A 70,864-nucleotide genomic window follows, 5' to 3' on the forward strand; every position below is an offset into this window, starting at 1 on the left:
CCTACTCCAGGGGCTGAGCGTGGTGCTTCAAGCTTGTAATCCCAGCACTTTGGGACTCCGAGGTGGGCAGATCATGAGGTCAGGAGATCGAGACCATCCTGGCTAACACGGTGAAACCCCGTCTCTACTAAAAATACAAAAATAAAATTATCCGGGTGTGGGGGCAGGTGCCTGTAATCCCAGCCTACTCGGGAGGCTGAGGCAGGAGAATGGCGTGAACCCGGGAGGCGGAGCTTGCAGTGAGCCGAGATCGCGCCACTGCACTCCAGCCTGGGTGACAGAGTGAGACTCTGTCTCAAACAAACAAACAAAAAAAATCAACAGTATATTCCCCTGGGAGAACGGAGGGGGCGGCTGTTTACAGTTTCCCCAGGGCAGGACCTGCACACTGGACCGTCCATGGCCAGTCACCCAACAGGCATCTCAGACTCCACACATCCCCACCAAACCCCAGCCCCGGGTCTTCTGCATTCTGGGGACATGGGGACAGCACGCTGGCCGGGAGGGTCCCAGGCTCTTCTCAATCTCTCTCGGGCTCCTCCTCTCCCGCTGCCGCTGCCCCTGCCCCTGCCCCGGTGAGCCTCTGAGGCCTGTAGGAAGCTTCAGGTGCCTGAGCCTCCAGGCCGCCCCTGTCCTCTACTCCAGCTAAAACTCCAGGCCACCCCGTCCCCTACTCCAGCCAAGCCTCCAGGCCGCCCCTGTCCCTACTCCAGCCAAACCTCCAGGCCACTGCTGCCCCTGTAGCAGGACTAGCCGCGGAGAAAACCCCTCAGACACCAGGTTAAGGAAAGTTTTGGCTTTATTCGGCCGGGAGCGTCGGCAGACTCACGTCTCAAGAACCGTGCTCTCCGAGGACAGGGTTCCTGGCCCTTTGAAAGGCTTAAAACTCTAAGGGGTTCCACGTGAAAGGGTCATGATAGATTGACAGCACATGTGGTTAGAGTCTGGGGTTAATGTTTTAACTTCGGGCGTGGTCATCAGTGATGCTGGCTGGTCTTGCCACTGACTTCGTTCCTGTTGTTTTTTCAACTTTTACTTCCTCCTTCTCTTCAGAGACAGGAGACAGTAAAATAAATGGCCTCTCTCCCCACCCCGACTCCAGCCAGGCCTCCAGGCCACTCCTGCCCCTACTCCAGCTAAGACTCCAGGCCACCCCTGACCCTACTCCAGCCAAGCCTTCAGGCCGTCCAACTCATCCAAGTTATACAAAAGCTCCTGGGCTTTCTGGCCAACTCTGTGTCCCAAACATCCCATCCCCAAAATGGCAGCTTCTGACCGTGTCCAGACCACGTACGCCTCTTCTGAAACCTGTCTCAAGGTGGTGAGGGGTCCGTGCAATGTCCCTGAGGGCTTTTAAAGCCCTCCTGTCTCCTGTCCACCGGCCCCCTCCCCTCCCTCTGTCTTTCCAGATGCTCCGCCCAAGCGGGGTTCTTGTCCCTTCTTTGAACAGCCTGGACGCACTGCAGCTACCCCACGGCCTCCGCACCTGCTGCTCCCTCTGGCGGAGATGGTCTTTCCTGGGAGCACCCACCCGGTCCCTCCTGCCTTGGATTTCAAAGATTTCCGCAACCGCCTTCACCCCAAAATCCAGCTCTCCCTCCCCTCCCCTTCTGTCCACACCCCCAAATCACCTTCTAACATCTTCATCTTTTTTTTTTTTTTAGACAGAGTCTCCCTCTGTCACCCAGGCTGGAGTGCAGCGGTGCGATCTCGGCTCACTGCAACCTCCACCTCCCAGGTTCAAGTGATTCTCCTACCTCAGCCTCTGGAGTTGCTAGGATTACACGCACGCACTGCCACACCCAGCTAATTTTTTGTATTTGTAGAAGAGATAGGGCTTCACCATGTTGGCAGGCTCGTCTCAAACTGCTGACCTCAAATGATCTGTCTGCCTTGGCCTCCCAAAGTGCTGGGATGACACATGTGAGCCACCACACCTGGCCGAGATCTGATGGTTTTATAAATGGGACGTCCCCTGCTGCACACACCCTCTGGCCTGCTGCCAGGGAAGACATGCCTTTGCTTCTCCTTGACTTTCCCGCCGTGACCCTGAGGCCTCCCCGACCACGTGGAACTGTGAGTACATTAAACTTTTTTTTCTTTATAAATTACCCAGTCTCAGGTATGTCTTTATCAGCAGCATGAAAACAGACTAATACAATATGCTTGTCAGCCATGTGTGTCTTTTTTTTGAGAAGTGTCTGTTGGCTGGGTGCGGTGGCTCACACCTGTAATCCCAGCACTTTGGGAGGCCGAGGCGGGCGAATCACGAGGTCAAGAGATCGAGACCATCCTGGCCAACATGGTGAAACCCCGTCTCTACTAAAAATACAAAAAATTAGCCGGGTGTGGTGGCGGGCGCCTGTGGTCCCAGCTACCGGGGAGGCTGAGGCCAGAGAATGGCGTGAACCCGGGAGGCAGAGCTTGCAGTGAACTGAGATCATGCCACTGCACTCCAGCCTGGTGACAGAGCGAGACTCTCTCAAAAGGAAAAAAAAGAAAAAAGAAAAAGAAAAGTGTCTGTTCATGTCCTTTGCAAGGCTCCACTCTGTAGTAACCATGTTCCTGCCCTTCTCAATTCCTAAGGTAATCACCTTAACTCAGATCCCTGAGAAATCCCCACGGCAGGCAGAGATTTGGCCAGTGGCTTTGGGGTTCCATTAAGCAAATGTGATCGGGGGCCAGCCCCTTCTGTCTCCTGCTAAGGTGTCCCCAAGGACCCTTCATCGCTCTGAACTTCAAGGCTTTCTCTCTTTTTTTCTTCCTTCCTTCCTTCCTCCCTCCCTTCCTTCTGTCTTCCTTTCTATATCTGTTTCTCTCTCTTTCTTTCTTTCTTCCTTCCTTCCTTCCTTCCTCCCTCCCTCCCTCCCTTCCTGCTTTCTGTCTTTCTTTCTGTATCTGTCTCTCTCTCTTTCTTTTCTTTCTTCCTTTCTTTCTTTTCCTTCCTTCCTTCTTTCCTTCCTTCCTCCCTCTCTCCCTTCCTTCCTTCTGTCTTTCTTTCTGTATCTCTCTCTCTCTTTTCTTTCTTTCTTTCTTTCTTTCTTTCTTTCTTTCTTCTTTCTTTCTCTTCCTTCCTTCCTTCCTCCCTCCCTCCCTCCCTTCCTTCCTTCTTTCTGTCTTTCTTTCTGTGTCTATCTCTTTTCTTTCTTTCTCTCTTTCTTCCTTTCTTCCTTTCCTTTCCTTTCCTTTCCTTTCCTTTCCTTTCCTTTCCTTTCCTTTCCTTTCCTTTGCTTTCCTTTCTGTACCTGTCTCTCTGTCATTCTTTTCTTTCTTTCTTTCTTTTCTCTCCCCTCTCTCTCTCTGTTTTTCTCTTTCTTTCTTTCTTTCTTTCTCATACAGACCTCACTATGTTGCCCAGGCTGGAGTTCAGTGGTGCAATCTCAGCTCACTGCAACCTCTCCCTCCCAAGTTCAAGTGATTCTCCTGCCTCAGCCTCCCAAGTAGCTGGGATTACAGGCATGTGCCACCACACCCGGCTAATTTTTGTATTTTTAGTAGAGAGGGGGTTTCGCCATCTTGACCAGGCTGATCTTGAACTCCTGACCTCAGCCCTCCAAAGTGCTTGGATTACAGACATGAGCCACCTCGCCCGGCTAATTTTTGTATTTTTAGTAGAGTCGGGGTTACACCATGTTAGCCAGGCTGGTCTTGAACTCCTGACCTCATGTGATCTGCCCCACATTGCTGGGATGACAGGCTGTGTTTATATTTTTCCCCTAGAAAACCACTCTGGAGGCTGAGAGTGGTGGCTTACGCCTGCCATCCCAGCACTTTGGGAGGCTGAGGCGGGCGGATCAGCTGAGATCAGGAGTTCAACCCCAGCCTGACCAACATGGAGAAACCCCGTCTCTACTAAATACAAAATTAGCCAGGCGTGGTGGCAGGTGCCTGTAATCCCAGCTACTGGGAGGCTGAGACAGAAGAATCACTTGAACCTGGGAGGCAGAGGTTGCAGTGAGCTGAGATCGCACCACTGCACTCCAGCCTGGGGACGAGGGAGAGACTGTCTCAAAAAAAAAAAAAAAAAAAAATCACTCTGGGTGTATTACATTCCACTTTCTATCCTGAACCTTTCCTTCACCCCCACACATGCCATACGTCCTCAGAAATGGGGCAGAGACCTGGCACGGTCACTTTTTTTTTTTTTTTTTGAGACAGAGTCTCGCTCTGTCACCCAGGCTGGAGTGCAGTGGTGCGATCTTGGCTCACCGCAACATCCGCCTCCCAGGTTCACACCATTCTCCTGCCTCAGCCTCCCAAGTAGCTGGGATTACAGGCACCCGCCACCACGCCCGGCTAATTTTTTGTATTTTTAGTAGAGACGGGGTTTCACTGTGTTAGCCAGGATGGTCTCGATCTCCTGACCTCGTGATCCACCTGCCTCGGCCTCCCAAAGTGCTGGGATGACAGGCTGCCATGCCCAGCCCCAGCACGGTCACATTTTAATTATGTGCAGGCATTTAGATTGTCCAAATAAAGGTTGCAAGATATCTAGGCTGAAGTTGGAGGATCTCTTGAAGTCAGGAGTTCGAGACCAGCCTGGGCAACATAGTGAGACTCCCCATCTCTACAAAGAATAAAAAATTAGTCAGGCACATTGCCTCATGCTGTCATCCAGCACTTTGGAGGCTGAGTGGTGATCACCTGAGGTCAGGAGTTGGAGACCAGCCTGACCAACATGGTGAAACCCTGTCTCTACTACAAATACAAAAATTAGCCAGGTATGGTGATGGCACCTGTAATCCCAGCCACTCAGGAGGCTGAGGCAGGAGAATCGCTTGAACCCAGGAGGCAGAGGTTGCAGTGAGCTGAGATGGTGCCATGGCACTCCAGCCTGATGACAGAGCAAGACTTCATCTCAAAAAAAAAAAAGGGTCTCACTATGTTGCCCAGGCTGGCCTGTTGGCTCAGTCTGGCCTGCTGGCATCTTGATGTTGAACTTCCAGCCTCCAGAAGTGTGAGAGAACTGTTTTTTTGAGCCACCCAGTTTGCGGAAATTTGCACGACCCCCGGAAATGAATACAGAACCTGTTCAATCCATAGGACGATTAATTAGTGCTAATGATGGGTGAGCATATTGGTTTGGGATCAGTTCTACAGCTGATGAGTCAAGGGCTCAGGGGAGGCCTGACGCAGACTAGTATAGGGCTGCAAGGAGTGCCCAGAAAGCCAGGGAATTCCCACACGCTTTGTGATCCCCTAATAAGGTTAATGAAAATTTCTAGAGTGATCAGTCTTTGAGAACCGGGCAGGCAGCAGGGAGATTCAGGCAGCAGCCGTGAGCAGGTGGCTCTTCCCCAGCTTGCCGGCAGGCTCCGTGCTCCTTGAAGCAAGCGCTCCACAGGCTCTGGAAGCCACGGCTGGATTGGAGACAAGATGGGATGCTCAGAGGACCACGCCTATCGCCTCCTTAATGAGTACGCCAACGGCTTCATGGTGTCCCAGGTAGGATACGCTCTGTGGGACAAGGGGGAATAGACTTGCGTTCATCACACTCACGTTCCATTGTTGGGAGTGTCAGTCGAGAAAAATGATGAGTCTCTCTCATATTAGCAGGTGTATTTTGCACCGTGAAACATGTGTACCCACAACATAGCCTTAGGAGGTCCTGAAGCCATGTGTCCGGGGTGGTTGGGGGACAGCTTGGTTCGATACATTTTACAGAGACATGAGACATCAATCGATACATGTAAGTACATTGGGCCGGGCGCGGTGGCTCACGCCTGTGATCCCAGCACTTTCGGAGGCTGAAGCCGGTGGATCACCTGAGGTCGGGAGTTCGAGACCAGCCTGACCCACACAGAGAAACCCCGTCTCTACTAAAAACACAAAATTAGCCAGGCGCGGTGGCAGGTGCCTGTAGTTCCAGCTACTCGGGAGGCTGAGGCAGGAGAATTGCTTGAACCCAGGAGGCGGAGCTTGCAGTGAGCCGAGATTGCGCCACTGCATACAGCCTGGGCGACAGAGCAAGACTCTGTCCCAATTAAAAAAAAAAGCTTAAATGAAATACATAGGATTACAAACAAGACAATTTTTATTGAACTGCAAGTGTTGAAATTTTTAAAACATTTCATGATAGAGTTGTATATGTGGTTGTTTATTAGCCCAGTAAAGAATTACACTGTGCATTTATAATACAGGTGAGTTTTGAGGGTTCACCCACAGAGGAGCAATGCCTCATTCCTTTTTTTTATTTTTTTGAGATGGAGTCTTGCTCTGTGACACAGACTGGATTGCAGAGGCACGATCTTGGCTCACTGCAACATCCACCTCCAGGGTTCAGGCTATTCTCCTGCCTCAGCCTCCCAAGTATCTGGGATTACAGGCACCCACCACCATGCCCAGCTAATTTTTGTATTTTTAGTAGAGATGGGGTTTCACCATGTTGGCCAGGCTGGTCTTGAACTCCTGATGTCAAGTGATTCACCCGCCTCAGCCTCCCAACACCTCATTTCTTCTTCTCACGGAATAACATCGTGCTCGGTGAAGGAAGGCTGACCTGAAAGGCCCCATATGGTATGACTTCATTTATACGAAATGTCCAGAGCAGGCAAATCCTTCGAGGCGGAAAGTGGACTGGTGGTTTGCAGAAGCTGAGGAGGACTCTTGCTCTGTCGCCCAGGCTGGAGTGCAGTGGCATGATCCTGGCTTACTGCAAGCTCCGCCTCGCAGGTTCACGCCATTCTCCTGCCTCAGCCTCCCAAGTAGCTGAGACTACAGGTGCTCGCCACCACGCCTGGCTAATTTTTTGTATTTTTAGTAGAGATGAGGTTTCACCATGTTAGCCAGGATGGTCTCCATCTCCTGACCTCGTGATCCACCTGCCTCGGCCTCCCAAAGTGCTGGGATGACAGGCGTGAGCCACCGTGCCTGGCCAAAAATATTTTAAAAATTAGCCAGGTGGGGTGGTGCACACCTGTAGTCCCAGCTACTTGGGAGGCTGAGGCAGGAGAATTGCTTGAACCCGGGAGGCGGAGCTTGCAGTGAGCCGGGATCGTGCCACTGCACTCCAGCCTGGGGGACAGAGCGAGACTCCATCTCAAAAAAAAAAAAAAAAAAACAAAACAAACAAAACAAAAACGAGAATGGTTAATGGTGAATTTTATGAATTTTACTTTAATGCAAACATAGAGATAAATCAGAGATTTATTTATTTATTTATTTATTTATTTTTAAATTTTGAGACAGAGTCTTGCTGTGTCACCAGGCTGGAGTGCAATGGTGTGATCTTGGCTCACTGCAGCCTCCGCCTCCTGGGTTCAAGTGATTCTCCTACCTCAGGCTCCCGGGTACTTGGGATTACAGGTGCCTGCCACCAAACCTGGCTAATTATTTTATTTTGTTTTATTTTTTAAATTTATTTATTTTTCTGATATGGAGTTTCACTCTTGTTGCCCAGGCTGGAGTGCAGTGGCACAATCTCGGCTCACTGCAACCTCCACCTCCCGGGTTCAAGCAGTTCTCCTGCCTCAGCCTCCCGAGTAGCTGGGATGACAGGCATCCACCACCAGGCCCGGCTAATCTTTTTGTATTTTTAGTAGAGATGGGGTTTCACCATGTTGGCCAGGCTGATCTCGAACTCCTGACCTCAGGTGATCCACCCGCCTTGGCCTCCCAAAGTTCTGGGATTACAGGCATGCGCCATCACGTCCGGCTAATTTTTCTATTTTTTAGTAGAGACAGGGTTTCACTATGTTGACCAGGCTGGTCTGGAACTCCTGACCTCAAGGGATCCGCCCGCCTCGGCTTCCCAAAGTGCTGGGATGACAGGCATGAGCCGCTGCGCCCGGCCGAGATATAATTATTTTTTAACGCTCCCTCAGTGAATGAGAGTTCAGTGTGTTGGGTAAGGGTATAAAACAGTGCCAGGGTCTTGATGTGGTGACAGGCACTCTCTGCTGTATGGCTCGCCCATTTCTGTTCTGTTTGCTGAGCCCAACTGTTGAACTCATCTGCAGTTCCGAAAGATCTAAAGAGGCAATTGGAATGAAAGCATCCGTGGCTGACTTGATGGGCTGAGGGAGTGTGCTTCTCGCATGCAATCGCCGTTTATTTCCCAGGCCTTTTTGAGTAAAACTGCAGTTTTGACAAAACAAAACTCCACTGTTTGGCGGCTAAACAAGCCCTACGCTGAGAGACGCCTTCAGGTTAACATCTGTGACAACACCATCAAGATTACGGGTGCAGGTAGCGGCGATACGGGTGCTAAAACCGACTGAACTGGCCGGGCGCGGTGGCTCACGCCTGTCATCGCAGCACTCTGGGGGACCGAGGCGGGCGGATCACTTGAGGTCAGGAGTTCAAGACCAGCCTGGCCAACATGGTGAAACCCCGTCTCTACTAGAAGCATAAAAATTAGCCGGGCGTGGTGGTGGACACCTGTCATCCCAGTTACTCGGGAGGCTGAGGCAGGAGAATCGCTTGAACCCAGAGGAGGTAGAGGTTGCAGTGAGCTGAGATTATGCCACTGCACTCCAGCCTGGGTGTCGCAGTGAGACTCTGTCTCAAAACAAAAAACAAAAAGCACCAGCATTGTGAAAGGGGATCATGTGCTGACGGTATGTTGACATGTCTGCAACAGCTCTCGTGTGACATGAAAATATCTGTGGTTTCTCTCTGTCAGCAAGCCACCGGTTTTTTTGTTGTTTTTTTTTTTCCTTTTTTTTTTTTCCAGACAGTTTCCCTCTTGTTGCTCAGGCTGGAGTGCAGTGGCGCTATCTCGGCTCACTGCAACCTCTGCCTCCCAGGTTCAAGCAATTCTCCTGCCTCAGCCTCCCAAGTAGCTGGGACTACAGGCGTGTTCCACCACCCCCAGATAATTTTGTATTTTTAGTAGACACGGGGTTTCTCCATGTTGGTCAGGCTGGTCTCGAACTCCCAACCTCAGGTGATCCACCTCGGCCTCCAAAGTGCTGGGATTACAGGCGTGAGCCACCATGCCTGGCCCCCACAGGTTCTTGTGTCATGGCTGTGGTTTGCAAACACGCTCATGGTTGAAGGGAATATCGCATTTTAGGAAGAGGTAGTGAAAATTAGAGTGAAGTCTCTTCTCCTTCCTAGTTTGTAGAGCCCCTGAATTTTATCCCTAGGCCCCCAAGAGTTAGAAATACCTATTCCCCAGCCACCAATACGCAGAGCAGCCTCCACCTACCGAGTTCAAGCGATTCTCCTGCCTCAGCCTCCTGAGTACCTGGGATTACAGGTGCCTGCCACCAAGCCCGGCTAATTTTTTTTTTATTATTTTTATTTATTTTTCTTATATGAGGTTTCACTGTTGTTGCCCGGGCTGGAGTGCAGTGGCACGATCTCAGCTCACTGCAACCTCCGCCTCCCAGGTTCAAGCAATTCTCCTGCCTTAGCCTCCCAAGTAGTTGGGATTTCAGGTGTGCACCACCACGCCCGGCTAAGTTGTTGTATTTTTGGTAGAGACGGGGTTTCATCATGTTGGTCAGGCTGGTCTTGAACTCCTGACCTCAGGTGATCTGCCTGCCTTGGCCTCCCAAAGTGCTAGGATTACAGGTGTGAGCCACCACGCCCGGCTAATTTTTTGTATTTTTGGTAGAGATGGGGTTTCATCATGTTGGCCAGGCTGGTCTTGAACTCCTGACCTCAGGCGATCCTCTTGCCTCGGCCTCCCAAAGTGCTAGGGTTACAGGTACGCATCACCACATCTGGCTAATTTTTCTATTTTCTAGTAGAGGTGGGAATTCTGTTACTGTCCCAGACAACAGTAACTTGCTACCTTTGCCTCGTTTGACCACAGGCCTCCCGCTGGGGCTACTGACTGCTCATTCAAAGCCTGTCGCTGGTTCACAGCGGTGCAACAGTCACTTTAGGGCACATGATGCCATGTCATGGGTGTTGTCAGAAGTTGAACAGAACCAGAGTTAATGCAGAGTTAATACCAGCTTAAGAGGTTCAAACTTAGTACACCCTTAACAGAAACAATTAGCTAATGCAGCTTTCATAGACCAAGAGTGAATATCGTCTTAAGAAGACAACATTTAGTATACCCTCGGCCAGGCACAGTGGCTCACGCCTGTAATCCCAGCACTTTGGGAGGCCGAGGAGGGCGGATTACAAGGTCAGGAGCTCGAGACCAGCCTGGCCAATATGGTGAAACCCCATCTCTACTAAAAAATACAAAAATTAGCCGGGCGTGGTGGCAGGCGCCTGTAGTACCAGCTACTCGGGAAGCTGAGGCAGGAGAATGTCGTGAACCTGGGAGGCGGAGCTTGTAGTGAGCCGAGATCGTGCCACTGCACTCCAACCTGGGGGACAGAGCAGGACCCTGTCTCAAATAAAAAAAAAAAAGTGGGGGCTAGGGGAGGGATAGCATTAGGAGAAATACCTAATGTAGGTGATGGGTTGATGGGTGCAGCAAACCACCATGGCACATGTATACCTATGTAACAAACCTGCACATTCTGCACATGTACCCCAGAGCTTAAAGTATAATAATAATAATAATAATAATAATAATAAACAAAAACTCTTTGGGAGCAAAAAAAAAAAAAATCAAACTCAGCACACCCTTAACAGAAACAGTTAATGCACCTTTCATAGACCAAGAGGGAACTCAGCCATAAGAATCCAACATTTAATATACCGTTAAAAGAATAATTGAGACAGTCCCAAAAGGAATGAATACAACTTTAATGAATAAAACAGAACACAACGCTAATTTTAAAAGGTTAATACAACATTAAAGAACAAGAATTAATATAGCTTTTTTTTTTCTTTTTTTTTTGAGACCGAGTCTCACTCTGTTGCCCAGGCTGGAGTGCAGTGGCGTGATCTCGGCTCACTGCAACCTCTGCCTCCCAGGTTCAGGCGATTCTCCTGCCTCAGCCTCCCAAACAGGTGGGATTAAAGTGTGCACCACCACGCCTGGCTACTTTTTGTATTTTTAGTAGACACGGGGTTTCACTATGTTGGCCAGGCTGGTGTTGAACTCTTGACCTCAAGTGATCTGCCTGCCTCAGCCTCCCAAAGTGCTGGGATGACAGGCGCGAGCCACTGCACCTGGCCTAATATAGCTTTAATAGAAAAGGAGCTAATACAAGCTTAGAATAATAAACTTTATGCAGACTTACTGAAACAGTCAATGCAACCTTAACCAAACAGGATAACACGAGGTCAGGAGATCGAGACCATGGTGAAACCCCGCCTCGACTAAAAATACAAACAATTAGCCAGGCGTGGTGGCAGATGCCTGTAGTCCCAGCTACTAGGGAGGCTGAGGCGGGAGAATGGTGTGAACCCAGGAGGCGGAGGTTGCAGTGAGCCGAGATCACGCCATTGCACTCCAGCCAGGGCGACAGAGCGAGACTCCGTCTCAAAAAAAAAAAAAAAAAAAAAAAGAACAAGAACGAATAAAACCTTAATAGAATAACCTAACATACCCTTAATAGAGGAATTAATTAATACAATAAAATGAGAGCTAATACAAACTTAATATCATTAACAGAATAACAACTATAAAAACTTAATGAAACAAGTTAACACAATCTTAAGAGAACCAGTTCATAAGAAGAAGAATTAATACAACCTTAATAGACTGAAACTTAACATACCCTTAATAGAGCAATTAGTTAATATAAATAATACAAGAGCTAATACATCCTTAATACAATTAGCAGAATGACAACTATGGAAACTTAACACAATCTTATTAGAATTATTAATACAACTTTAATAGAATAAAACTTTCTACACCCTTAACGGAAAAAACTAGTTAATACAAAGTTATTAGAACAAGAGCTGCTGGGTGCAGTGGCTCACGGCTGTAATCTCAGCCTTGGGAGGCTGGGGTGGTGGATCACTAGAGGTCAGGAGTTCAAGACCAGCCTGGCCAACACGGAGGCTGAGGTGGGTGGATCACTAGAGGTCAGGAGTTCAAGACCAGCCTGGCCAACATGGAGAAACCCTGTCTCTACTAAAAATACAAAAATTAGCTGGGCATGGTGGTGGGTGCCTGTAATCCCAGCTACTCAGGAGGCTGAGACAGGAGAATCACTTGAACCCGGGAGGCGGAGGTTACAGTGAGCCGAGATTGCACCACTGCACTCCAACCTGGGTGACAGACAGAGCAAAACTCTGTCTCAAAACAAAGCAAAACAAAACCAAAAAATAAAGACCAACAGCTAATACAACCTTAATAGAATTAACTGAATAACAGGTATAGAAACTTAACAAGTTAATACAATCTTAATAGAATCAGTATTAATACAACCTTCATAGAATAAAACTTTCTACACCCTTAACAGAAAAATTTAGTTAATACAAACTTATTAGAGAAAGAGCTAATACAACCTTAATAGAATTAACAGAATAACAACTACAGAAACTTAACAAGTTAATACAATCTTAATAGAAGCAATGTTAATAGAACTTTATCACAGATGTTTTTAATCAGGGACTCATCCCAAGGGGAGACTCAGCAACATTTGGAGACAAATCTGGTTGTCACAACTGCTCACTGGGTGCTCCTAGCATCTGGTGGGTGGGGCCCAGGGATGCTGGTCAACACGTCACAATGTGCAAGATACAGTGAAACCCTGTCTCTACTAAAAATACAAAAAATTAGCCGGGCGTGGTGGCGGGCGCCTGTAGTCCCAGCTACTCGGGAGGCTGAGGCAGGAGAATGGTGTGAACCCGGGAGGCGCAGCTAGCAGTGAGCCGAGATTGCACCACTGCACTCCAACCTGGGTGACAGAGCGAGACTCCATCTCAAAAAAAATAAAAAAATAAAAAAAAGAATTCTCTGGCACCAAACGTCAGTAATGCCACACAGTTGAGAAACCCCACCTTATTAGGATAAGAATGAATAGAAGCATAATAACACAGTAAGAGTTAACACAACATCCAGCACTGCTAAATGGTTAGAGCTTCCCAGCGGGAAAGGCAGCAGTAGCTTCTGTTGTTAAGATAGTGACAGGCGGCCAGGTGCGGTGGCTCACACCTGTAATCCCAGCACTTTGGGAGGCCGAGGCGGGAGGATCACGAGGTCAAGAGATCGAGACCATCCTGGCCAACACGGTGAAACCCCGTCTCTACTAAAAATACAAAAATTAGCTGGGTGTGGTGGTGGGCACCTGTAATCCCAGCTATTCGGGATATGACTTCCTATCAGTAAGGTTGTTAGAGCCTTGGCACCCATCCAAAACTATGTGTGCAAGAAAAGAAATGCATGGATGATTTATTCTTTTTTTTTTTTTTTTTTTTTTGGAGACAGAGTCTTGCTCTGTTGCCCCAGCTGGAGTGCAATGGCGTGATCTCAGCTCACTGCAACCTCTGCCTCCTGGGTTCAAGCGATTCTCCTGCCTCAGCCTCCCAAGTAGCTGGGACTACAGGCATGCACCACCACACTCGGCTAATTTTGTATTTTTAGTAGAGACGGGGTTTCTCCATGTTGGTCAGGCTGGTCACGAACTCCCAACCTCAGTTGCTGTGCCCGCCTTGGCCTCCCAATATGCTGGGATTACAGGCGTGAGCCACCGCGCCCGGCTTTTTTTGTTTTTTTTTTCTTTTGTTTGTTTGTTTGTTTTGAGATAGGGTCTTGCTCTGTCGCCCAGGCTGGAGTGCAGCAGCATGATCACGGCTCACTGCAGCCTCAATCTCTCAGGCCCAAAAGATCCTCACACTTCAGCCTCCCAAGTAGCTGGGACTACAGGCACCTGCCATCATGCCTAGCTAATTTTTTTAAAAATTATTTTTGTAGAGATGGAGTCTTGCTATGTTGCCCAGGCTGGTCTCAAACTCCTGGGGTCAAGTGATCCTCCCTCCTCAGCCTCCCAAAGTGCTGGGATGGAAACTCAGTCCCCATGAAATCTTCACTCCACATTCCCTTCCCCCAGCATCTGGCAACCACCGCTCTGTTTTCTGCCTTTATGAATTTTTCTATTCTGGATATTTCATAGAAACAGAATCATAAGGCCGGGCATGGTGGCTCACACCTGTCATCCCAGCACTTTGGGAGGCCGAACCAGGCAGATCATGAGGTCAAGAGATCGAGACCATCCTGGCCAACATGGTGAAACCCCGTCTCTCCTAAAAATACAAAAATTAGCTGGGCATGGTGGTGGGTGCCTGTCATCCCAGCTACTCGGGAGGCTGAGGCAGGAGAATGGCGTGAACCCAGGAGGCAGAGCTTGCAGTGAGCTGAGATTGCGCCACTGCACTCCAGCCTAGGCGACAGAGTGAGACTCCATCTCAAAAAAAAAAAAAAAAATTACAAAAATTAGCTGAGTGTGGTGGCAGGTGCCTGTCATCCCAGCTACTCGGGAGGCTAAGACAGGAGAATGGCGTGAACCTGGGAGGTGGAGGTTGCAGTGAGTCACAATCGTACCACTGCACTCCAGCCTGGCAACAGAGTGACTCCATCTCAAAAAAAAAAGAAAAAGAAATAGAATGATAAAATATATGTTCTTTTGCGTGTGACATCTTCCACTGAGCGTAATGCCCTCAACATTCTTCCCTGTTGTAGAATTTCAGTGCTTCATTCCTTTTCATGGCTAAGTAATATTCCATTGTATGGATAGATCACATTTCATTTTACATTCATCTATTTGTTGGGATGTCATAGGGTCCTGCTCTGTTGCCCAGGCTGCAGGGCAGTGGGGACAGTCATAGGGTCCTGCTCTGTGGCCCAGGCTGCAGGGCAGTGGGGACAGTCATGACTCCCTGTGGCCTCCATACTCCCTGGCTCAAGCCATCCTCCCACCTCTGCCTTCTAAGATGCTGGAATGTCAGGCATGTGCCACCACATCTGGCCCCATTGATTTATTTCCCCCCCCCCCCCCCCCCCCCCCCCCCCCCCCCCCCCCCCCCCCCCCCCCCCCCTTATTTCCATGTTTTCATTATCGTGAATAATCCGGCTCTGAACATGGGTGTACAAGCATTTCTTCCAGACTCAGGGATTCTGGGTATAGTCCCAGGAGAGGAATTCCTGGACCACAGGGTGGTTCTCTGTTTGAACTTTTGAGGAACTAACGCCCTGTTTTCTTTTGCTTCTTTTTTTTTTTTATGAGACGGAGTCTCTGTCTGTCGCCCAGGCTGGAGTGCAGTGGCGCGATCTCGGCTCACTGCAAGCTCCGCCTCCTGGGATCACACCATTCTCCTGCCTCAGCCTCCCTAGTAGCTGGGATTACAGGCACCCGCCACCACGCCCGGCTAATTTTTTGTATTTTCAGTAGAGACGGGGTTTCACCATGTTGGCCAGGATGGTCTCGATCTCCTGACCTCGTGATCTGCCCGCCTCGGCCTCCCAAAGTGTTGGGATTACAGCCGTGAGCCACGGCATCCAGCTCTTTTTTTTTTTTTTTAACCATCGTGCCCAGCCCCGCCCTGTTTTCCACAGGGTGCAACCTCATTTAAAAATGCCTCCCGGCTGGGCGCATTAACCCATGCCTATAATCCCAGTGTTTTGGGAGGCCAAAGTCGGTGGATCACCTGAGGTCAGGAGTTTGAGACCAGCCTGGCCAACATGGTGAAACCCCATCTTTACTAAAAATACAAAAATTAGCCGGGCCTGGTGGAACAGGCCTGTAATCCCAGCTACTCGGGAGGCTGAGGCAGGAGAATGGCGTGAATCCAGGAGGCAGAGGTTGCAGTGAGCCGAGATCGTGCCACTGCACTCCAGCCTGGGCGACAGAGTGAGACTTCATCCCAAAAAAAGAAAAAAAAATTAATTAATTAATTAATAAAAATAAATAAATAAATAAAAAAGCCTGTTTTCCATAGTGATGCAACCTCATTTGATCCTGTCTCAAAAAAAATAATAAATGAATAAAAATATAAATAAAACAATGCTTTTCTCCCTAGCCTGCCATGGTATGGGGTGTTTCTAAGACTGTGATTCCCAGGAGGCTGAGCGCTGACCTTTTATTTCCGTTCCTGCTCCAAGGTTCTCTTCACCGCCTGCGAGCTGGGCGTGTTTGACCTTCTCGCCGAGGCTGCAGGGCCCCTGGACGTGGCGGCAGTGGCTGCAGGTGTGGGGGCCAGTTCCCATGGGACAGAGCTCCTGTTGGACATCTGTGTGTCCCTGAAGCTGCTGAAAGTGGAGACGAGAGGACGAAAAGGTGAGGACACGGGCGTTCTGAAGGAGGCGTTTTACGTGGGCACCCTCTGCAGCCCACGTGTTCTGTAAAAAGCGAGGCCGTCTCCATCCTGGCTAACACGGTGAAACCCCGTCTCTACTAAAAAAATACAAAACATTAGCCGGGCGTGGTGGCGGGCACCTGTAGTCCCAGCTACTCGGGAGGCTGAGGCAGGAGAATGGCGTGAACCCGGGAGGCAGAGCTTGCAGTGAGCCGAGATGGTGCCACTGCACTCCAGCCTGGGAGACAGAGCGAGACTCTGTCTGTATTTGCAGGTTTGGGGGTCATGTGGTTACTTCACAGCTACCGACCTCTGCCCTGCGGACGTCAAAGCTACCAGAGTGTGAGACCCAGGCTGGGGTATTCCTTGAGTCCAGGAGTTCGAGACCAGCCTGGGGCACGTATTTTTGACAGAGACAGGATTTCATCATGTTGGCCAGGCTGGTCTTGAACTCCTGACCTCAGGTGATCCACCCACCTCGGCCTCCCAAAGTGCTGAGATTACAGGCGTGAGCCACCATGCCCGGCCTCAATAAGTTATTTTAGACATTCTGTGGAATGTAAGGTACGTTTCCTCTCGTGGCTCATCTGTGTTTGTACTTGCTCTTCCCAAACTCCCGATGGGGATTTGTACAAACCGAACCCGACGGGGGTGCTAGCCGCCCCGGGTCACCTTTGTGCCTTCCATAGAAGGCCCCAGCTGTACGGGTGTTGGTGCTCCCAGGCGGGAGCAAGACCCCATCTCTAAAAAACAGATGGCGTTGGCATCATGTTGAAATCACGATGATGCCGAGGTGGGGAGCGTCCGCCGGCAGGAACTCGGAATCTCACTGCTTTTTCCCTGTTTTTTTTTGTGTGTTTCAGCTTTCTATCAAAACACAGAGCTGTCCAGCGCCTACCTGACCACGGTCAGCCCGACGTCACAGTGCAACATGCTGAAGTACATGGGCAGGACCAGCTACCGGTGCTGGGGCCACCTGGCAGATGCTGTGAGGTGGGGGCTGCACCCAGGTGGTGACCACGTCTCAGGACTCCCCCCGGGGGCTAGTGAAGGGGGCACTGGAGGAGGCGAAAGGGAAGGTTTCTTTTTCTTTTTTTTTTTTTTTTTTTTAAAAACAGAGTCTCGCTCTGTCACCCAGGCTGGAGTGCAGTGGCGCCATCTCAGCTCATTGCAAGCTCTGCCTCCCGGGTTCACGCCATTCTCCTGTCTCAGCCTCTCGAGTAGCTGGGACTACAGGAACCCACCACCTCGCCCGGCTAATTTTTTGTATTTTTAGTAGAGACGGGGTTTCACCATGTTAGCCAGGATGGTCTCGATCTCCTGACCTCGTGATCTGCCCGCCTACATGGTGGCAGGTACCTGTGGTCCCAGCTACTCAGGAGGCTAAGGCGGGGGAACTGCTTGAACTCAGGAGGCAGAGGTTGCAATGAGCTGAGATTGTGCCAATGCACTCCAGCCTGGGCAACAGAGCAAAAACTCTGTCTCAGAAAGAAAGGGGGGGGGGGAGGGAGGGAGGGAGGAAAGAAGGAAGGAAGGAGGAAGGAAGGGAGGAAGGAAGGGAGGGAGGGAGGGAAAGGGAGAGAGAGAGAGGAAGGAGGGAGGGAGGGAGGGAAAGAAGGGAAATAATGGAAAGAAAGAGAAAGACAGAGAAGGAAGGAAGGAAAGAGTGAAAGAGAGAAGACCTGGACTCAATAGAAAGGAGTGTCTGGGTGGTCGGGTGCAGTAGCGCATTCCTGTAATCCCAGCACTTTGGGAGGCTGAGGTGGGTGGATCACGGGGTCAGGAGATCGAGACCATCCTGGCTAACACGGTGAAACCCGTCTCTACTAAAAATACAAAAAATTAGCTGGGCGTGGTGGCAGGTGCCTGTAGTCCCAGCTACTTGGGAGGCTGAGGCAGGAGAATGGTGTGAACCCGGGAGGCGGAGCTTGCAGTGAGCTGAGATCGCGCCACTGCACTCCAGCCTGGGCGACAGAATGGGACTCCGTCTCAAAAAAAAAAAAAAAAAAAAAGAAAGGAGTGTCTGGGTTAAGATAGGGGGTTGTGGAGACCAAGGTTCTTATTATGTAGATGAAATCTTCAAGTAGCAGGCTTCAGAAAGAATAGACTGTTACTGTTTCTTATCTGACTTGGTTCTCTCCTGGATCCGAAAAAAGGAAGGAAAAGGAAGGCGATTCTCTCCAGAATGTGCATTTTCTCCACAACAGATAGCTTTAGAGGAGTATTTCAAGATACGGCAAAGAACATGTTTGGAGCTAAAATATTTTTATTTCTTTTTTTTTTTTTTTTTTGAGACAGAGTTTTGCTTTGTTGCCCAGGCTGGAGTGCAGTGGTACCATCTTGAATCACTGTAACCTCTGCCTCCCAGGTTTAAGCGATTCTCATGCCTTAACCTCCTGAGTAGCTAGGCGTATAGGCACCCACCACACCTGGCTGATTGTGTTTTAGTAGAGACGGGGTTTCACCCTGTTTTTGACGCTGGTCTCCAACTCCCGAGCTCAGGCTGTCTGCCCCCGTCTTGGCCTCCCAAAATGTTAAGATTACAGGTGTGAGCCACCACGCCCAGCCTTTTATTTTCTTCTTTATCTGTGATGTGTTGTTATGCCAGAGTCAGGTTGGAAAGTGAGCCATGTTATATAGAGTTAAATAAAACCCATCTCACGAGACTTTACAGTTTACAGAGCATGACTCCCCAGGCCCCTTAGATAAGAATTTGGGCAAGGAAGAAAAAGGTCGGGTGTAACCATTAAGTCCTCAGGTTTAAACAATTAAGCAACAGCTGGCCAGGCACGGTGGCTCACGCCTGTAATCCCAGCACTTTGGGAGGCCGAGGCAGGTGGATCACCTGAGGTCAGGAGTTCGAGACCAGCCTGACCAACATGGTGAAACCCCATCTCTACTAAAAAATACAAAAATTAGCCAGGCGTGGTGGCAGGTGCCTGTAATCCAAGCTACTTGGGAGGCTGAGGCAGGAGAATTGCTTGAACCCAGGAGGTGGAGATTGCAGTGAGCCGATATCGTGCCATTGCACTCCAGCCTGGGTGAGAGAGTGAGACTCTGTCTCATAAAATAAAATAAAATAGTTAAACAACAGCCTCCCTTGTCTTTTCTTAGAGAAGGAAAGAACCAGTACCTGGAGACGTTTGGCGTTCCCGCTGAAGAGCTTTTTACGGCCATCTACAGGTAACATCCATCACTTTGAAACCAACAGCTCAGATAAGATTCTGTTTATTTTTAAAGGACTTAGGAGACTCAATCCATTTACTCAAATGGCACAACCCAGGAGAAAGTTGCCATTTAATTTAAAATAACATCCCCCACCCCCACGACTACCCCAGATTTGGCTCGTCTGATATTCAAATTGATCAGATTCCTGAGGAGGTGCAACTTGACGCTTCCTTCCAAAGGACTACCCACAAACTCCGTGTTTATGTAGAAACTGGAGGCATGGGAGGGGCGCAGTGGCTCACGCCTGCAATCCCAGCACTCTGGGAGGCCGAGGCAGGTGGATCACCTGAGGTCAGGACTTCGAGACCAGCCTGGCCAACAGGGTGAAACCCCGTCTCTACTAAAAATACAAAAATTAGCCGGGCGTGGTGGCGGACACCTGTAATCCCAGCTACTCGGGAGGCTGAGGCAGGAGAACTGCTTGAACCCGGGAGGCAGAGGTTGCGGTGAGCTGAGATTGCGCCAATGCACTCCAGCCTGGGCAATAAGAGTGAAACTCCGTCTCAAAAAAAAAAAAAAGAAAGAAAGAAAAGAAAATAGAGGCCCAGTTTTTGATTTGGTCAGAGGTGAAGGTGAGGCCGGGTGAGACCTCAGCTCTTCACTTTGCTCTGCGGACGTGGACACAGCTTTGGCCTTCGCCTGAAGCTCTTACCTAGAATTCCCACATGGAGGTGAATTGATGGGTCCGTCCAGTGTTCCAGCTGGCTGAGGCATGGAGTAGGGAAGGGTATGAAGGACAAGGGGATGCCTGAGTGGTTTGCCTGCCCCTCCAGCCTCTCCTCTCCTCCCCTCCTCTCCCTTCCCCTCCCCTCCCCTCTCCTTCCATCCTGTTCCGTCTCTTTTCCTCTTCCATCTCCTCTCTTTCTCTCTTTTTCCTTCTCTTCTCTCCTCTCTTTTCCTCTCCACCTTCCCCCTCCTCTCTCCCATCTTCTCTCTCTTGTCTCCTCTCTCTTCTTCCCTCTCTCCTTTCCTCTCCTTTTCCCTCCCATCTCCTTTCTCCTCTTTTCTTCTTCCTTTCTCCTCTCTTTGCTCCTTTCTTTCTCTTCCCGTCTCTCCTCTCTTTTCATTTCCACCTCTCCCTTCCCCTCCCTTCACCTGCCTCTCTCCTCCTCTCCCGTCTTCTCCTTTTTCTTGTCTTCTCTGTTTTCATGCCCCGTAGTTTTCTTTCTTTCTCCGTTTTTTTCTCCCTTTCTTTCTTTCTTTCTTTCTTTCTTTCTTTCTTTCTTTCTTTCTTTTCTTTCTTTCTTTCTTCTTCCTTCCTTCATTCCTTCCTCTTTCTTTCTGCCTGCCTTCCTTCCTTCCTCTCTTTCTTTTTATCTTTCTTGCTTGCTGTCTCTTTTTTTCCTACCTTCCATCCTTTCTTCCTTCCTCCCTCCCTCTCTCCTTCCTTCCTTCCTTCCTTCCTTACCTCCCACCCTCTCTCCTTCCCTCCCTCCCTTCCTTCCGTCCCTCTGTCCCTTGGTCCTTCCTTCCGTCCCTCCAACCCACCCTCTCTCCTTTCCTCCCTCTGTCACCCATCCCTTCCTTCCTTCCTTCTTTCTTCCTTCCTTCTTTTCTTCCTTCCTTCCCTCACACCCTCCTTCCTTCCTTTCTTTCTTTCTTTCTTTCTTTCTTTTCCTTTCTTTCTTTTTCTTCTTTCTTTCTTTCTTCCTTCCTTCCTTCCCTCACACCCTCCCTCCCTCCTTTCTTTCTTTCTTTCTTTTTCTTCCTTCCTTCCTTTCTTTATATATATATATATACACATGTGTATGTATATGTGAATATGTGTATCTGTTTAGTGGGCGCAAGTACCCGTCTCTTCCATGCTTACATGTTGCAGAATGGAGCCTGGGCTTTTAGTGTGCCCATCACCTGAATAGTGACCCTGGTACCTAAGAGGCAACTTTTCAGCCCTCGCTACTCTGAGGCAAACCCCTACAGCAGGCTCTGCAGAGAGGATAGGAGGAGAGAGGGAGCCCTGGGGGGGAGGAGGAGGAACTGCTTCCAACACCAGAGCCCTGTCCGCCTCCGTCTCCACCTACCCTTCTTGGCTCCATCTCACCTGCCTCCCTTCCTAGTTCCTGCCTTTTCTCTAGCCTCTTCCCCTGCCACCTGAATTCCCACCTTCTGGGGCCCCTGCCCCAGGATGTGTAGACCCCCCACCCCCATTCCTGGATTTGTCCTCCGGAGCTGAGCTCTGTGGGTGGGGGGACATATTATTGACTTTCCTCTTAGAAAACATCTAAACTCCTCTTCTGGTAGAAATCCCTTCCCATCCAAAGAACAATCATCTGTTCTGACTCAACTCCAGGTTTCCCAGAGCTGAGCACACTTTGGTGGCTGACCCACGGTTCCCCCATCCCGAATTACTTCTGTTCCATTTCACAAATGCAACGCTCGCAGGTGCACCTGTGGGGTACAGCTCTGTTCTCAACAGGGGGTTACGTATGCCCTTGCTCTGGACGCTTGCCCGGATTCTCACCATCTTGACAAGTGTGGTTTTGCACGCCAGGTCTGAGGGCGAGCGGCTACAGTTCATGCAAGCTCTGCAGGAGGCCTGGAGCGTCAACGGGAGAAGCGTGTTGACCGCCTTTGACCTGTCAGTGTTCCCGCTAATGTGTGACCTCGGTGGTAAGTACCCCTCACCCCTAATACCTCGGAGGTATGGCTCCTGTTCTGTATGGGGAATGTGTTATAAATGCCTTTTACTTTCTCAATTCTGATGCTTGGTAAGTACCCCCTGCCCCCAAAACCTCAGAGCTGTGTCTCCTGTTCTCTATGGAGAGTGTGTTAGCAATGTCTTTTTTCTGAGATGGAGTCTTGCTCTCTCGCCCAGGCTGGAGTGCAGTGGCACGATCTCAGCTCACTGCAACCACCACCTCCTGGGTTCAAGCAATTCTGCTGCCTCAGCCTCCTGAGTAGCCTACAGGTGCAAGCTGCCACACCCGGCTAATTTTTTGTATTTTTAGTAGAGATGGGGTGTCACCATCTTGGCCAGGCTGGTCTCGATCTCTTGACCTTGTGATCCACCCACCTCGGCCTCCCAAAGTTCTGGGTTGACAAGCATGACCCACCATGACCGGCCCAGCAATATCTTTTATTTTCTGCATTCTGATGCTTGGTAAGTAGCCCCCACCCCCAAAACCTCGGAGCTGCATCTCCTATTCTGTGTGGGGAATGTGTTATTTGTGTCTTTTATTTTCTGCATTCTGATGCTTTGACATGTGCAGCCTTGCTGGTCTTAGAGGAATCACTCCACCCAGCACAGGGCACTTCCTAGAGTCAGCAAACATCTCCTCTGCAAGCACACGTTTCTATTTCTTTCTTTTTTTTTTTTTTTTTTTTTTTAAGATGGAATCTTGCTCCATTGCCCAGGCTGGAGTGCAGTGGCATGATCTCGGCTCACTGCAACCCCTGCCTCCTGGGTCCAAGCAATTCTCCTGCCTCAGCCTCCTGAGTAGCTGGGATTACAGGCACCTGCCACCACACCGGGCTAATTTTTTTTTTTTTTTTTTTTTTTTTTGAGATGAAGTCTCACTCTGTCGCCCAGGCTGGAGTGCAATGCTGCGATCTCGGCTCACTGCAACCTCCACCTCCCAGGTTCAAGCAATTATCCTGCCTCAGCCTCCTGAGTAGCTGGGATTACAGGTGCCTGCCACCACGCCCGGCTAATTTTTTTTTTGATACAGAGTCTCACTCTGTCACCCAGGCTAGAGTGCAGTGGCGGGATCTCGGCTCACTGCAACCTCTGCCTCCCAGGCTCAAGCGATTCTCCTGCCTCAGCCTCCCGAGTAGGTGGGATTACAGGTGCACATCACTATGTGAGGCTAATTTTTGTATTTTTTAATAGAGACGAGGTTTTGCCGTGTTGGCGAGGCTGGTCTTGATCTCTTGACCTCATGATCCACCGGCCTTGGCCTCCCAAAGTGCCGGGATTACAGGCGTGAGCCACCATGCCTAGCTCATTTTAAAACTTTTTTGTAGAGACTGAGTGTCTCTATGTTGCCCTGGCTAGTCTCAGACTCCTGGGCTCGTGCAATCCTGCTGCCTCAGCCTCCAAAAGTGCTGGGATTACAGGCGTGAGCCACCACACCCAGGCCGAGCTTGCTTTTTTTTTTTTTTTTTTTTTTTTGAGATGGAGTCTTGCTCTGTTGCCCAGGCTGGAGTGCAGTGGCGCGATCTCCGCTCACTGCAACCTCCGCCTCCTGGGTTCCCGCCATTCTCCTGCCTCAGCCTTCTGAGTAGCTGGAACTAAAGGTGCCACCACCACGCCTGGATAATTGTATTGTTTTAGTAGAGGTGAGGTTTCTCCATGTTAGCCAGGATGGTCTCGATCTCCTAACCTCGTGATCCACCGGCCTTGGCCTCCCAAAGTGCCGGGATTACAGGCGTGAGCCACCACGCCTAGCTCATTTTAAAACTTTTTTGTAGAGACTGAGTGTCTCTATGTTGACCTGGCTGGTCTCAGACTCCTGGGCTCGTGCAGTCCACCTGCCTCGGCCTCCCAGAGTGATGGGATTACAGGCGTGAGCCACCACACCTGGCCCTGAGCTTGCTTTTCAAATACAAACCCGCCAACCCCGGGCTCGCCCCGAAGGACCTGCTCTACCCGATAGGGCTGTCACACTCCAGACTGTGATCCACCCACCCTATCTGCCTCCTGTGACTCAGTGAATCACTTAGCACAGCTCCTGGCTGGTAGAAGGCCCTCTGCAGAGTGAGGAGCGTCTGCCAGTTTATTAGTTTTAGTCACTGTGAGTAGGGATAGAGAGAGTTCAGGATCCCCCCTGCCTGGAGAGCAGCTTGGTAAGAAAATAATGAACAAGTAGACCGGGTGTGGTGGCTCACGCCTGTCATCCCAGCACTTTGGGAGGCCTAGGCGGTGCATTCCTGAGCAGTCGGTCATGGTTTGACATCCTAAAAAACACGGGCCAGTGTCATCCCAGCACTTTGGGAGGCCGAGGCGGGTGCATCTCCTGAGGTCAGGATTTGAGACCAGCCTGGCCAACATGGTGAAAACCTGTCTCTACTAAAAATACAAAAACTTAGCCAGGCGTGGTGGCAGGTGCCTGTCATCCCAGATACTCAGGAGGCTGAGGCAGGAGAATCGCTTGTACCCGGGAAGCGGAGGTTGCAGTGAGCGGAGATGACACCACTGCCCTACAGCCTGGGTGACAGAGCGAGAGTCTGTCTCAAAATAAATAGATAAATAAAAAGACTGACTTTCTACGGAAATAATGGACAAGGAGCACAGGGCTGGAGGTCTCTGTGGCCCACGATGGATTTTGCACGCACGACTTACAGGGGCTTCTGAATGCAGCTTGTTACTGTGTCCTTCTCTTAGCTGTTGGCTGCCCTTGGCTGGACAGGTGCGCCGGCTTCAAGAGCACACAGTTCCGTGGCCATGTGGAAGCTTGGAGCTTGGGTCAGCCCAGCCAGGAAGACCACCTGAACTCAGGGGCCTGTAGACAGTCGTGTCACCGTCAAGATCAGACATGGTGGATAAAAAAGGATGAGTTTGGCTGGGCGTGGTGGCTCATGCCTGTCATCCCAGCACTTTGGGAGGCCGAGGCGGGCAGATCACAATGTCAGGAGATCGAGACCATGCTGGGTAACACGGAGAAACGCCATCTCTACTAAAAATACAAAAAAAAATTTAGCTGGGCGTGGTGGCGGGCACCTGTAGTCCCAGCTACTCGGGAGGCTGAGGCAGGAGAATGGCGTGAACCCGGGAGGCAGAGCTTGCAGTGAGCCGAGATCGTGCCACTGCACTCCAGCCTGGGCGACAGAGCAAGACTCCATCTCAAAAAAAAAAAAAAAAAAGGATGCGTTCATGTCCTTTGCAGGGACATGGATGAAGCTGGAAACCATCATTCTCAGCAAACTATCACAAGGACAGAAAACCAAACACCGCATGTTCTCACTCATAGGTGCGAATTGAACAATGAGAACACATGGACACAGGAAGGGGAACATCACACTCTGGGGCCTGTCGGGGGCTGGGGCATTTGCGGAGGGAGAGCATTAGGAGAAATACCTAATGTACGTGACGGGTTGATGGGTGCAGCAAACCACCATGGCACATGGATACTTATGTAACAAACCTGCCTGTTCTGCACATGTACCCCAGAACTTAAAGTATAATAAAAAGAAAAAAAAGACCAGACATGGCGGAAGGACCCAAGTTCCTGGGTTGGACCCTTCATGAGTCCATGTTGTGTGGGGGGTGAGTGACGTCTCCCAGGTTCATCTCTGAGGGTCAAACACGCTGTGTCCCCTTCCAGGTGGCTCCGGAGCTCTGGCTAAGGAATGCGTATCTCTGTACCCTAGATGTAAGGTCACCATTTTTGACATCCCAGAAGTGGTGCAGACGGCAAAGCAGCACTTCTCATTCCAGGATGAAGAACAGATTGACTTCCGGGAAGGTGTGTTTGTGTCTGTCGGGAAGCAGAGATGTGTCTCACGGCTTCTCCAGGGGGACTGGATGCTTCTGGGAAATGATGAGGGTGTGATGTGCTTTCCTTCTCGCTCCTGACAACGCCCTCAAGTCAACACTGTCTGTTATTCATGATGGATGGAAAGCTGGGTGTAGGTAGAGTTTTCTTACAATTATTATTATTTTTTATTTTTGGCACAGAGTCTCGCTCTGTCACCCAGGCTGGAGTGCAGTGGCACGATCTCAGCTCACTGCAACCTCCACCTCCGGGGTTCAAGCGATTCTCCTGCCTCAGCCTCCCGAGTAGCTGAGATTACAGGCGCCCGCCACCACGCCCGGCTAATTTTTGTATTTTTAGTAGAGACGGGGTTTCACCATGTTGGCCAGGCTGGTCTCGAACTCCCGACCTCAGGTGATCCGCCCACCTCGGCCTCCTGAAGTGCTGGGATTACAGGCTGGAGTGCAATCTCAGCTCACCGCAACCTCCCCGTCCTGGGTTCAAGCGATTTTCCTACCTCAGCCTCCCAAGTAGCTGGAATTACAGGCACCCGCCACCACGCCCCGCTAGTTTTGTATTTTTAGTAGAGACAGGGTTTCACCATGTTGGCCAGGCTGGTCTTGAACTCCCAACCTCAGGTGATCTGCCCGCTTCGGCCTCCCAAAGTGCTGGGATTACAGGCGTGAGCCACTGTGCCCAACCAGGTAAGTCCTTCAGTGGTGAATTCTGAGAGTTGTTACACCTGTCAGCCGAGCAGTGTGCACTGTATTCAATGTGGAGTCTTTTCACAAACTTATTTTATTTTATTTATTTATTTTTGAGACAGAGTTGCATCGGTCACCCAGGCTGGAGTTCAGTGGCACAATCTCGGCTCATTGCACCCTCCACCTTCCCAGTTCAAGCAATTCTTCTGCCTCAGCCTCCTGAGTAGCTGGGATTATGGTGGCTGCTACCACACCTGACTAATTTTTGTGTTTTTTAGTAGAGACGGGATTTTATCATGTTGGGCAGGCTGGTCTCGAACTCCTGACCTAGGACGATCTGCCTGCCTCAGCCTCCCAAAGTGCCAGGATTACAGGCGTGAGCCACCGTGCCTGGCCTTTCTCTCTCTTTCTCTTTTTCTTTTTCTTTTTCTTTTTTTTTTTTTTTGAGAGTCTTTTATCTCTTACCCACCTCCCACATTTCACCCTGAGTCCCCAAAATTCATTGTATCATTCGTATGTCTTTGCATCTTCATATCTCAGCTCCCACTTATAAGTGAGAATATCCAATATATGGTTTTTCATTCCTGAGTTACTTCACTGAAAACAGCGGCCTCCAACTCCATCCGAGTTGCTGCAAAGGTCATTATTTAGTTCCGTTTTATGGCTGAGTTGTATTCCATGGAGAAAACACCAAATATAAATAGCTTGCTCATGGGAGGCTGAGATGAGACCTGAAGGATGAGAAGAACCCGGTTTGTGTGAAAGAAACAGCCTTGTTGGCCGGGCGCGGTGGCTCACGCCTATAATCCCAGCACTTTGGGAGGCCGAGGTGGGCAGATCACAAGGTCAAGAGATCGAGACCATCCTGGCCAACACGGTGAAACCCCATCTCTACTAACAATACAAAAATTAGCTGGGTATGGTGGCGCGTGCCTGTAGTCCCAGCTACTTGAGGCTGAGGTAGGAGAATCGCTTGAACCGGGAGGCGGAGGTTGCAGTGAGCTGAGATCCCGCCACTGCACTCCAGCCTGGTGACAGAGTGACACGCCATCTTAAAAAAAAAATAGAAAAGAAAGAGCCTTGTTTTAGGAACAGTCAGCACATGCCGAGGTCCTGAGCTGGAGAAGGCTTTAAGATTTCCTGTTACAGCATCTATTGTCCTGTTTTCATGCTACTTTCTAAGAGTGTTACGAGTTAGGGTCCAGGCCTGGTGCGGTGGCTCACGCCTGTAATCCCAGCACTTTGGGAGCCTGAGGCAGGCAGATCACGAGGTCAGGAGATCGACACCATCCTGGCTAACATGGTGTAACCCCGTCTCCACTAAAAATAAAAAGAAAAATTAGCCAAGCATGGTGGTGGATGCCTGTAGTCCCAGCTACTCGGGAGGCTGAGGCAGGAGAATGGCGTGAACCCGGGAGGTGGAGCTTGCAGTGAGCCGAGATGGCACCACTGCACTCCAGCCTGGGTGACAAGAGTGACACTCTGTCTCAAAAATAGAAAGAAAAAAAAAAGTTTGTAGCAGGGGTTGTTGGTTGGATAGGACCTGAGAGAAATTGCTTTTTTGTTCATGGTTTTGCAACCTGAACAACTGTTAGGTTACCTTATGGTTTTACGGGAAACATCCAGACTTGGAATCTGGAAGCCTGTATGTGACTTCCGTTTACCATGAGACTCCAGGCAAACTGCCTAACTTCTGTGACACACAGTCATATCATTTCTTTTTTCTTTCTTTTTTTTTCTTTCTTTTTTCTTTTGAGACTGAGTTTCACTCTTGTTGCCCAGGCTGGAGTGCAATGGCGGGATCTTGGCTCACCGCAACCTCCACCTCCCAGGTTCAAGAGATTCTCCTGCCTCAGCCTCCCGAGTAGCTGGGATTACAGGCATGGGCCACCACATCCAGCTAATTTTTTTTTTTTTGAGACGGAGTCTAGCTCTGTTGCCCAGGCTGGAGTGCAGTGGTGTGATCTCGGCTCACTGCAATCTCCGCCTCCCGGGTTCACGCCATTCTCCTGCCTCAGCCTCCAGAGAAGCTGGGACTACAGGTGCCCGCCACCATGCCTGGCTAATTTTTTTTGTATTTTTAGTAGAGACGGGGTTTCACTATGTTTGCCAGGATGGTCTCGATCTCCTGACCACGTGATCTGCCCACCTCGGCCTCCCAAAGTGCTGGGATTACAAGTGTGAGCCATCGCGCCCGGCCTTTTTTTGTATTTTTAGTAGAGATGGGGTTTCACCATGTTGGCCAGGCTGGTCTTGAACCCTTGACCTCAGGTGATCCGCCCGCCTCAGCCTCCCAAAGTGCTGGGATTACAGGAGTGAGCCACCGTGCCTGGCCTGAGTTAACTCTTTTCTTTTTCTTTTTCTTTTCTTTTTTTTTGAGACGGAGTCTCACTCTGTCGCCAAGGCTGGAGTGCAGTGGCGGGATCTCGGCTCACTGCAACCTCCACCTCCCGGGTTCATGCCGTTCTCCTGCCTCAGCCTCCAGAGAAGCTGGGACTACAGGTGCCCGCCACCATGCCTGGCTAATTTTTTTTGTATTTTTAGTAGAGACGGGGTTTCACTGTGTTAGCTAGCATGGTCTCAATCTCCTGACCTCGTGATCTGCTTGCCTCAGGCTCCCAAAGTGCTGGGATTACAGGTGTGAGCCACTGAGCCTGGCCTTTTTTTTTTTTTTTTTTGAGATGGAGTCTCACTCTGTTGCCCAGGCTGGAGTGCAGTGGTGTGATCTTGGCTCACTGCAACCTCCGCCTCCTGGGTTCAAGCCATTCTCTGCCTCAGCCTCCCGAGTAGCTGAGATTACAGGCGTCCACCACCATGCCCGGACAATTTTTGTATTTTTAGTAGGGATGGGGTTTCACCATCTTGGCCAGGCTGGTCTTGAACTCCTGACGTCGTGATCCACCCACCTTGGCCTCCCAAAGTGCTGGGATGACAGGAATGAGCCACCGCGCCTGGCCTGAGTTAACTCTTTACTGCACAGAGCTCACCAAGATCCCTCCCAAGATTGGCACCTTATAATTTTGAGGGAAAACTATGACGAGACTTGAGTGTTTGACATCGCACACACATAAAGGGTCAGCCTTGCGTATTTACTTTAAATCTGGAGAACAGGTCTTGACTGTAGGTTCAGTTCAAGTCATCAGTTAGGAGCTGCTGACTGAATTCCCAGGGACTCCTGGAATCCACGGCTTTGGGTGATATCAGCAGTTGTGCTTTTGCAGGGGACATCAGGGAAAGGAAAGCAAAGGAAAGCAAAGGAAGGGAAGGGAAGGGAAGGGGAGGGGAGGGGAGGGGAGGGGAGGGGAGGGGAGGGGAGGGGAGGGGAAGGCAAGGGAGAAAATGGGCCGGGCACTGTGGCTCACACCTGTAATCCCAGCACTTTGGGAGGCCAAGGCAGGCGGATCACCTGAGGTTGGGAGTTCGAGACCAGCCTCAGTAACGTGGAGAACTCCTGTCTGTACAAAAAATACAAAAATTAGCCAGGCGTGGTGGCGCATGCCTGTAGTCCCAGCTACTCAGGAGGCTGAGGCAGGAGAATCGCTTGAACCCAGGAGGCAGAGGTTGCGGTGAGCCGAGATCATGCCATTGCACTCCAGCCTGGGCAACAAGAGCAAAACTCCATCTCAAAAAAAAAAAACAAAAAGAAATAATAATATGATTTTTTTTAAGGAGAAGGAGAGAAAGAGGCCACACTTATCATTCAGTATCTTCTTATCTTTCTCCTGAGCCTTTTCGTTTTTCAAGGTTAGGTCTGCAGGTCACTAGCCTGGAAGACCTGGGAAAGGCATGACCCATCCAGGTGACCTTTATGTGCCTGGAATAGGTTTAGTCAAATGGGATTGGGTTGCAGGCTGACCTCATGGTGCCTGCTCTGTGTTCTAGGGGATTTCTTTAAAGACCCCCTTCCGGAAGCAGATCTGTACATCCTGGCCAGGATCCTCCATGACTGGGCAGATGGAAAGTGCTCACACCTGCTGGAGAGCATCTACCACACTTGCAAGCCAGGTAAGTTGTGGGGTTTGCATTTCAGCGTGTGCTTGTGACTCGGGGCAGAATTGCAGGAGTCACATTTAGAGGGCAGGCACTGAAATCATCCCACAGGTGAGTGTAGACATCCTGCCAAATGGCTTTCCTTCTAGATAACGACCTACAATATATAGGGTCCTAATTTCTATTCTATTGATAAAACGACATAAAGATGGAAAAAGTGAAAGGTCCTCTGAAACTTCAGTGGCCTCATTTTGATGAAATTCTTTCAGAATTAGGCTAGTATTTGTGTGTGTGATGAGGACAGTGCCCCACTCACTTCTGAGGTCCACCCATCCTGATGGTCCATGAGGATGTGAGCACAACCTCTGTGTATGTGTTGGGGACAGTGTCCCGGTTCTCCTGTGAGGTCCATCCATCCTGGTGATTCATGAGGACATGGGCACAACCTATGTGTGTGTGATGGGGACAGTGTCCCAGTTCTCCTGTGACGTCCACCCATCCTGATGCTTCATGAGGACTTGGGCACAACCTCTGTGTATGTGTTGGGGACAGTGTCCCAATTCTCCTGTGAGGTCCACCCATCCTGATGCTTCATGAGGACATGGGCACAGCCTCTCTGTGTGTGATGGGGACAGTGTCCCAGTGTCCTATGAGGTCCACCCATCCTGATGGTCCATGAGGACGTGGACACAGCCTCTATGTGTGTGTGAAGGGGACAGTGTCCCAGTTCTCCTGTGAGGTCCACCCATCCTGATGGTCCATGAGGACATGGGCACAGCCTGTGTGTATGTCTTGGGGACAGTGTCCCAGTGTCCTGTGAGGTCCACCCATCCTGATGGTTCATGAGGACATGGGCACAATCTCTGTGTGTGTGATGGGGACAGTGTCCCAGTGTCCTATGAGGTCCACCCATCCTGATGATTCATGAGGACATGGGCACAACCTCTGTGTGTGTGTGAAGGGGACAGTGTCCCAGTTCTCCTGTGAGGTCCATCCATCCTGGTGGTCCATGAGGACGTGGACACAGCCTCTCTGTGTGTGGTGGGGACAGTGTCCCAGTGTCCTATGAGGTCCACCCATCCTGATGGTCCATGAGGACGTGGACACAGCCTCTGTGTGTGTGATGGGGACAGTGTCCCAGTTCTCCTGTGAGGTCCATCCATCCTGATGGTTCATGAGGACATGGGCACAGCCTCTGAGTGTGTGATGGGGACCATGCCCCGACTGTCCTCTGAGATCTGGCTATCCTTATGGTTCACTGGGACTTTGGCACAGCCTGTCTGTGTGTTCGTGTGTGATGTGGACTGTGCCCCTCCCTTTCTAGGTGGTGGCATTCTGGTCATTGAAAGCCTCCTGGATGAAGACAGGCGGGGTCCTCTGCTCACACAGCTCTACTCTCTGAACATGCTTGTGCAGACAGAAGGCCAGGAGAGGACCCCCACCCACTACCACACGCTCCTCTCTTCTGCTGGCTTCAGAGACTTCCAGTTTAAGAAAACAGGAGCCATTTATGATGCCATTTTAGCCAGGAAATAACTTTTTCTTGTGATCTGGAACTACCGTCAAAGCACACAAGACATAATAATAAAGAGATGTATCTCCAGTGGCTTCTTGTTCTTGGTATTCACACGATAAGTGACTGGAGGCTTCTATGGACAGGATTGGACTGCCTCTACTTTGTGCCCTGCTGCAAATAGGACCTTTTCCTGGTTATTCAATGATGCACAGGCCACTAATTATAGGGGAAGCCTTATTTAATAAGGAATGAAGATTTTATCTTCTTATTTATTTTTCAGAAATGGGGTCTTGCTCTGTTTCCCAGGCTGGAGTAGAGTGGTACAGTGATAGCTCACTGCAGCCTCCAACTCCTGGGCTCAAGCGATTCTCCTGCCTCAGCCTCCCTAGTAGCTGGGACTACAGGCTCAGCTAATCAACTTTTTTTTTTTTTTAGAGACAGGATCTTGCTATGTTGCCCAGGCTGTTCTCAAACTCCTGGCCTCAAGTGATTCTCCCACCTCAGCCTCCCAAAATGCTGGAATTACAGGCATGAGTCACTGCACCTGGCCTATTTGATCTTTCTAATTCTTGCCCCATCAATGTCTTGTCAAATTTTCTTCACCCCAAGTAACAGAACTTTATTTATTACCATAATTATCTGATCTAATGGAGTTCTGAAGCCCCTATCAGCTTTTATTTTTTATTTTTATTTTATTATTTTTTTTGAGATGGAGTCTCGCTCTGTCACCCAGGCTGGAGTGCAGTGGCATGATCTTGGATCACTGCAAGCTCCACCTCCCGGGTTCATGCCATTCTCCTGCCTCAGCCTCCCGAGTAGCTGGGACTACAGGTGCCCGCCACCATGCCCAGCTAATTTTTTTCTGTTTTTAGTAGAGACAGGGTTTCACCATGGTCCCAATCTCCTGACCTCATGATCTGCCCACCTCGGCCTCCCAAAGTGCCGGGATTACAGGCGTGAGCCACCACGCCTGGCCCCAAGCCCCTATCAGCTTTAAAGAAAACTTCAGTTTTTAAAACTAAGATCCTGACTTCCCTGCATGGTGAGCGCTGAGACATTCCTCCCTGATGGCTGCTCCATGGAGGAGGGGCTAGGGTCTGACTTGGGAACTGCCTCCCCTTCTGGGCAGAGAGGAGGACCAGAGCAGGCAGGGTCTTCCATCCCTACTGAAGGGGTTGGAGGTGGGAGATGGTCTCTGTCCAGGCTGACCCTTTTGATGCTAGAGCCTGGCTGGTTTTCTAAGTCCCTCTCCATGTGGTAGACATGGCTATGGTGGGCATTGTTCATTGCTGTCCTGTCTTCCTTCGTATTCAGAGATCCTCTTAGAGACAGCCAAGGAGTCTCCATTAGTATTTCTGGAGTGGACATCCCTTGTGCTTGGCTGGGAGCCACCTCATCAGCACCACTGTCCTGCCTCTCCATTCACCATGAGAACCTCAGGGGCTCCTCTTCCAAGTTCAAGAGCCAGGTGGTTCTAGAAGGCACCCATTATACCATCACTCCCCATTGGACCCTCTTTGCCCCAGGTCAAGTAGGCACAGGGAGTTTTCTTCCTAACCAGAAACTTAGCAGAGAAAGACAGCTCCTCTTGTCTTCTTGCAGGCTCCCCTCAATCTTTATGAGTGGTTTTCTGGGATTCCTTTCTCTTGGCTTGGAGGAGACCCCAGCTTCTCTTTTCCGAGACAGAGCATTCAGACAGATGTTAATTCCTTCCCACCCACCCAAAGCTCGTTGTCACTTATGCCACTGGGCTGGGGTTCCTGGGAGTGGGAAGGTGAATTTATTTGGGATTTTTTTCCCTTTTGTCCTTAAATCCCAAGTCCTGGTGAGTTAATTGAGGACATAATGTACCAAAATCCATTTTTTCCTCCTATTTCTTCCCCTTCCTTCCTTCCTTCCTTCCTTCCTTCCTTCCTTCCTTCCTTCCTTCCTTCCTTCCTTCTTCCTTCCTTCTTCCTTCCTTCCTTCCTTCCTTCCCTCTTTCTCTCTCGCTCTTTCTCTCTCTTTTTTTTTTTTTTTTTTTTTTGTTTTTTGAGACGGAGTCTTGCTTCTCCCAGGCTGGAGTGCAGTGGTGCAATCTCAGCTCACTGCAAGCTCTGCCTCCCAGGTTCACGCCATTCTCCTGCCTCAGCCTCCCGAGTAGTTGGGACTACAGGCACCTGCCACCATGCCTGGCTAATTTTTTGCATTTTTAGTAGAGACGGGGTTTCATCGTGTTAGCCAGGATGGTCTCCATCTCCTGACCTCGTGATCTGCCCACCTCAGCCTCCCAAAGTGCTGGGATTACAGGTGTGAGCCACCATGCCCGGACTCACTCACTCACCCTTCCTTCCTTCCTTCCTTCCTTCCTTCCTTCCTTCCTTCCTTCCTTTCTTCCTTCCTTCCTTTTTTTCTTTTTCTTTCTTTCTTTGTTTCTTTCTTTGTTTCTTTCTTTCTTCCTTTCTTTCTTCCTTCCTTCCTTTCTTTTTCCTTTCTTTCTTTCTCTCTCTTTCTTTCTTTCTTTTTCTTTCTTTCATTGTTTCTCTTTCCCCCTTTACCTCTTTCTTCTTTTTCTTCCTTTCTTCCCTTCCTTTTCTTTCTTTCTTTTTCTTTCTTTCTCTCTCTCTCTCTCTCTCCCTTCCTTCCTTCCTTCCCCCTTTATGATTTTCTATCTATCTAATGCTCTAAGTCATAAAAAGAAGAAAAAACATGAGCATTTGCCACTGCTTTTTCTTCTTGCAGACAGTTTCATTGGGTGGTTGTATTTGGTTGGGTAGTGACCTGTAGCTATTAGTGACCTGTAGCTGCTGTAACAAGTTATCACAAATGTGGTAGCTGAAAACAACACAAATTAACTGTCTTACAGTTACGAAGAACAGAAGGCTGAAGTCAGTTTCTCCAGGCTAACGTAAAAGTGTTGGCAGGGCTGGTTTATTCTAGAGGCTTTGGAGGTGAATGCATTTTCTTGCCTTGCCAGCTTCCAGAAGCTGCCTGCTTTCCTTGGCTCATGGTCCCTTCCTCCACCTGCAAAACCCACACCCACATCACCCTGGGCTCTGCTTCCATTGTCACTTCTTCTATAACTTTGATCCTCTTGCCTCCCTCTCATAAGGAGCCTTCTGATGGCAGACGGCCAACCCAGAGAATCCAGGACAGCCCCCCATCTTAGGATCACTAATTAAACCACAGTTGCAAAGTGTGTTTTTCCAGGTGAGGTCACATATTCACAGGTTCTAGAGATTGGGATGTGGACAGCTTTGGGGGATATTATTCATCTACCATATGGGGAGTGGGATGTATAAATCTTTGGGGCCATTATTCTGTCTATTACATGGGGATTTGGGTGTTGATAACATTTTTAAGGTCATTATTCTGTCCACCACTTGGGGATTAGGATGTGGACATCTTTGGGGCCATTATTCTGTCTACCACACAGGGATTAGAATGTGGACATCTGGCCGGGCGTAGTGGCTCATGCCTGTAATCCCAGCACTTTGGGAGGCTGAGGCAGGCGGATCACGAGGTCAGGGGATCGAGACCATCCTGGCTAACATGGTGAAACCCCACCTCTACTAAAAATACAAAAAATTGGCCGGGTGTGGTGGTGGGCACCTGTAGTCCCAGCTACTCGGGAGGCTGAGGCAGGAGAATGGCGTGAACCCGGGAGGCACAGGTTGCAGTGAGCCGAGATCGCGCCACTGCACTTCAGCCTCAGTGACAGAGCGAGAGTCCGTCTCAAAATAAACAAACAAACAAATAAATACATAAATACATAAAAGCGTGTGTATACATTCATATATACGGATGGTTTCCAGCATACAGTGGTTGGATTTACAATTTTTCAGCGTTACGATCAGTGTATCAAGATACTCAATGCATTTTTAAGTTAGGATATGTGGACCCACGATGCACTTGTGGGGAGGTAACCCCACTGTAAGTCAAGGGGCATCCCTCTGTGTGTATATAGATTCTCCACCCCCTAAAAAAATGATAAGCAACGTGACCAGCCCTATACAGGCTCAGGCTCACGCATGCTGCCCGCCTGGGCTTGAATGCTCTTTGCAAACATACGTTAGATCTGGACAGCCCAGTTCTTCAGGGACGCCCTCCTGTTGCCATGGCAACATGTGGACCATTCCGGAATAGCGTGAACCGGGGCCTGCCAGCAGGTGGCAGCATGGAGCAGACGATGGAACCCGGCTCCGTTAGCTCCATTAGCTCCAAGATTGCACCTGTCAGAGGCAGTCAGGGCTGGGGTGACCATGAATGGGGAAAAAGCAACCCCTCACCCCAACTTTATTGTTTTGCCACTTTTTTTTTTCTTTGAGATGGAGTCTCGCACTGTCGCCTGTGCTGGAGTGCAAAGGCATGATCTCGGCTCACTGCAACCTCCACCTCCTGGGTTCAAGCGATTCTCCTGCCTCGGCCTCCCGAGTAGCTGGGGTTATAGGCACCTGCCACCACGCCCGGCTAATTTTTTTGTATTTTTAGTAGAGACAGGGTTTCACCATGTTGGCCAGGCTGGTATCGAACTCCTGACCTCGTGACCCGCCCGCCTCGGCCTCCCAAAGTGTTGAGATTACAGGCGTGAGCCACCGTGCCCAGTCTGCTTTGCTATTTTAAATATTAGGTTTCACTAAAAGCAATCCCACATCCAAAAGGATTTTTTCATTATTTTCCCCCATCAAGGGCAGATACACGAAAACATCAGAGGCTGGCCTGGCGCAGTGGCTCATGCCTGTAATCCCCAGCACTTTGGGAGGCCGAAGGGGGTGTATCAGTTGAGGTTAGGAGTTTGAGACCACCCTGGCCAACATGGTGAAACCCTATCTCTACTAAAAAGCACAAAATTAGCTGGGCGTGGTGGTGGGAGCCTGTAATTCCAGCTACTCGGGAGACTGAGGCAGGAGAATCGGTTGAACCCGGGAGGTGGAGGTTGCAGTGAGCTGAGATCGCGCCACTGCCCTCCAGCCTGGGCAACAAGGGCAAAACCCCGTCTCAAAAAAAAAAAAAAAAAAACCATCAGAGACTTACATTTCCTCTTGTTGAAAAATGAGGGGAGGGATATTTTGCCACTTTCCGCCCCGCCCCCCTCCCCAGCAAACTGGTAGCTGCAAGTTCTTTGTCTGCCTTTTTCAAATGTGTGTAAATCTTTTAAAGAAAGCCGCACCACATCTCAAGAATGTTGCCTGCAGTGTCTGGGAGGAATCTCTTTGAAATGTGATCCCCAAGGGGGAGGAAAAAAGCCTCACCCCCCGGGGTCCACAGAGGTGAAGAGCTTAATTTAAGCTGTCACCTGACTCCAAATTGCAAAGCCTATACCTCCAGTCATAATGAGTCCTTGTTTAGTTTCAGAAAGTGAAAGAAAGGGCTGTCTCCACTTTGCTGCGTAAAAGGACGAGATTTCGTTCTTTCTTTTCCTTTTTTTTTTTTTTTTTTTTTTGAGACAGAGTTCCACTCTTGTTGCCCAGGCTGGAGTGCAATGGCGCGATCTCGGCTCACCGCAACCTCCGCCTCCGGGGTTCAAGCAATTCTCCTGCCTCAGCCTCCCAAGTAGCTGGGATTACAGGCATGCACCACCATGCCTGGCTAATTTTTTGTATTTTTAGTAGAGACAAGATTTCTCCATGTGGGTCAGGCTGGTCTCGAACTCCCAACCTCAGGTGATCCGCCTGCCTCGGCCTCCCAAAGTGCTGGGATGACAGGCATGAGCCACCGCACCCGGCCCATAAAAGGGTAAGATTTCTTTCTGTGTTTCTGATCCCTTTCACGGATGGTCTGGGATGTACATCACATTTGAATTTAATGCTTGTTCCGTAGAAAAATGGTTTTCTTTTTCTTCTACCCTTGAGGAGAGGAGTTAAGGAAGGAGTTCCTGGATTGGGAGGGAGGAGATATTTTTGCTTTTTTTTTTTTTTTTTTTTTGAGACAGAGTCCCTGTGACTCAGTCTGGAGTGTCCTGGACGATCTCGGCTCACTGCAACCTCTGCCTCCAGGGTTCAAGTGATTCTCCTGCCTTAGCCTCTCGAGTAGCTGGAATTACAGGTGTGCACCATCATCCCTGGCTAATTTTTGTATTTTTTTTTTTTTTTTTGAGACGGAGTTTCTCTCTTGTTGTCCAGACTGGAGTGCAATGGCGTGATCTCAGCTCACCACAACCTCCGCCTCTCAGGTTCAAGAGATTCTCCTGCTTCAGCTTCCCTAATAGCTGAGATTACAGGCATGTGCCACCACGCCCGGCTAATTTTTGTATTCTTAGTAGAGACAGGGTTTTGCCACACTGGCCAGGTGCACCGCACCCGGCCTTTGCTTGCTTTTTTTTTTTTTTTTTTTTTTTTTTTTTGAGACAGAGTCCCTGTCACTCAGTCTGGGGTGCCGTGTCTGATCTCGGCTCACTGCAACCTCTGCCTCCAGGGTTCAATAGATAGATAGATAATGATAGACCATGAACTCTATTATTATTATTATTTTTGAGATAGAGTTTCGCTCTTGTTGCCCAGGCTGGAGTGCAATGGTGTGATCTCAGCTCACTGCAACCTCCACCTTCTGGTTTCAAGCGATTCTCCTGCCTCAGCCTGCCGAAGAGCTGGGATTACAGGCTTACACCACCATACCCAGCTAATTTTTGTATTTTTAGTAGAGACGGGGTTTCACCATGTTGCCCAGGCTGGTCTCGAACTCCTGACCTCGTGATCCACCCGCTCAGTCTGCCAAAGTGCTGGGACTACAGGCATGTGCCAGCACACCCGGCTAATTTTGTATTTTTAGTAGAGACGGGGTTTCATCATGTTGCCCAGGCTGGTCTCGAACTCCTGACTTCGTGATCCGCCTGCCTTAGCCTCCCAAAGTGCTGGGACTACAGGACTGTGCCACCACACCCAGCTAATTTTATATTTTTAGTAGAGATGGGGTTTCGTCATGTTGCCCAGGCTGGTCTCGAACTCCTGACCTGAAATGATCTGCCCACCTCGGCCTCCCGAAGTGCCCGGATGAGAGGCGTGAGCCACTGCACCTGGCCTTTGCTTGTTTTCTTTTTTTTTTGGAGACAGAGTCCCTGTCACTCAGTCTGGGGTGCTGTGGCTGATCTCGGCTCACTGTAACCTCTGCCTCCAGGAGTCAAGCGATTCTCCTGCCTCAGCCTCCTGAGTAGCTGAGATTACAAGCGCCTGCCACCACGCCCGGCTAATTTTCTTTTTTTTAGTGGAGATGGGGTTTGACCATGTTGCTCAGGCTGGTCTTGAACTCCTGACCTCAAGTGGTCCACCCGCCTTGGCCTCCCAAAGTGCTGGGGTGACAGGCATGAGCCACCACTCCTGGTAGAGATTTTGCTTTTTAATTCTATTTCCTTAACACCTTGAACATGTATTGCTTGGGCTGTTCCTCATCTCAGCCTTATGTTTTGATTCGATTGCCTTCCAATGAGCACCTTATTATTTAAAAGTGGACTTCAAGATGGGACTGTACCGTTTCCTTTTCTATCACACTTCACTGTTGGGCCATGAACCCTATTATTATTATTATTATTGAGAGAGTTTTGCTCTTGTTGCCCAGGCTGGAGTGCAATGGTGTGATCTCAGCTCACTGTAACCTCCACCTTCCGGTTTCAAGCGATTCTCCTGCCTCAACCTGCCGAAGAGCTGGGATTACAGGCGTACACCACTATACTCAGCTAATTTTTGTATTTTTAGTAGAGACGGGGTTTCACCATATTGCCCAGTCTGATCTCCAACTCCTGACCTCGTGATCTGCCCGCTTCAGTCTGCCAAAGTGCTGGGACTACAGGCATGTGCCAGCACACCCGGCTAATTTTGTATTTTTAGTGGAGACAGGGTTTCACCATGTTGCCCAGGCTGGTCTCGAACTCCTGACCTCGTGATCCGCCTGCCTCGGCCTCCCAAAGTGCTGGGACTACAGGCATGTGCCAGCACACCCAGCTAATTTTATATTTTTAGTAGAGATGGGGTTTCGTCACGTTGCCCAGGCTGGTCTCGAACTCCTGACTTCGTGATCCACCCGCCTCGGCCTCCCAAAGTGCTGGGACTACAGGCCTGTGCCACCACACCCGGCTAATTTTTGTATTGTTAATAGAGACAGGGTTTCGTCATGTTGCCCAGGCTGGTCTTGAACTCCTGACCTCATGATCCGCCTGCCTCAGCCTCCCAAAGTGCTGCGATGACAGGTGTGAGCCACCACGCCCGGTCACCATGAACTCTAATGTCAGGAATTACCGAGGCGCTCTTTCTGCATTTTTTTCTAGTATAGATCCTGGTAAGCCACATCCACGAGAGATTTCTCCGGAAGAACTTTGCCTTGAATGGAAGCAATTGTCCTGATGGCCACTAGGGGGAGCAAGCATCCTTTTCTCTCTTCGAATTGTAACTCGAGAAGGATCCCAGGCAGGTGTCCATAATTGCGGAAGTTGACTTTGCCAGGGTTGAGGACGCCATGACATAACCTCAGGAGGTCTTGATGACATGGGCCCAAGGTGGTTGGGGTGCAGCTTGCTTCTATACATTTTAGGAAGACTTGAAGCATCAATCAATACATGTAAGATGTATGCTGGTTGTATCTGGAAGTGCAGGATGACTCGAAGTGGGGATACACTGAAACATATTCTGGGCCGGGCGCGGTGGCTCACACTTGTCATCCCAGCACTTTGGGAGGCTGAGGTGGGTGGGTCACCTGAGGTCAGGAGTTCGAGACCATCCTGGCCAACGTGGTGAAACCCTGTCTCTACTAAAAATACAAAATCAGGCCGGGGGCAGTGGCTCACGCCTGTCATCCTAGTACTTTGGGAGGCCGAGGCGGGCAGATCACGAGGTCAGGAGATCGAGACCATCCTGGCTAACACGGTGAAATCCTGTCTCTACTAAAAATACAAAATCAGGCTGGGCTCAGTGGCTCACGCCTGTCATCCCAGTACTTTGGGAGGCTGAGGCGGGCAGATCATGAGGTCAGGAGATCGAGACCATCCTGGCTAACACGGTGAAACCCCATCTCTACTAAAAATACAAAAGGAATTAGCTGGATGTGGTGGCAGGCGCCTGTAATCCCAGCTACTCAGGAGGCTGAGGCAGGAGAATGGCGTGATCCCAGAAGGTGGAGTTTGCAGTGAGCCGAGATTGTGCCACTGCACTCCAGCCTGGGAGACAGAGACTCTATCCAAAAAAAAAATCAGCTGGGTGTGGTGGTGCGAACCTGTAATCTCGGCTACTTGGGAGGCTGAGGCAGGAGAATCACTTGTACACTTGAGGCCAGGAGTTTGAGATCAGCTTGGCCAACATGGTGAAACCCGGTTTCTACTAAAAATACAAAAAATCAGCACGGCGTGGTGGCACACGCTTGTAATCTCAGCTGCTAGGGAGGCTGAGGCATGAGAATTGCTTGAACCTGGGAGGTGGAGGTTGCAGTGAACGAAGATCATGTCACTGCACTCCAGCCTGGGCGACGGGTGGAGACTCTGTCTCAAAACAAACAAACAAACAAACAAACAAACAAAAACATACTTATTGGCAATTGGTTGAAAGAGTTATTATCCCTAGTAAGGAATGTCTGGCTTGTGATGGTGTTGTAGAGACCAAGGTTTTATCAGGCAGATGAAGCCTCCCAGGTAGCAGGCTTCTGAGAGGAGAGACTGCAAATGTTTTTTTTATTTTTTTTTTTGAGACGGAGTCTTGCTCTGTCGCCCAGGCTGGAGTGCAGTGGCGCGATCTCAGCTCACTGCAACCTCTGTCTCCCGGGTTCGAGTGATTCTCCTATCTCAGCCTCCCGAGTAGCTGGGATTGCAGGCATCCGCCACCACGACCAGCTAATTTTTGTATTTTTAGTAGAGACGGGGTTTCACCATGTTGGCCAGGCTGGTGTTGAATTCCTGACTTCGTGATCCGCCCGCCTCGGCCTCCCAAAGTGCTGGGATTACAGGTATGAGCCACCGCGCCTGGCCTTTATGGTTATTTCCTGATGATATGCTAAACAAGGGGTGGATTATTCATGCCTCCCCTTTTTAGACCATATAAGGTAAATGAGGCTGAGACCTACTGGGCTGCATTGCCAGATCGTTAAGTCATTTTAAGTCACCGGATGAGATAGGAGGTCGTTACAGATCATAGAGACCTTGCTGATAAAACCGGTTGCATTAAAGAAGCCGGACAAAACCCACCAAAACCAAGATGGCCACAACAGTGACCTGTGGTCGTCCTCACTGCTACACTCCCACCAACACCATGACAGTTTACAGATGCCATGGCAACGTCAGGAAGTTACCTTATATGGTCTAAAAAGGGGAGACATGAATAATCCACCCCTTGTTTAGCATACCATCAAGAAATACCCATAAAGGCCAGACGTGGTGTCTCACGCCTGTAATCCTAGCACTTTGGGAGGCTGAGGTGGGCAGATCACGAGGTCAGGAGTTCGACACCAGCCTGGCCAACATGGCAAAAATAATAAATAAATAAAGCAAAAATAAAAATCTGAATGGACTCCCTCCTTGGCCAGGACACTGTAAAATTTAACATGAAATTATTTCAATTTAAGTTTAAAGTTCATGCCATGTTGGGAAGTGGAGGTTGGCCAGGCCTCACTACACCCCTCTGTTACCAGAAGGTGGTCCTCATCCAGATCTCAAGAGAGGGTTCTTGGATCTCACGCAAGAAAGAATTCAGGGCAAGTCCGTAGAGCAAACGGAAAGCGAGTTTATTGGGAAAGTAAAGAAATTAAAGAATAGCTACTCCATAGACAGAGCAGTCTCTAGGGTTGCTGCTTACCCATTTTTATGGTTTTCTTTCTTTTTTTTTTTTTTATTTTGAGATGGAGTCTTGCTCTGTTACTCAGGCTGGAGTGCAGTGGCCCCATCTCAGCTCACTGCAACCTCTGCCTCCCACGTTCAAGTGATTCCCCTGCCTCAGCCTCCTGAGTAGCTGGGACTACAGGCGTGCACCACCATGCCTGGCTAATTTTTGTATTTTTAGTAGAGATGGGGGTTTCACCATATTGGTCAGGCTGGTCTCGAACTCCCGACCTCAAGTGATCCGCCCACCTCTGCCTCCCAAAGTGCTGGGATTACAGGCATGAGCCACCACGCCAGGCCCAGGTAATATCTCTTATAGCCAGAGTGATTTTAGAGTGACCTTCACATATTGTGACCCGTGAATGAGTTTCCTGGGCATGATGGTTAATACTGAATGTCAACTCGATTCGATTGAAAGATCCAGTCAAAGCGTTGTTCCTGGGTGTGTCTGTGAGGGTGTTGCCAAAGGAGAATAACACCAGAGTCAGTGGACTTGGAGAGGCAGGCCCACCCTCAATCTGGGTGGGCACCATCTCATCAGCTGCCAGTGTGGCCAGAATAAAAGCAGGCAGAGGAGCGTGAAAAGGCTAGACTGGCTTAGCCTCCCAGCCTCCATCTTCCTCCCTTGCTGGATGCTTCCTGCCCTGGACCACTGGACTCCAAGTTCTTCGGCCTTGGCACTCAGACTGGCTTCCTGGTTCCTCAGCTTGCAGATGACCTATGGTGGGACCTCACCTTGTGATTGTGTGAATTAATACTCCTTAATAAACTCCCATATATATACACATACATACACATATACATACATATATATATGTGTGTGTGTGTATGTATCTTCTATTAATTCTATTCCTCTAAGGAACCCTGACTAATACAATCTAAAAAGAGTACACATGAATAATCCACTCCTAGTTTCACATATCATCAAGAAATAACCATAAAAATGGGGGCCAGGTGCGGTGGCTCATGCCTGTCATCCTAGCACTTTGGGAGGCCGAGGCAGGTGGATCGCCTGAGGTCGGGAGTTCAAGATCAGCGTGGCCAACATGGTGAAACCCCATCTCTACTAAAAATACAAAAAAAATTAGCCAGGCATGGTAGCAGTTACCTGTAATCCCAACTACTCGGGAGGCTGAGGCAGGAGAATCGCTTGAACCCGGGAGGCGGAGTTTGCAGTGAGCCGAGATCATGCCACTGCACTCCAGCCTGGGCGACAGAGTGAGACTCCGTCTCAAAAAAAAAAAAAAAAAAAAAAAAAGGTTGTATTCTTTTGAGTCCTTGATAGCCTTTGACTGAATACATCATTTATTAGTTTGGTATAGAAGTAATGGAGTGAAAACAAAAACACCACAACCACAAAAACAGCAACAACAAAAAACACCCAGGCACAAAAGTGCAAAATGGCGCAATCTCATTTGCATGAAGTGTCTAGAATAAGACTGTTTGCAGAGTCAGAGAGCAGATGGGTGATTGCTTAAGGCTGAGAGCAGGGAGATTGGGGAGTGACGGTTTAATGGGTATGGGGTGTTTTTTGGGGGGTTATGAAGGTGTTCTGGAACTAGATAGGGCTGGCGGTTGTGTAAAATGCTCAGTGCACTAAATCGTCTCTTCGTTAAAATGGCAAACTGTGTGTAATGTGCATTTCCCACAGTAAGAAACAACAGCAGCACAAAGGGAGGCGATAACTCAGGTCATATCACACCCTGCAGGCCCCATCACCCTTCCTCCTTCCTCTGTTCACCTCCTCCTCTCTTTCCGGGCTCTGCAGACGAGCCCTGGCAGCCCTCCCCTGGCCGTCTGGACCCAGGCCTGCCTGTCTTGGGTGCGTTTTAGGAGATTAAGTCTGGCTGGAACCTGAGAGCATCAGCCAGGCGGTAAGTCCCCACGTCCCTCCAGCAGTCTGGGAGGGGAGCTCTCTCCTCTGCTTTTGCACACCCTGGAGAAAATTGTCAGGCAGCAGACATGAAGAGCCTCTGGGAGATTCAGTGAGGGCTGGCAGGCAGGTGTCCAGGAGCCTGAGTGACTCGCGAGAGAAAGGACGTATTCCTTAAAGACAAATTCATCAAGGGATTGGTTTAAATAATTCCTGCTCTGCACATCCCAAATTAAGCTTCATCATCAGACACTGCATCTGTTGCCTTTTCTAGAAACATGAGCTCTCAGCTCAGTGATACTGTCTGTCGGGGTTTCAACGTTTCACCCCCCAGGGGAGCAGGTTTCCATACACCAAAGCTCTCCAAGGTCCAGTTCTGAGGACGGGGAACGCTGGCTGTCTGGTGACGGCCTTTCCAAAGCTGCCCTGTCCTCTTGCATTAAGAAAGATTAGTTTGCACTCGGGGAGGAGAGGCGCAGAAGGTTAACAAGATTAGAGAGAGCTCCTGAGACCTGCCGTGAGATTCCCTGAGGGATGTGGCTAATAAAACTGTAAAAACCACGCAGGCGGTGTCTCTCACGGCCGGGTCCTGATTTCAGAGCCGGAAATGTCTACCTCTTCTAGGCAGTTTGCTACCTCAGTAATTTAGGTTGTCAGTTGTGGTATCCAAGCCCCAGCACAGTTGTTTTGTTTGTTTGTTTGTTTTTTTGCAGTTTGCAGGTGATACTTAGTTCCTAAAGATGTGTTTTTCTATTTTTCTTTTTTTCTTTTCTTTTTGTTTTGTTTTGTTTTTTTGAGACGGAGTCTCGCTCTGTCGCCTAGGGTGGAGTGTAGTGGCGCGATCTCGGCTCACTGCAGTCTCCACCTCCCGGGTTCACACCATTCTCCTGCCTCAGCCTCCCGAGTAGCTGGGACTACAGGCGCCCGCCACCACGCCCGGCTAATTTTTTGTATTTTTAGTAGAGATGGGGTTTCACCGTGTTAGCCAGGATGGTCTCGATCTCCTGACCTCGTGATCTGCCCACCTCGGCCTCCCAAAGTGCTGGGATTACAGGCGTGAGCCACCGCGCCCGGTCTATTTTTCTTAACTAAGAAATGTGTATGTGTGTGCATATGGTTGTCTGGCTGGTAGAGGTGGAGAGCTTCATGAATGTGTGTACGCCTGTGTGTTTCTGCATGTGTCTGTGTGTGAATGTGTTTGTGCGTTATCTGTGCTTGTGGTTATGTTTGTGTCTGTACATATGCATGTGTCTTTGTGGATCTGTGTTTGTGTATGTATGGTTGTCTGTGTGTATGTTTGCCTGTTTGTGTATGCATGTGAATGTGTGTGTTTATATTTGTGCATTTGTGTCTGTGTGTGTATGTGTATTGTGTATTTGTACATGAGTGTGTTTGTGCATGTGTATATTTGGGTGTGCATGTGTATGTGTGTGTGCATGTGTGTGTATATGCATGCTAGTTAGTGTGTGTGCAGTTGTTTGTGTATGCACTTGTGCATATGTGCATGTGTGAATATGTGTGTGTAGATATGGATATGTATCAGTGTGTATGCCTGTTAGTATCTGTACATTTGTGTGTATGTGTATAATTGGGTGTGTGTGTGTATATGCGTGCTAGTGGGTATGCAATTGTTTCTGTATGTATTTGTGCATATGTGCATCTGTGCATTTGTGCATGTAGATATGGATATGTATGAGTGTGTTTGCCTGTTACAGTCTGTATGCGTTTGTGTGAATATGCTTGTGCATGTGTATTTTTGGGTGTGCATGTGTGTGTGTGTATGCATATGTGCATATATGCATGCTAGTGTGTTTGTAGTTGTTTGTGTACGCATATATGCATGTGTGCATTTGTGTGTGTAGATATGGATATGTATGAGTGTATATGCCTGTTAGTGTCTGTATGCATTTGTGTGAGTGTGTTTGTGCATGTGTATATCTGGGTGTGTGTATATATGGATATGGATGAGCGTGTATGCCTGTTAGTATCTGTATGCATTTGTGGGTATGTGTTTGTGCATGTGTATATTTGGGTGTGCATGTGTGTATGTGTGTGTATATATATGCATGCTAGTGTATATGCAATTGTTTGTGTATTTGTGCATATATGCGTGTGTGCATTTGTGTGTGTAGATATGGATATAGATGAGCATGTATGTCTATTAGTGTCTGTATGCATTTGTGTGTATGTGTGCATGTGTATACTTGGGTGTGCATGTGTGTGTGGGTGCATGTGTGTGTGCATGTGTGTATATGCATGCTAGTGTGTATGCAGTTGTTTGTATATTCATTTGTGCATATGCACATGTGTGCCTTTGTGTGTGTGGATACAGATATGGATGAGCATGTATGTCGATTAGTGTCTGTGTGCATTTGTGTGTGTGCATTTGTGTGTATGCATTTGTGCATATGTGCATGTGTGCATTTGTGTGTGTATGTATGGATACAGATGAGCGTGTATGCCTGTTAGTGTCTGTATGCATTTGTGTGAATGTGTTTGTGCATGTGTATATTTAGGTGTGCATGTGTATGTGTGTATATGCATGCTAGTGTGTAGGCATTGTGTGCATATGTGCATTTGTGTGTGTAGATATGGATATGTACGAGTGTATATGCTGTTAGTGTCTGTATGCATTTGTTTTGTTTGTGCATATGTGCATGTGTGATTTGTGTGTGTAATATGGATATGTACGAGTGTATATGCTTGTTAGTGTCTGTATGATTTGTGTGTATGTGTTTGTGCATATGTGCATGTGTGCATTTGTGTGTGTAGTTATGGATATGTATGAGTATATATGCCTGTTAGTGTCTGTATGCATTTGTGTGAGTGTGTTTGTGCATGTGTATGTCTGGCTGTGTGTATATATGGATATGGATGAGCGTGTATGCCGCTTAGTGTCTGTATCCATTTGTGGGTATGTGTTTATGCATATGTGCATGTGTGCATTTGTGTGTGTAGATATGGATGAGTGTATATGCCTGTTAGTGTCTGTATGTGTTTGTGTGTATGTGTTTGTGCATATGTGCATGTGTGCATTTGTCTGTTTAGATATGGATATGTATGAATGTATATGCCTGTGTCTGTATGCATTTGTGTGAGTGTGTTTGTGCATGTGTATATCTGGGTGTGTGTATATATGGATATGTATGAGCGTGTATGCCTGTTAGTGTCTGTATGCATTTGTGTGTATGTGTTTGTGCATATGTGCATGTGTGCATTTGTGTGTGTAGATATGGATATGTACGAGTGTATATGCCTGTTAGTGTCTGTATGGATTTGTGTGTATGTGTTTGTGCATATGTGCATGTGTGCATTTGTGTGTGTAGTTATGGATATGTATGAGTATATATGCCTGTTAGTGTCTGTATGCATTTGTGTGAGTGTGTTTGTGCATGTGTATGTCTGGGTGTGTGTATATATGGATATGTATGAGCGTGTATGCCAGTTAGTGTCTGTATGCATTTGTGTGTATGTGTTTGTGCATATGTGCATGTGTGCATTTGTGTGTGTAGATATAGATATGTACGAGTGTATATGCCTGTTAGTGTCTGTATGCGTTTGTGTGAGTTTGTGCATGTATATATTTGGGTGTATGTATATATGGATATGTATGAGCGTGTATGCCTGTTAGTGTCTGTATGCATTTGTTTGTATGTGTTTGTGCATATGTGCATATACGGTGTGTGTGCATGTGTATATTTGGGTGTGTATGTGTATGTGTGCGTGTGTGTATGCATGCTAGTGTATACACAATTGTGTATGTGTGCAGATGTGCAGGTATGCATTTGTGTGTGTATATATGGATATGTATGAGTGTGTATGCCTGTTAGTGTCTGTATGCATTTGTGTGTGTGTATGTGCATGTGAGCATTTGCATATGTGTGTGTATATGTGTGTCTGCATGTGTGCATCTATATGTGGGTGCATGTATGTGCATGTGCATACGTGTATAGGCACATGCTGATTTGTGTGTGTGAGGGGAGGGGGCACAGGCAGATCCTCTCTGTGTGGTCCCAGGTGGGGCCTGGTGGCAAGGAGCCTGGTGCGTTCAGCCCTGGGTGGATGTGGTAGTGGAGGGAACAGCAGGGCAGCGTCCGAGGTGTGACAAAGCACAACCTGCCCCGAGAGAGTCCTGCGCTCTGGGCCATCTTGGCTTCTCGGGCCACAGGTGCATTCCTCACAGGTGACCTGAGGGTGGAGGAAAGGCCGTCTCTGCAGGCCAGGGGGCTCGCTGGTTAGTGCTCACACCCAGCGTGCACCTGGACGGCACCAGAGGTCTTCCTACCTCCCAGGAGCCGATGCACGATCTCCGGGAATCTGGCCCTCGTCACCCTCGACCTCGGGCACCACGAGACTCCATTTACAGACGGGAAGTGGCCTGGGGCTGACCTTGCTGACCCCTGTCCGGCCTCGATGGGTCTGAGATGCAGGTGCCATTGTCTTCCCAACAGCCGCGTGTGACCCAACACGAGTTCGGGAATGCGAACATTCTCCTCTCGGAGCTTCGCAAGCTGTTTTGGCACAAACTCACTGCTCAGCAGACTTCTTTGAACAAGGAGTGTTCTTAAAAATGACACTTAAGCCTGTAATCCTAGCACTTTGGGAGGCCGAGGCGGGCAGATCGCTTGAGGTCAGGAGTTCAAGATCAGGCTGGCCAACATGGAGAAACCCCATCTCTACTGAAAAATACAAGAATTAGCCAGGGTTGGTGGCGCATGCCTGTAATCCCCGCTACTCAGGAGGCTGAGTCAGGAGAATCGCTTGAACCCGGGAGGTGGGGGTTGCAGTGAGCCGAGATTGCACCATTGCACTCCAGCCTGGGCAACACAGCGAGTCTCTGTCTCCAAATAAAATAAAATAAGATAAAAAAGTAAAATAAAGTCAAATGAAATATAAATATAATAACATAATAATAAAAATATAATAATAATATAATAATAATAAAATCTGCCTACATAGGTCAGTGTGCAGGCGGCGAATTGACTCCTTGCTCTGTGGCGTCAGAGCCTTGGAGAAAACGGGGGTCACTGAGAAGGGGCGGCGGGTCAAGTAAGAAGAAAACGCCAGGGAGGCTGATGCAAATCCCAGACCTCAAGGAGCAAGGGAAGGGCTCTTCTATCGAGTCCTGACGCCCAGGGCTAAAGGTAGAGGAGAAGGAATCCATTCTTTGCCTTCTCTCTCTTCCCGCCCCCCAGCCCCTGCACCTGCTCCCCATTGGCTGAGCCCAGTTGAAGTCACCCAGCCAGGGTCATGTCAATCAGAGCCAGGCTGATGTCAATTACACAGGGCCTTCTCTCTCCCCCCCCCCCCCCCCCCCCCCCCCCCCAGTATGTCAATCGAACCAGTCTGATGTCAATTACACAGGGCCTTCTCTCTCTCTTTCCGCCCCCAGCCCCTGCTTCTGCTCCCCATTGGCTGAGCCCTGCTGAAGTCACCCAGCCAGGTGATGTCAATCAGAGCCAGGCAGATGTCAGTTACACAGGGCCCGCTCTCTCTTCCCGCCCCCAGCCCCTGCTTCTGCTCCCCATTGGCTGAGCACTGCTGAAGTCACCCAGCCAGGTGATGTCAATCAGAGCCAGTCTGATGTCAATTACACAGGGCCTTCTCTCTCTCTCTCTTCCCGCCCCCTAGTCCCTGCACCTGCTCCCCATTGGCTGAGCCCTGCTGCAGTCACCCAGCCAGGTGATGTCAAGCAGAGCCAGGCAGATGTCAATTACACAGGGCCTTCTCTCTCTCTCTTCCCGCCCCCTAGCGCCTGCACCTGCTCCCCATTGGCTGAGCTCTGCTGAAGTCACCCAGCCAGGTGATGTCATCTGTCTGTCTGCCAGGCCGATGTCAATTACACGGGGCCTTCTCTCTCTTCCCGCCCCCTAGCCCCTGCACCTGTTCCCTATTGGCTGACCTAGCTGAAGTCACCCCGCTATAGAGCCAGGCAGCTGTCAATCACACAGGGCCCACAACAGCCCAGAGATGGGTTGAGTGCGAATCTGGACGACCCAGTGAATCACGTCAGCGTCTGCACAGTGGAAAGGGGTCCCCTCTGGCACGTTGCTGCTAAGTTTCAACAGCGCTTCGAGGGGAAGCGGCAGAAGCAATTCGGCTTCTCAATGGGCTTGCCCCGGCGTGCACTTGAACGAAGCATTGGCAGGAAGGAAGCTTACAAATTCATCTGGGACCACCAGCTTCCGGGGATCCCGTGAGATGCGGGGCGTGGAGGGTTTGTGGAAACAGCAGAGTGAGTTCTGTGTTATTTACTGCTGTTCTCTTCGCTCACATTGTTCTTTTGTTTTTTGTTTAAAAATAGGTGACTTTCAGGCCATACGCAGTGGCTCATGCCTGTAACCCCAGCACTTTGGGAGGCCAAGGCGGGAGGATCACCTGAGGTCAGGAGTTCGAGACCAGCCTGGCCAACATGGTGAAACCCTGTCTATAATAAAAATACAAAAATTAGCCTGGCGTGGTGGGGGTTGCCTGTAATCCCAGCTGTTCAGGAGGCTGAGGCAGGAGAATCACTTGAGCCTGGGAGGCGGAGCTTGCAGTGAGCCTAGATAGGGCCACTGCACTCCAGCTTGGGCAACAGAACAAGACTCCGTATTTAAAAAAAAAAAAAAAAAAAGTGACTTTTAGGCCGTATATAGTGGCTCACGCCTGTAATCCCGGCACTCTGGGATGCCAAGGTGGGAGAATTACTTGAGCCCAGGAGTTTGAGACCAACCTGGGCAACATAGGAAGACCTCGTATCCATTTATTAGATTAAAAAAAGAATAAGTGACTTTTATTTGTCAGAATGAGTTATACAAATTGTGTGCTTTTTAAAATTTTTATTTTATTTTATTTTTTTAATTTTTTATGTTTTGAGACAGAATCTCTGCCGCCCAGGCTGGAGCACAGTGGTGTGATCTCGGCTCACTGCAACCTCCACCTCCCGGGTGCAAGCGATTCTCCTGCCTCAGCCTCCTCAGTAGCTGGGATTACAGGGAAGTGCAACCACGCCTGGCTAATTTTTTTGTATATATATATATTTTTTAGTAGAGACGGGGTTTCACCATGTTGGTCAGGCTGATCTCAAACTCCTGACCTCGTGATCTGCCCGGCCTCCCAAAAGTGCTGGGATTACAGGCGTGAACCAGCACACCCGGCCTTATTTTATTCTTTTTTAATTGAGAAAAATTGCACATATTCACGGGATACATAGTGATGTTTCTATGCATATAGTGTATAATTATCAGATCCTTATAACGTATAATGATCAATGTATAATTAATGATCAGATCCATGTAACCTATAATGAGATGATTAATAGCTCATCCATCATGTCAAACAGCCCTTCCTTCCTTCCTTCCTTCCTTCCTTCCTTCCTTCCTTCCTTCCATTCTCTCTCTCTCTCTCTCTCTCTCCTTTCTTTCTTTCTCTCTCTTTTTCTTTTTCTGTCTCTCTCACTCTCTCTTTTGGCCTCTCTCTGTTTCTCTCTTTCTCTCTCTCTCTTTCTTTCTTTTCTTTCTTTCTTTCTTTCTTTCTTGTCTCACTCTCTCCTCCAGGCTGCAGTGCAATGGCGTGATCTCAGCTCACTGCAACCTCCACATCCAGGGTTGCAGCAATTCTCCTTCCTCAGCCTACCAGGTAGCTGGGAATACAGGCACATGCTACCACAGCCAGCTGATTTTTGTACTTTTAGTAGAGACAGGGTTTTGCCGTGTTGGCCAGGCTGGTCTCGAACTCCTGACCCTAGGTGATCCACCTGCCTCGGCCTCCCAAAGTGCTGCGATTACAGGCGTGAGCTACCATGCCCATCATTTCTTTGTGTAGGGAACGTTTAATATCCTCCTTCCAACTATTTGAAACTGTAGAATGTACTATTGTTAACTATCATCATTCTACAGGGCTTTAGAACAGTGGAATTTATTCCACCTGTCTAGCTGTAATTTTGTATGCTTTAATAATTGTTTTCATATGGACATAATAGCTCTCCGGGAAGAAAAAAATATAAAACAATAAATGTCACTCAGAACAGTAATCGGTAATGCTGTCAAAACTTTATCAGGCTGTGTGTGGTGGCTCATGCCTGTAATCCCAGCACTTTAGGAGGACGAGGCGGGTGGATCATTTGAGGTCAGGAGTTCGAGACCAGCTTGGCCAACATAGTGAAACCCTGTCTCTACTAAAAATATAAAAAAAATTAGCCAGGCCTGGTAGCAAGTGCCTGTCATCCCAGCTACTTGGGAGGCTGAGGCACGAGAATCACTTGAATCTGGAAGGCGGAGGTTGCAGTGAGCTGAGATCGTGCCATTGCACTCCAGCCACTACACTCCAGAGACAGACTCTCTCTCTCTCTTTTTTTTTTTAATTTTTAAAAGGCAGGCAGATCACCTGAGGTCAGGAGTTCGAGACTAGCCTGGCCAACATGATGAAACCTCGTGTCTCCTAAAATTACAAAAATTAGCCGGGCATGGTGGCAGATGCCTGTAATCCCAGCTACTCAGGAGGCTGAGGCAGGAGAATCGCTGGAACCCAGGAGGCGGAGGTTGAAGTGAGCCGAGAACACGCCACTGCACTCCAGCCTGGGCAACAAGAGTGAAACTCCGTTTCAATAAAACAATCAAAACCCTCCAAAACACAAGGATGATGGGGTTTGTCAAGACAAGGAACCCTTGTGTCTTTGTGTCTTTGGACTTGAGGAAATAGTCCCCCGCAACCTCTAAAAGTCAATACGTTTGATGTTTTCAAGGGTAGGTGGTAATCTTGCTATAATCACTGACTTCAGAGCTATCCTTCCTTCCTCAGATTGGGGTATGGGGGTAGGGAAAATAACACCCATGACGATGGCCACATCCTAATTCCTGGATCCCTGTACCTGTGAACATGTGACCTCACATGGCAAAATGAATGTTGCAGGTGCGATGAAGCTAAGGATCTGGAGATGGGACACGATCCTGCATATTGGGTGGGCCCAGTGTCTTCACAGGGTCCTTAGAAGAGGAGGTAGCATGGTCAGAGGCAGAGAGATTGGAAGAGGCTATACGGCTGGCTTTCAAGATGCAGAGAGGGACCGTGCATGAAGCATTGCCAGGTAGCTTTTGCTGGACTATAGTTCAATCCACTTCAATTGCATCCAGTTCCTTCTGAAAGCCCTAGAGGAAGGTCCATCGTGCCTCTCCCAGCTCCTGGGGGCTCCAGGCATCCCTGGGCTTGTGGCTGCATCACTGCAGTCTCTGCGTCCGTCTCCACGTGGCCTTCTCTCTGTGTCTGTGTCTCCTCTTCTGTCTTTTTTTTTTTGAGACGGAGTCTCGCTCTGTCGCCCAGGCTGGAGTGCAGTGGCGCGATCTCCACTCATTGCAAGCTCCGCCTCCTGGGTTCATGCCATTCTCCTGCGTCAGCCTCCTAAGTAGCTGGGACTACAGGCGCCCGCCACCACGCCTGGCTAATTGTTTTGTATTTTTTGTAGAGACGGGGTTTCACCGTGTTAGCCAGGATGGTCTCGATCTCCTGACCTCGTGATCTGCCCGCCTCGGCCTCCCAAAGTGCTGGGATTAGAGGCGTGAGCCACCGCGCCCGGCCTCCTCTTCTGTCTCTTGTGAGGACAGTGGTGATTAGATTTATGTCCGCTGTCCTACAGGATGATCTCATCTCAAGCTCCTTGAATTAATTATGTGTGCAGACACCCTATTTCCAAATAAAATGTCACTGATAGGTACTAGGGGCTTAAGGCAACAGAACCTCATTCTCTCTCACTCTTAGAGACCAGAAGTCTCAGATCAATGTGTCTTAGGGCCGTGCTACCTCCAGAGGCTCTAGGGGAGGATCCTTCCTGCCTCTCCCAGCTCCTGGGGGCTCCAGGTGTCCCTGGGCTTGTGGCCACATCACTCCAGTCTCTGCCTCTGTCTCCACATGGACTTCTCCTCTGTGACTGTGTCTCCTCTTCTGTCTCTTAGAAGGACACCTGTCATTGCATTTAGGGTCCACCCTAACTCCATATCACCTCATCTCTAGATACTTAAGTAATCACATCTACAAAGACACTTTCCAAATAATGTCCCATTGCAGCTTGTGGACAATGGGATGTGGACAGATCTTTCTGGGACCACAAGTCCTAGAAAGTGGATTGAACTACAGTCCACTTCAACTATATGCAGCTCCCTCCAGAGGCTCTGGGGAGGGTCCTTCCTGCTTCTCCCAGCTCCTGGGGGTTCCAGGTGTCCCTGGGCTTGTGGCTGCATCACTCCAGTCTCTGCGTCCATCTCCACGTGGTCTTCTCCTCTGTGTCTGTGTCTCTTCTTGTGTCTCTTAGAAGGACACCTGTCAGTGGATTTAGGACCCAAGTTAAATGCAAGATGATCATGTTTCAAGATCCTTAACTATATCACATGTAGAAAGACCCTACTTACAATTAAGGGCACACTCTGAGGTTCTGGGTAGATGTGAATTTTTTTTTTGGTAGGGTGAGCGGGGGCACGTTTTAACCCAGTACAGGGACGTAACCCAAGAGAGTACCTTGATTAGGGAAGACAATGGGGTCATTTCATTCATAGAGTCATGAATTGATGATTCCTCCTGTTTATCAAGCATTCTCTAAAATGTTCCCAGGCCGAGTGTGGAGCTCTGAGAACTCTTGAACAAACCTGTCCATGGCGGTTTCTGCCTTCTGTGCTTTATAACTTAGAGAAATTCGGCTGGGGGCGGTGGCTCACACCTGTAATCCCAGGATTTTGGGAGGCCGAGGCAGGCGGATCACCTGAGGTCAGGAGTTCGAGACCAGCCTGACCAACATGGAGAAACCCCATCTCTACTAAAAATACAAAATTAGCCAGGGGTGGTGGTGGGCACCTATAATTACAGCTACTCAGGAGGCTGAGGCAGGAGAATCGCTTGACCCCGGGAGGCAGAGGTTGCGGTGAGCCGAGGTCACGTCATCGCACTCCAGCCTGGGCAACAAGAGCGAAACTCCATCTCAAATAATAATAATAATAATTATTATATATTATTTATTATTATTATTATATAATTATTATTATATATTATTATTATTATTATTATTATTATTATTTAGAGAAATTCATTATTTCTGTGCCTGGTAAATTGGCGTGCTTTCGCGGGTATGGATTACAGGATTTTTATCTTTCTTGAGGCATCTCCAGGGATGAAAGTCAGGTCCTGGACTTTTAAAATCAAAGGCCATGACGTTAGATGACCATTAAAGAGAAAGATAAAAGCTGCCACAAGGTTCCGTTTGTCTAATTGAGCATTTGCAGGCTGAGGAGTGGAAAGGTTGTTTCTGATGTCCGCAGGGGACCGTTTTACACCTGGAAACCTGACATTTCATCCACCGCAGGCCGCGGGGCGTGCCGGCGACTTCGCTTTTCACCCCCTCTGGCTCCTCTTTTTTTGAAGCTGAGAGAGATGACTTTCATTTCCGGCAACATTAATGAGGCTTTCTGGGCACTCGCCTGTGAGCAGGAAAAGGCTAAGACAGGTATAACCTGTCTTTGGGACAGGCTCTCTTTGGGAGGCCAAGGCAGGCGGATCGCCTGAGGTCAGGAGTTTGAGACCAGCCTGGCCAACATGGTGAAACTCTGTCTCTACTAAAAATACAAAAATTAGCCGGGCGTGGTGGTGGACACCTGTAATCCCAGTTACTTGGGAGGCTGAGGCAGGAGAATCGCTTGCAACCGGGAGGCGGAGTTTGCAGTGAGCTGAGATCGCACCATAGCACTCCAGCCTGGGCAACAGAGTGAGACTCTATCTCAAAAACAAATAAACAGCCGGGCACGGTGGCTCACTCCTGTTATCCCAGCACTTTGGGAGGCCGAGGCGGGCAGATCATGAGGTCAGGAGTTCGAGACCAGCCTGGCTAACACTGTGAAACCCCGTCTCTACTAAAAAAATACCAAAATTATCTGGGCGTGGTGGCGGGCGCCTGTAGTCCCAGCTACTCAGGAGGCTGAGGCAGGACAATGGCGTGAACCTGGGAGGTGGAGATTGCAGTGAGCAGAGATCACGCCACTGCACTCCAGCCTGAGTGACAGAGTGAGACTCCATCTCACAAGCAAACAAAGAAGAAAGAAAAACAAAAACAACTCAGACACATATATCATTATGTTTTCTTTCGTTTCTATGGGGAATCAAACATCTTATGACTCTGGCTTACTAGGGGTGGCTATTGTTTAAGTTACTATTTGGTTGTTTACTGTGTTATTCATTCACTCCCCAAATGGCTGGTTGCAGGGCTAGCTAGGTGCCCAGAATCTCTCTTGAAGAAACTCACAATTTTTCTTGTTATTTCCATGCCTCGAGGCGGGGGGTGGCAGGGCCTTCGGAAGGGTCTCTGCTCCTTCTCAGCCATTTGTTTTTGTTTCTGTTTTGAGATGGAGTCTCGCTCTGTTGCCCAGTGTGGAGTGCAGTGGCGTGATCTCGGCTCACTGCAACCTCTGCCTCCAGGTTCAAGTCATTCTCCTACCTCAGCCTCCCAAGTAGGTGGGACTGCAGGTGCCCACCACCACGTCCAGCTATATATATATTTTTTTCTGTATTTTTAGTAGAGATGGGGTTTCACCATGTTGGCCAGGCCGGTCTCGAACTCCTGACCTCAGGTGATCCGCCTGCCTTGGCCTCCCAAAGTGCAGGGATGACAGGCATGAGCCACTGTGCCAGGCCTTTGTCACCCAGTTTAAGCTTTCTTCCATCCCTAAACTCCTCTGTGTATCCTCTTCCAACTTCATGTTACTGCTGAGGGATGCATTTGCCTCTCAAAGGCTTTTTCTTACAAACAGTGCATTTCCAGCCTTTCAGGCGTCCCCAGGTGTCTAGGACAGCTGAAGACCCAGCGCTGTAAAATCTCCATACGTCTTGTTTTCCACGCCACTGACGCAGCCTTGGACAGCTCCTTTGTGGACTGATTGTCAGGCCTCTGAGCCCAAGCTAAGCCATGGTAACCCCTGTGACCTGCACGTACACATCCAGATGGCCTGGAGCAACTGAAGAACCCCAAAAGATGACATTCCACCATCGTGATCTGTTCCTGCTCCACCCTTACTGATCAGTTGACTTTGTGACAACACACGCTCCCCGCCCTTGCGATAATGTACTTTGTGATATTCCCCTGTCCTTGTGAATGTACTTTGTACGATACAGCCTCCTCAGCCTTGGGAAGGTACTTTGTAATATTCTCCCCCGCCCTTAAGAAGGTAGTTTGTAGGCCAGGTGTGGTGGTTCACACCTGTAATCCCAGCACTTTGGGAGGCCGAGGTGGGAGGATCACGAGGTCAGGAGATCAAGACCATCCTGGCTAACATGGTGAAACCCCGTCTCTACTAAAAATACAAAAAAAATAGCCAGGCGTGGTGGTGGGCGCCTGTAGTCCCAGCTACTCGGGAGGCTGAGGCAGGAGAATGGCGTGAACCCGGGAGGCAGAGCTTGCAGTGAGCCGAGATCGCGCCACTGCACTCCAGCCTGGGCGACAGAGTGAGACTCCATCTCAAAAAAGAAAAAGAAGGTACTTTGTAATATTCTCCCCACCCTTGAGAATGTACTTTGTCGGATCCACCCCCTGCCCACAAAAAATTGCTGCTAACTCCACTGCCTATCCCAAACCCATAAGAACTAATGACAATCCCGCCACCCTTTGCTGACTCTTTTTTCGGACCCAGCCCACCTGCACCCAGGTGAAATCAACAGCCTTGTTGTTCACACAAAGCCTGTCAGTGGACTCTCTCCACACGGACGCGGGTGACAAGGATGGGTGTCAGCAAGAAATTTTGAAATTAAGAGGCAGGAGAGAAGGAAGCTGAGAGCCTGCTATTTCTGTGGACATTGGTTGTTATTGTATTGGGCCCTGTTAGAGAGGACCCTAGCTCAGAGCAGACATTTGATAACTGTAGGAAAATGAATGAATGAATGAAGACGCTAAATTTCTTGCAAGCACTGATTTCTAACTTTTATTAATTAATTTATTTTAGACACAGGATCTTGCCTGTTGTCCCGGCTGCAATGTAGTGGTGTAATCCTAGCTGACTGCAGTCTCAGACTCCTGGGCTCAGGCAATCCTCCTGCCTCAGCCATGTGAGTAGCTAGGATTATAGGCCTGTGCCACCACGCTTGGCTAGGTGTTTTTAAAATGTTTTTGGCTGGGTGCAGTGGCTCATGCCTGTAATCCGAGCACTTTGGGAGGCCGAGGTGGGAGGATCACTTGAGCCCAAGAGTTCGAGACCAGCCTGGGCAACATGGCAAAAACCTATGTCTACAAGAAATACGGAGTTAGCTGGGGGTGGTGGCATACACCTGTGGTCCAAGGTACTCAGGGGGCTGAGCTGGGAGGATCACCTCAGCCCGGGATGTCGAGGTTGCAGTGAGCTGGGATCTCGGCATTGCACTCCAGCCTGGGTGAGAGAGCGAGACCCTGTCTGAAATGAAATTTCAATAAAATAAATAAAATAATTTCTTTATAGGCAGGATGTGAATATGTTGCTCAGGCTGGTCTCAAACTTCTGGCCTTCAAGTGAGCCTCCCACCTCGGCCTCCCAAAGTGCTGAGATTATAGGTGTGAGCCAGCATGGTGGCCCTGAGTCCTAACTTTCATAAAAACAATTCTTTTGTGTCTGTGTCTGTCTGTGTGTGTGTGTGTGTGATGGAGTCTCTCTCTGTCGCCCAGTGTGTGTGTGTGTGTGTGTGTGTGTGTGTGATGGAGTCTCTCTCTGTCGCCCAGTGTGTATGTGTGTGTGTGTGTGTGTGTGTGTGTGTGATGGAGTCTCTCTCTGTCGCCCAGTGTGTGTGTGTGTGTGTGTGTGTGATGGAGTCTTGCTGTGTTGCCCAGGCTGGAGTGCAATGGCACCATCTCAGCTCACTGCAACCTCTGCCTCCCGGGTTCAAGTGATTCTCCTGCCTCAGCCTCCTGAGTAGCTGGGGTTACAGGCGGGCACCACCACGCCCAGCTTATTTTTTGTATTTTTAGTAGAGACAGGGTTTCGCTATGTTGGCCAGGCTGGTCTCAAACTCCTGACCTCAAGTAATCCACCGACTCAGCCTCCCAAAGTGCTGGGATGACAGGTGTGAGCCACCGTGCCCAGCCTTTCATAAGAATAATTCTTAGAAGAATCCGGCCTACCACAGAATTGCCTCATCTCTCCCCTCACTTTGTGTCCAAAGGAAATTCGCGATCTCCATTCCGGGGTTTGAGCGCAGGCTGAGATGAGATTCAGCTCTTCTGGGAACTTGCAAATGCTTTGAAAAGATATGAAAGGAGTCGGGCATGGTGGCTCACGCCTGTAATCCCAGCACTTTGGGAGGCTGAGGCAGGCAGATCACGAGGTCAGGAGTTCGAGACCAGCCTGGCTAACCTGATGAAACCCTGTCTCTACTAAAAATGCAAAGATTATCTGGGCGTGGTGGTGCGCACCTGTAATCCCAGCTACTCAGGAGACTGAGGCAGGAGAATCTCTTGAACCTGAGAGGCAGAAGTTGCAGTGAGCTGAGATTGTGCCACTGCACTCCAGCCTGGGCGACAGAGAAAGACTCCTTCTCAGAAGACAAACAAAAAACCAAACCAAAACAACAACAACAACAAAAACAAAAAAAAAAACCAAAAAACCCCACAAAGGTATGAAGGGGAGAGGGGCATTCTTGGGTGTAATATTCTCAATGAACACCAGGTGGCGGTGGTGAGGCACCAGCCACACAAGGCGTCTTGAAGCGTGAACTGCCCGAAACGGTGACTTTTGTGTCCACAGTACCCGGTATGTGGTCAAACACTGGGCTACATGGTGCTGTGAAGGTGTCTTTCAGATGAGATGCACATTTTGTTCAGAGTTTGAATGAAGCCGGTGACCACGCACAATGAGGGTGGGCCTCGTCCGATCAGTTGAAGGTCTTAAGAGCAAACACCAGTATTTTCCAAGGACAAAAGGATTCTGCCTCCCGGGATTCAGGTTCCAGCTGCAGCATTAACTCTTCCCGGGGTCTGCAGCCTGCTGGTCTACCTGAAGAATTTAGTGTTTCCCCTTCAGAATCATTGAGCCAATTCCTTAAAATCTTCCTTACTTAGATATCTATATGCACATGCATAAAACCAACATATACCTCCCTCATAGCCAATTCCTTAAAATCTCTCTCTCAAATATCTATATGCATGCGTAAAACCAACATATACCTCCCACATGGCCAATCCCTTAAAAATCTCTCTTTCTTAGATATTTATATTTGTATGCGTAAAACCAACATATACCTCCCACATGGCCAATCCCTTAAAAATCTCTTTCTTAGATATTTATATTTGTATGTGTAAAACCAATATATACCTCCTACATGGCCAATCCCTTAAAAATCTCTCTTTCTTAGATATTTATATTTGTATGTGTAAAACCAATATATACCTCCTACATGGCCAATCCCTTAAAAATCTCTCTTTCTTAGATATTTATATTTGTATGTGTAAAACCAACATATACCTCCTACTTAGACAATTCCTTAAAATCTCTCGTTCAGATATCTATATATGCATGCATAAAATCAACATAAACCTCCTACTTAGCCAATTTCTTTCTTTTTCTTTTCTTTTTTTTTTTTTTTTTTTTTGAGACAGAGTCCTGCTCTGTTGCCCAGGCTGGAGTGCAATGGTGCAATCTCAGCTCACTGCAACCTTCTGCCTCCTGGGTTCAAGCAATTCTCCTGCCTCAGCCTCCCTAGTAGCTGTGATTACAGGCGCCCACCACCATGCCTGGCTACTTTTTGTATTTTTAGTAGAGACAGGATTTCACCATGTTGGCCAGGCTGGTCTCAAACTCCTGACCTCAGGCAATCTGCCGGCCTCGGCCTCCCAAAGTGCTGGGATTACAGGCATGAGCCACCACGCCCGGGCTTAGCCAATTTCTTAAAATCTCTCTCAAATATCAATATATGTATATATGAAACCAACATCTACCTCCTACTTAGACAATTCCTTAAAATCTCTCTCAAATATCTATATGCACATGCATAAAACCAACATATATCTCCTTCATAGCCAATTCCTTAAAATCTCTCTCTCTGAAATATATATGCACGTATAAAACCAACATATACCTCCTACTTAGCCAATTCCTTAAAAACCCTCTCTCAAATATCAATATATGTTTGTATGAAGCCAACGTATGCCTCCTACTTAGACAATTCCTTAAAATGTCTCTCCCTCAAATAGCTATCTATATGTATAAAACCAACATATACTTCCTTCATAATTTCTTAAAATCTCCCTCTCTCTTAAATATCTATATATGCGTGAACAAAACCAACATATACTTCCTTCATAGCTAATTTCTTCAAATCTCTCTCTCTGTGTATATAGATTTATATAGACATAGTGATATTCTATATCTTCATATAGATATGCATGAATGAAGCAAATATGTACCTACTATATAGACAAATACTTAAAATCTTTCCTTTCTCTCTGTATGTGTATATATATATATAGATAGATATTATGTATGTGTATATATATATATAGATATTATATATCTATATATAGATCTGTATGGGTAAAGTCAATATGTACTTCCTATATTGACAATTCCTTAATGTCTCTCTCTCTGTGTATGTCCATATATAGATATATAGACGTTATATATCTATATGTATGTAAAACCAACATATACCTCCTACATAGACAATTCCTTAAAATCTCTTTGCCTCTCTCTCTGCCTCTCTCTCTCTCTTTTTTTTGAGATGGAGTCTTGCTCTGTTGCCCTGGCTGGAGTGCAATGGTGTGATCTTGGCTCACAGCAACCTCCACCTGCTGGGTTCAAGCAATTCTCTTGCCTCTGCCTCCTGAGTAGCTGGGACTACAGGCATCCACTACCATGCCCAGCCAATTTTTTGTATTTTTAGTAGAGATGGGGTTTCACGATGTTGGCCAGGCTGGTCTCAAACTCCTCATCTCAGGTGATCTGCCCGCCTCAGCCTCCCAAAGTGCTGGGATGACAGGCGTGAGCCACCGTGCCAGGCCTAGATATAGATATGTAGCTATTATATATCTCTATATAGATATGTATGGATAAAGCCAATATGTACATCTTAGTATTGAGAATTTCTTAACATCTCTGTCTTTGTGTATATTTATATATAGATATATATAGCTACATAGACATTATATATCTATATGTATGTAAAAAACCGACATATACCTCCTACATAGACAATTCCTTAAAATCTCTTTGTCTCTCTCTCTGTATATATTATCTATCTATCTATCTATCTACCTGTGTCTATATAAGTGTGATTAAAGCCAATATGTATCTCCTATATAGACAATTCCTTAACATTTCTCTTTGTGTGTGTGTGTATGTGTGTGTGTGTATATATATATGTAATATCTATATGTATTTATAAAACCAGTAGCCAATTTCTTAAAATCTCTTTCTGTAACCTATCTACATGTGTGTTTACATGTCTGTCTATACATGTGTATAAAACATCTACCTCCAGGCTGGGCACGGTGGCTCACACCTGTAATTCCAGCACTTTGGGAGGCCAAGGAGGGCGGATCACGAGGTCGGGAGATCAAGACCAGCCTGGCCAACATGGTGGAAACCCCGTCTCTATTAAAAATAAAAAAAAATTAGCCAGGCATGGTGCTGGGCGCCTGTAGTCCCAGCTACTCAGGAGGCTGAGGCGGGAGAATCATTTGAATGTGGGAGGCGGAGGCTGCAGTGAGCCGAGATCGCACCACTGCCCTCCAGCCTGGGCCACAAAGTGAGACTCCATCTCAAAAAAACAAAACAAAACAAAAAAACAAAAAGAAACCATATCTACCTCCTATTGGTTTTCTCCATCTTATTGGTTCTGTTTCGCTGTCTGATACACCACCCAAGGAGAGAGAATAAGGGGTCCCCGTGGGTTTGTGGGGTGACTGGAAGAGTCACAGACCACCTGTGGGTGCCTGGATTCCGGGAGGGGATGGGAGGACTCAGGGAAGAAGGACAGGGTGGAATCATCAGAGTTTCCCTCCGGTGGGAGGCCGGGAGCTTCCAACTGCCTCTGTACCCCCGACCCAGCACACAAAAGGACGAGGCGAAGCATATCCTCCTCTCTAAGCATCAGCGCCAGCCACGGCAGGTGCAGCGGTAGCAGTGAGCCTTGGCACTCAGCGTTTTTCTGCACTGTGGGTGAAAGTCCGGAAAGACATCAGAACCTGTGGGCCCTGAGTGTCAGCCTGGCCCCCGTGGGTGGGGAGTGAAAGGTGCCAGAGCAGTGGTCCTCAGGCTGGGGCTGGGTTAATTCCAGGAGAATCACCCTCTAGCAAGAGAGGTTCCAATGCAGAGTCCCAGGCCTGCCCAGGAGAATCCAGTTCAGGAGCCTGTGGGTGAGTTCCAAAGGGTGTGGCCAGGGATTGCTCAGTTATTCAGGCGACTCGATGACAAAGGGGAGTGAGCTTTTTTTTTTTTTTTTTGAGATAGAGTCTCACTCTGCCTCCCAGGCTGGAGTGCAATGGCATGATCTTGGCTCACTGCAATTTCTGCCTGCCGGGTTCAATGATTCTCCTGCCTCAGCCTCCTGAGTAGCTGGGACTACAGGTGCCCACCACCACGCCTGGCTAATTTCTGTATTTTTAGTAGAGACGCGGTTTCCCCATGTTGGTCAGGCTGGTCTCGAACTCCCGACCTCGTGATCTGCCCATCTCAGCCTCCCAAAGTGCTGGGATTACAGGCATGAGCCATCGTGCCCTGCCGATCCTCTTTTTTTATGGGCTAAACTGTGTCCCCTCTAAAATTCCTAGGTTGAATTCCTAACCCCAGGACCTCAGAATTTGGCTGTATTTGGAGACAGGGTATGTAAAGAGGTAATTAAGGTAAAATGAGGTTATTAAGGTAAAATGAGGTTATTAAAGTAAAATGAGGTTATTAAGGTGGACCCTGATCGAGTAAGACTGAGGTGCTTGTAAGAGGACATTGGGAATGGGCGCGGTGGCTCACGCCTGTAATCCTAACGCTTTGAGAGGCCAACGTGGGCGGATCACCTGAGGTCAGGAGTTCAAGACCAGCCTGGCCAACATGGCAAAACCCTGTCTCTACTAAAAATACAAAAATTAGCCCGGCTGGGTGGCAGGTGCCTGTAATTACAGCTACTTGGGAGGCTGAGGCAGAATTGCTTGAACCGGGGTGGCAGAGGTTGCAGTGAGCCGAGTTTGTGCCAATGCACTTCAGCCTGAGTAACAGGGCGAGACTCTGTCTCAGAAAAAAAAAAAAAAAAAAAAAGGGCCGGGCGCGGTGGCTCACGCCTGTAATCCCAGCACTTTGGGAGGCTGAGGCGCGCGGATCACGAGGTCAAGAGATTGAGACCATCCTGGCCAACCTGGTGAAACCCCGTCTCTACTAAAAATACAAAAATTAGCCGGGCATGGTGGTGCATGCCTGTAACCCCAGCTACTCGAGAGGCTGAGGCAGGAGAATTGCTTGAACCCGGGAGGGGGAGGTTGCAGTGAGCTGAGATCGCGCCATTGCACTCCAGCCTGGGCAACAAGAGCGAAACTCTGTCTCAAAAAAAAAAAAAAAAAGATATTCGGACACAGACACACGCAGAGGGATAATCCTATGAAGATGCAGGGAGAAGGCAGCCATCTACAAACTGTAAATCAAAAACTATGTGAGACAGGTCTCATCAATATTGACATTTATTTGCCAAGGTTAAGGACCCGTGACGTGGCCTCAGGAGGTTTGGAGAATTGCCCAAGGTGGGTGGGTTACGGCTTGATTTTACACATTTTAGGGAGACAGACGTTGCAACAAACACATACATCCATACGTGGAAGGCGTACATTGGTTTGGCCCAGAAAGGCAGGACGTCTCTACATGGGGGCCTCCAGGTCATGTGTGGATTCAAGGATTTTCTGATATGCTGTTCAATTTAGCAGAAAGAAATGCCTGAGTTTACATGAGGGGGGTTGTGGAAGACAAGGATTTTGTGATGTAGATGAAGCCTCCAGGTAGCAGGCTTAGAGAGAATGGATGGTAAATGTCTCTCTGTTTTGTTTTGTTTTTGTTTTGAGACGGAGTCTCCCTCTGTCACCAGGCTGGAGTGCAGTGGCACAATCTCCACTCACTGCAACCTCCGCCTCCCAGGTTCAAGCGATTCTCCTGCCTCAGCCTCCCAAGTAGCTGTAATTACAGGCACCTGCCACCCAGCCGGGCTAATTTTTGTATTTTTAGTAGAGACGGGGTTTCACCATGTTGGCCAGGCTGGGGTAAATGTCTCATATCAGAGGTTAAAAGCTGTCGGACTCTCCAGAGAAGACGTGATGAGGGAAGAGGATTGATATGGTTTGGCTGTGTCCCCACACAAATCTTCCCCTGAATTGTAGCTCCCTTAATTCCCAGGTGTCTTGGGAGGGATGTGGTGGGAGGTAATTGAATCCTGGTGCAGGTTTTTTCCATGCTGTTCTAATGAGAGAGAGTAAGTCTCACGAGATCTTATGGTTTTATAAAGGGGAGTTTCCCTACAGGAACCCTGTGTTGCCTGCCACCAGGGAAGCCGTCCCTTTGCTGTGTCTTCATCTTCCACCGTGGTTGCGAGGCCTTCCCCAGCCATGTGAAACCGTGAGTCCGTTAAACCTCTTTCCTTTATAAATTACCCAGTCTCAGGCATGTCTTTATTAGCAGCATGAGAACAGGCTAATACAGCGATTCTTTCTTTTCTTTTTTTTTTGTTTTGTTTTTGAGATGGCGTGTCACTCTGTCACCCAGGCTGGAGTGCAGTGGCTCGAGCTCGGCTCACTGCAACCTCTGCCACCCGGGTTCAAGCGACTCTTCCGCCTCAGCCTCCCAAGTAGCTGGGATTACAGGCACCTGCCACCGGGCCTGGCTGATTTTTGTATAGGGGTTCTTTACAGAATGCAAATTTCCCCCACAAGAGACAGCTTTGCAGAGATAGTCCAAGATAAGTGAAGGACAATATATTTTGCAGAAAAATATGCTGATTCCTTCAGGGCCTGCTGTCTGTCCTGTGATGCTATACCAGTGTTAGGTGGGAATTTGGTATTGTATTGCTACGAAGAGTCTGTTTCATCAGTCTTATCTCAAAAAATAAAGAAAGAAATAATTAATATAGAAAACTGCTATCTTTAGGCCAGGCTCGTGGCTCATGCCTGTCATCGAAGCACTTTGGGAGGCCAAGGCGGGCGGATCACGAGGTCAAGAGATCGAGACCAGCCTGACCAACATGGTGAAACCCCGTCTCTACTAAAAATGGAAAAATTGGCCAGGCGTGCTCATGCGCACCCGTAATCCCAGCTACTTGGGAGGCTGAGGGAGAAGGATCATTCAAACCTGGGAGGCGGAGATTGCAGTGAGCTGAGCTCGTGCCACTGCACTCCAGCTTGGTGACAGAGCGAGATTCCGTCTCAAAAAACAACAAACAAACAAAAAACAAACGCTGCTCTCTTTAGATAGGGTAGCGTGGTGCTTTGGCTCCTGGCTGGCGTCTGGGAACTTGTGTGTAGAAGTTTCACCATCCTAAATGATAAGAGTGCCTCACTGTGTGTAAAGCGTTTTTCATCAACAATATGATTTATGCCAAACACCTGCTTTCCTTCTGGGTGGGACCCTGGAATTTGGGGAGGTACTTGGCAATGGTTGCCTGTGGGACCAGCCCCTAGTAAACAGCCCGTAATTAAGCTGAGTCTCCGATGAGTTTCTGTGGCCGACAGCATTTGACTGACATGTGTGATGAGGACTTGTTGCTTGGAGAACTGGGTATATCGTGTGTAATTCCACCTGGAGACTCTGAAGCTTGACCCTCGATTTTCCCCAGACTTTTCACAATATGCATCTTCCCTTTCTTCATTTTGTTTTGTGTGCTTTGGCCATAATAAATCATAGCTGGCCGGGCGCCTTGGCTCACTCCTGTCATCCCAGCACTTTGGGAGGCCGAGGAGGGCAGATTATAAGGTCAGGAGATCGAGACCATCCTGGCTAACATGGTGAAGCCCCATCTCTACTAAAAATACAAAAAATTAGCCGGGCGTGGTGGCAGGTGCCTGTAGTCCCAGCTACTCGGGAGGCTGAGGCAGGAGAATGGCGTGAACCCAGGAGGTGGAGCTTGCAGTGAGCCAAGATCGGGCCACTGCACTCCAGCCTGCGTGACAGAGTGAGACTCCAGCTCAAAAAAAAAAAATTTACCTGTTTAACCATTTTTAGTTATTTATTTAGTTATTTTGAGGAGGAGTCTAGCTCTGTCACCCAGGCTGGAGTGCAGCAGTGGCATAATCTCAGCTCACCACAACCTATGCCTCCTGGGTTCAAGTGATTCTCCTGCCTCAGCCTCCTGAGTAGCTGGAAGCACAGGCACCAACGGCCACGCCTGGCTAAATTTTGCATTTTTAATAGAGATGAGTATTCACCATGTTGGCCAGGTTGGTGTTGAACTCCTGTTTTTAACGTTTTTTAAATGTACAGTTCAGTAGCATTAAGGACATTCTCATTATTGTGCAATTTTCACCACCCTCCACCCCCAAAGCTTGTTTATCTTCCCCAGCTGAAACTCTGTCCTCATTAAACACTCTTAGGGCCGGGCACGGTAGCTCACGCCTGTAATCCCAGCACTGTGGGAGGCTGAGGCGGGCAGATCATGAGGTCAGGAGTTTGAGACCAGCCTGGCCAACATGGTCAAACCCCATCTCTACTAAAAATACAAAAATTAGCCGGGCATGGTGGCATGTGCCTGTAATCCCAGCAGGAGGCTGAGGCAGGAGAATTGCTTGAACCTGGGAGGCGGAGCTTGCAGTGTGCCGAGATCACACCACTGCACTCCAGCCTGGGCAACAGAGCGAGACTGTCTCAAAAAAAAAAAAAAAAAAAAAAAAAAAAGCACTGCATGTTCTCGTAAGTGCGAGTTGAACAACGAGAACACATGGACACAGGGAGGGGAATATCACACACTGGGGCTTGTCAGGGGTAGGGAGCTAGGGGAGGGATAACATTAGGAGAAATACCTAATGTAGATGACAGGTTGAGGGGTGCAGCAAACCACCATGGCACGTGGATACCTATGTAACAAACCTGCACGTTCTGCACATGTACCCCAGAACTTAAAGTATAATAAAAAAAAAAAATTAACTCCAAAAAAAAAAATAGTAGTGTTCGTACAAAATCTCGGCTCCCTGCAACCTCCGCCTCCCGGGTTCAAGCGATTCTCCTGCCTCAGCCTCCTGAGTAGCTGAAATTACAGGTGCCTCCCACCGTGGCTGGCTAGTTTTTGTATTATTAGTAGAGACAGAGTTTCACCACGTTGGCCAGGCTGGTCTCAAACTCCTGACCTCAGGTGATCGACCTGCCTTGGCCTCCCAAAGTGCTGGGATTACAGGCGTGAGCCACTGCGCCCGGCCTTTTTTTTTTTTTTTTTTTTTTTTTATAAATTAGCTAGGCGTGGTGGTGCCTGTATCCCAGCACTTTGGGAGGCTGAGGCCATAGGCTGCTTGAGGCCAGGTGTTCAAGATCAGTCCAGCAACATAGTCTGACCCCATCTCTAAAAATATTGGAAAAGAAAAAAAAGTCAGCCTTTTTTTCTGAGAGATTTTGACTCCCCTCCATCATCTTTCACTAAGTGAAGCAAGCAAAAGAATTCTGCAAGAACACATGTTGACTTTCTTTTTCTTTTCTTTTTTTTTTTTTTTTTTTTGAGACAGTCTTGCTCTGTCGCCCAGGCTGGAGTGCAGTGGTGCGATCTCAGCTCACTGCAACCTCCGTGTTCAAACGATTCTCCTGCCTCAGCCTCCGGAGTAGCTGGGACTACAGGCACCCACCACCACTCCTGGCTAATTTTTTGTATTTTTAGTAGAGACAGGGTTTCACCGTGTTAGCCAGGATGGTCTTGATCTCTTGACCTTCTGATCCACCCGCCTCAGCCTCCCAAAGTGCTGGGATTACAGGTGTGAGCCACTGCATCCAGCCCTTTTTCTTTTTCTTTTAGAGGTGGTGTCTCGCTCTGTGGCTCAGGCTGGAGTGCAGCAGCATGATCATAGCTCACTGCAGTCTCCACCTCCCAGGTTCAAGCGGTCCTCCTACCTCAGCCTCTTGAGTAAATGGAGCTACAGGCACACACCGCCATATCTGCCTTATTTTATAATATTTCTCACCAGCAATCACCTCTCCCTCGAGCGATGCTCTTGAAAGCTGAACTATAGCCATAGTGGAAAAAGCCAGGGTGTCAGGATAGGCAAGTGGAAAGCCAGGCTGTCAGGCTAGCCACAGTGGAAAAGCCGGGGTATCAGGCTAGCCACAGTGGAAAAGCCGGGGTATCAGGCTAGCCACAGTGGAAAAGCCGGGGTGTCAGGCTAGCCACAGTGGAAAAGCCAGGGTGTCAGGCCTGCATAATTTTGTCCATTGCGGTTTTGTAAAACTTAATTGTGAAATACACATAACAAAATTCACTGTGAGTACCGTTGAACAAAAGCACAGGCTGGGCTCTGTGGTTCACGCCTGTAATCCCAGCACTTTGGGAGGCCGAGGTGGGTGGATCACCTGAGATCAGGAGTTCAAGACCAGCCTGACCAATATGGAGAAATCCCGTGTCTACTAAAAATCCAAAAATTAGCCAGGCGCGGTGGCTCATGCCTGTAATCCTAGCACTTTGGGAGGCCGAGGAGGGCGGATGACCTGAGGTCAGGAGTTCGAGACCGGCCTGGCCAATGTGGGTAACCCCCGTCTCTACTAACAATACAACAATTAGCTGGGCATGGTGGTGGGCGCCTGTAATCCCATCTACTCTGGAGGCTGAGACAGGAGAATCACTTGAACCCAGAAGGCGGAGGTTACAGTGAGCTGAGATCGTGCCACTGCACTCCAGCCTGGGTGACAGAGCGAGACTCCATCTCAAAACAAACAAAGAAAATAAACACAGAAATTAGCTGGGCATGGTGGTGGTGCAAGCCTGTAGTCCCAGGTACTCAAGAGGCTGAGGCAGGAGGATCGCTTGAACCTGGGAGGTAGAGGGTGCAGTGAACTGAGATCACGCCACTGTGCTCCAGTCTGGGCGACAGAGCGAGACTCCATCTCAAAACAAACAAGCAAGTACAGTGTTGTACAACCACTATTACTTTCTACTTTCAAAATATTTTCATCCCCGCAAAGGGAAACTCTTTTATCCATTAATCATTTCCTCCCCATTCTCCTGCCCTCAGCCCCGACGAAGCACGAATCCATTTTCTAACTCTGTGGATTTGTCTTTTCTGGACGTTTCAGAGAAATGGAATCAGACACTCTGTGGCCTTCTGTGTCTGGTTTCTTTCAGTGACCATGATATCTTCAAGGTTCATTC

General features: G+C 48.8%; 1 protein-coding gene across 3 annotated transcripts; it reads left to right on the forward strand.

The window, feature by feature from the left end:
• The first annotated feature begins 5,228 nt into the window (after positions 1 to 5,228).
• On the forward strand, positions 5,229 to 32,039 carry ASMT (acetylserotonin O-methyltransferase). 3 transcript variants are annotated; one of them, XM_030806957.1, is made up of 9 exons: positions 5,229 to 5,445; positions 15,908 to 16,082; positions 16,965 to 17,094; positions 19,216 to 19,284; positions 21,821 to 21,939; positions 25,155 to 25,238; positions 25,593 to 25,733; positions 30,329 to 30,451; positions 31,761 to 32,039. In XM_030806957.1, exons 1-9 carry the CDS (start codon positions 5,377 to 5,379, stop codon positions 31,970 to 31,972), a joined length of 1,122 nt encoding a protein of 373 aa, XP_030662817.1. In that variant the 5' UTR covers positions 5,229 to 5,376; the 3' UTR covers positions 31,973 to 32,039. The 3 variants fall into 3 exon arrangements, with proteins under 3 accessions (XP_030662817.1, XP_030662819.1, XP_030662818.1); XM_030806958.1 differs by lacking the exon at positions 25,155 to 25,238 and having other exon boundaries at positions 5,377 to 5,445; XM_030806959.1 differs by lacking the exons at positions 25,155 to 25,238; positions 25,593 to 25,733 and having other exon boundaries at positions 5,310 to 5,445.
• Positions 32,040 to 70,864: the final 38,825 nt, after the last annotated feature.

Source organism: Nomascus leucogenys, chromosome X, assembly GCF_006542625.1.
Source record: "Nomascus leucogenys isolate Asia chromosome X, Asia_NLE_v1, whole genome shotgun sequence".
In the NCBI taxonomy this organism is placed as follows: Eukaryota; Metazoa; Chordata; class Mammalia; order Primates; family Hylobatidae; genus Nomascus; species Nomascus leucogenys.

Bases quoted from the DNA above. Each gene is read 5' to 3' on its own strand.
- ASMT (XM_030806957.1), top strand. From the start codon at position 5,377: ATGGGATGCTCAGAGGACCACGCCTATCGCCTCCTTAATGAGTACGCC. The intron at 5,446-15,907 runs GTAGGATACGCT...TCCTGCTCCAAG, and splicing joins ACGGCTTCATGGTGTCCCAG to GTTCTCTTCACCGCCTGCGA. The intron at 25,734-30,328 runs GTGTGTTTGTGT...TCTGTGTTCTAG, and splicing joins ACAGATTGACTTCCGGGAAG to GGGATTTCTTTAAAGACCCC.